General features: G+C 40.0%; 3 protein-coding genes across 4 annotated transcripts; 1 reads left to right on the forward strand and 2 right to left on the reverse strand.

Annotated features, from left to right (window-relative positions):
* Nucleotides 1–14,864: 14,864 nt before the first annotated feature.
* On the reverse strand, nt 14,865–15,680 carry LOC145991801 (uncharacterized). The gene is made up of 2 exons (XM_083127851.1): nt 15,201–15,680; nt 14,865–15,020 (listed from the first exon to the last, which is right to left on the reverse strand). Exons 1-2 carry the CDS (start codon nt 15,678–15,680, stop codon nt 14,865–14,867), a joined length of 636 nt encoding a protein of 211 aa, XP_082983977.1.
* Nucleotides 15,681–17,155: 1,475 nt separating this feature from the next.
* Nucleotides 17,156–24,449, forward strand: LOC145991489 (facilitated trehalose transporter Tret1-like). Its single transcript, XM_083127504.1, has 2 exons — nt 17,156–17,286; nt 21,923–24,449. The coding sequence occupies exons 1-2, from the start codon at nt 17,184–17,186 to the stop codon at nt 23,269–23,271; spliced, it is 1,452 nt and encodes a 483-aa protein (XP_082983630.1). The 5' UTR covers nt 17,156–17,183; the 3' UTR covers nt 23,272–24,449.
* Nucleotides 24,450–24,605: 156 nt separating this feature from the next.
* Nucleotides 24,606–60,510, reverse strand: LOC145991490 (neurophysin 2-like). Of its 2 annotated transcripts, none has more exons than XM_083127506.1 (4): nt 60,491–60,510; nt 31,817–31,959; nt 29,014–29,218; nt 24,606–24,875 (listed from the first exon to the last, which is right to left on the reverse strand). In XM_083127506.1, exons 2-4 carry the CDS (start codon nt 31,955–31,957, stop codon nt 24,763–24,765), a joined length of 459 nt encoding a protein of 152 aa, XP_082983632.1. In that variant the 5' UTR covers nt 31,958–31,959; nt 60,491–60,510; the 3' UTR covers nt 24,606–24,762. The 2 variants fall into 2 exon arrangements, with proteins under 2 accessions (XP_082983632.1, XP_082983631.1); XM_083127505.1 differs by lacking the exon at nt 60,491–60,510 and adding an exon at nt 34,379–34,412.
* Between the last annotated feature and the right edge of the window lie 438 nt (nt 60,511–60,948).

Genomic DNA, 60,948 nt, shown 5'->3' on the forward strand with positions numbered 1-60,948 from the left:
TTACAGGCCGAAACCAAGTGTTAGGTAATAATCAAAATTTAATTATTGATAACAACTCGTTTGAACCAGTTTCCAAATTCAAATCCTTAGGAGTAATATTAACAAATGAAAATTATATTAAAGAGGAAATAAAAAGTAGGCTTAATTCAGGAAATGCATGTTACTTCTCTCTTCATAAACTTTTGTCTTCTCGTTTAATATCTAAGAAACTAAAAGTTAAAATATACAAAACAGTAATTTTGCCTGTAGTATTATATGGATGTGAAACTTGGTCCCTTACATTGAAAGAGGAACATAAATTGAGAGTATTTGAAAATAAGATCCTTAGGAAAATCTTTGGACCTAAAAGGGATGAGGAGACAGGTGAGTGGAGAAGGTTACATAATTTATAAGTACATAATTTGTATTCATGTCCAGATATTATTAGAATAATTAAATCAAGAAGACTTATGTGGGCAGGCCATGTGGCACGAATGGGAGAGGAAAGAGGAGTTCACAGGATTCTTGTTGGGAAACCTGATGGTAAGAGACCTGTAGGAAGGCCAAGACGAAGATGGATGGACAACGTTGAGATGGACCTAAGGGAAATCGGTAGGGATGGAAAAGAGTATATAGAACTTGCTCAAGATAGGGAAAGATGGAAGACCTGTGTTGTTGCAGCCATGAACCTTCGGGTTTAAGAAGGCTAGAGAGTTAGTTAGTGTTGATGATTATTATGAAGAAAACAATACATTTGTGTTTTCAACCTTTTTCATTTTCTTCACGCTCATCTATTTCATGAATCAAATAAAGTCTTATTGTGATTCGTTGCGATTTTCACCCTCCATAAACAAAAAATAATAATAAATGAGCATTATAAAATCTCGCTGATAATGGCGCAAACTAAATGTACAGAAGTGGTTCACTGAAAAACAAACCTGTGAAATTGGAAAAATAATTATTCCCCCACTGCTTAATATCGGAAACATTCAAAAACCATGTAAATGTGTTTGGACAATGGGACTTAATTTTGACCAATTTGTTTTACTGCGCTCAAATATTATGTGGGACAATAGCATTTTTTTTGTTTTCTCACAAACGACATTTGTGGAAATAGGGGGTTTCTGAAATAAACTATTCAATTTCTGTCTAGGAACATAAACAAGATTTATTAGTTCCTCTTGACAGTAGTGTAACGTTATTTGAAGGAAGGGTGTCGGGATGGGATTTTTAGAGAAACGTTTCTAGTGCGAACAAGTAAAGAAAACTTTTATGACTTTCTTAATTAGCAAGTCAACTGCAAAATTACTCAGGGAACTTATTTTTTTAAAAGGGAGATAAAATACAATGAAAAGTGTAACGAAAGTGCATTATCTGTTGTTCTTTTATGTCTGCAATGTGTCTGTTGTCAAAGGGAAATAGGAAAGAAAATAACCTTTTATAATGTGTTTAAGAGCCATTATTTTGAAATTCGAACCAAAAAGTTATATTTGGATAGTTATATTTTTTGTTCTCCGTGATTTTTTTATATGTTGAAGTAGGTCATGAGAAATGAATTTTGTGCAATTTTCAGACGTTGGAAAAATTTTCCCTACCCTGTAGAAAATGTCAAAATTCAAGGTCAAACCGTCCACTATTCATGAAAAGTGAAACATGAGTACGTTTGGAGTGCTGTATCTTTGGAAAGCAACAACACCCCGAACTTTTGTTTTGATATACTGTTAGTATAAGACTGCTTGTATACCTTCAATTGTTTTGATGGGGTATTGTTGCTTTCCATTGTTATGCAGCAACAAAGAGGGTCCAAAATGCAGTTTTTGCCTGTTTTCGGCCCTTAATATCTTGGTTAAGTATACCCTATTTTTACATTCTTTTTACTGGGCCAAAGGGGATAATAATCTCCTCCAGCCCCCATTTTTGGCATATTTCTTTGGAATTCATGCGATGAGAGTATGTTTGTAAAAGATGCTGTATGATTATACCAAAGAGAACAGAACTTTCTTGTAAAAGTCTGTACTTGTAACACCATACTGCGTGAGAGATTCCCAAAATAAACCAATATCAATTCAGGTAGGCATAGGAGCGGACTTCCTTGCGTATTGGTTTTCAGAGCACGCTACGATGCCAGGGGTCCTGGGTTCGGATCCCCGTCTGGTGTTGTTTGTTCTTTGTGAGTGTCATCAATTTCATAAATCATCACTCATACTCACCGTCTTGATTAGCCAAAAGTGCCAGAAAAGCGACGTAAATAACCTAGTATCAAGTAATCTCAAATAAGTCTAGGGAAAGCAGGTTTAGGTTATTTCCATCATCTTAATATTGTTCCTGCAAAAAAATCAATTTATTTTTGTCATAATCATGGCCATTGTTTCAAAGGAATTTCAAAATATCAGACACAAATTTATATTTTCGGATGCTTTACCTTGCAAGCATAATGGCGTACTCCAGATGCGCTTGGTTTTCTTTGGATTGTGGTGCGGTGACCAGTTTTTTTTAAAAGAAAAAATAACGTGAAAGTAGGGAGGAATCCAGAATTTTTCTAGCAACATGTTAATACAACCGTAGCGACAACTGTTACCGTTGCACACGGACATTGGATTTCGATTTAGAAACCATTTGTTTTCGTAAATCCGTTTATCTTCTTTTAGTTTTGATTGAGTTGGCGCCTTAAGTCCACTTTATTCACAGTAAGGCTAATTGGGACTGGACCTACAGTTTATAGTGGGATCCGAACCACTATGTGCCTCCACCGGGTAGCGAACCTGGGACCCCTTCATTACGTTTCTCTTCTTTTGACTGATCCCAAGTACAAGGGACGATTATTGTGTTGGGGCAAGGGGAGAAATGCATTCTTGTCCCAATAGCCAGTCCGTCCTACGGCCGTATAGTATTTTTAACATCTTTGGTACGGCCTTTAATAGTTACGTACACTCATTGAAATGCGTTTGTAATCACATGTGATTGAAAAATTCTGATGTTTTTCACAGCTTCTAGAGTTCTACTTCATACTCGTCAATGTGACATTTTATTATTATTACGTGCCACAATCCAACTTGTCAGGTGCAATCTTCGAAATTCAAATATCCTTGAAGATTGATTGATTGATTTGGTGTTTTAAGTCCACTTTATGCACCGTAAGGTTAATCGGGACTGGACCTACAATTTAAAGTGGGATCCGAACCACTATGAACCTCCATCGGGTATCGAACACGAGACCCCTTGATTACAAGGAGACGACACTACCACTGCGCCATCGCGGAGCCCCTCAATCTTTCAAATAAAAGGTCAAGTAATACCCAAGCTAGATAGAAATTAAGAAGTAGGTTGGTTTTGTATTATTGTATTAATTAATTGCCGGTCAGCTACAAGGTGTAGTGTTAAGTAATATGTTTTCCATGTGTGTTCTTTTATGATATTATTACATGTAAGTGTATGTGCTTAATGAATTGTGATTTTTGCTGGATATTAGATTCCACTGTTTTTTAGCTTCCCGGTTTGGGGGAAGCTACGGGGTTCACGTTCACGGATGTTTACCCCGACTATGGAAAAAGGCCAGTTAGCCTTAAGAAAAAAAAAACAGTTTTTTACTTCCTTCACAACGACGAAGACCCTTCGAAAGTCTTGTCCACTCAGGATGGCTAGACTGAATGATTGAGAAGAAAATGTAATACTTGGCAAATGAACAGCTTCGAGAGTATTAGTCCACTTATGGTGGCTAGACTGTTGACTGAAATTAATGTATCATTTGGCCAAGGAACCTACTTCGAAAGTTTAGTTCACTTATGGTGGCTAAACTAATGATGGAAAATATATGTAGCATTTGGTAAAGCTAACCCCTGTTTGAAATCCCCAAGATTCAAAATTAGCAAAAGATTTGCATTTGTACGATATTGCCGAGTCGCATCATAATGAGGATACTGCGTAAGGAAACGCAAAACTAGTCGGAATATCAAGTAAGTCGAGGGTAGGCTACAGAGATAGTTAGGCTAACTCTGTGTTAATGAAAGTACCAATGGTTAGGCCATAGGTACACCTTTGCTTGAATTAAGGAAATTGGTTGATTATGTAAATGCACATAAGTATGGAAACGCTTTGTAAATATGTAAATAATAGCAACGTATAATAAATCCATATAATCCTACTAGAAATGTTATGATTTGCTGAAGAAACCCCAAGAACTACAGTTACTGTCCATTTTTAACAAAATATTTTTTCACTTTCTGTACATATGTAACAAACCAGGGACTAAAAATATAAATGTTATGTGAAACCCCACCCCCTTCGTAATTCCGGCGCAAATTGGCACGCAAGGTGAGGTGGAAGGAGAGATTGAAAGGAAAATACAAGGGAAGGGAAGTAATCACGAAGACCGGAGTTAAACCAGGGATTGGGGGGCCGAACTTTCACAGAGTAGTGGTGGTGTTTTAGCTGTGTGTTAAATTTAACAATCCCCAAATTTTCTCTCTCTGGCTGGTGTAGTTTCTGAGATACTCACTATATGAGTGTCTTAGGAGCTATGGTTGACACGGAGGTACACGATGGATCTCGATGTTAATGTAGAACCTAACATTGTGACTTTTAAATCAAGGGTTATCGAGTTTGATCCCGATGGAGGAACGTTGCACAGTGGTTCAGACTCATCATTTCGTTCTTTGCCTCATTGACTTTTCAAATTTCACCCATAACGATCGAAAAGCAAGTAAAAAAAAGTACATTAAAATAGTCGCAATCTTGTACTATATGTTCTGCTGCAAGTGACCCAACAAAAAAAGGTAAAGTGCTCCCCTGTGCTTAGCACCACGGCATGAAGGCGTATAGGGGGTGTGAGGGTAACGCCCCACACTTTCTTGATTCGGTCGTGAGTGGGGGTGATGTGATCAGCATCACGCCCCTGACCGCCTTTACCTCCCAGGGTTTCCCCCAGGTACCCATGTTATTCGACGCTGGGTGGGCGCCGGGGCCGCTTCCATCGTTAGAAGAGTTCCCGGATTTGAACCGCCCGGGGATCGAATCCGGGACCTTTAGCATGGTAGTCAGACGCGTTACCGACTGAGCCACCGCGGCCAACAAAGGCCCTTAAAATCTCATGCCAGTGACGTTCTCTGTGCCGTCAAACAAATTCCGGTAATTGCACTTCCGTAATTTATTACTTCATCTTTCTCTCTCATGGTCAAGCGAAACCTGTAAACATTGATGTAAAATAGCCAAAAATATAAATAAATCATGCAATTCAACATTTAGATTTACTATTGTATCGTTAAAGATAATCAGGTTGCACGTAAATACCGTCAATATCAATATAATCTATAATCTTTGTGGCCCTTTGAAGATCGTTGAATATCTTAAAAGAAGCCCCACGAAGTGGTACACCCACAGGGTAAAGTTGGTACCGCCTTTGTTCGTAGAGTGTTTACTCCAAGAAGGGAAAGTGTTAGAACTAACAAGGGAAGTACAATAAATGTGAAGAGAGTGACGGTTTTCACTTTCTGAAGGGGAGATCTCTTGACTTTCTCTTCTTGCGCCCCAGCCCGCTAACTCCACACGTGCCGTTATGTAACCCCTTAACCATCTGAGGGATGTTTCTCTCATCGAGGCTAATTCTTAAAGGCAGGCTCCCTTTTATTGTGTTTTTGCGAGTTTATGTGCAACACCCCTCTTGTTCCCCATCCCTCTGCACGCTTTCTCTGCCGACCCTTCTCTCTTAAATGTTTTAACATTTTCATCCGTATCACAACCTCATCAATTTTACCAGAAGGGTTGGACATTCTGGTTCGAAAGATCGGTAATTTATGACAGCTTTCCCCATCTTTAGTGAGTTTTCGAAAATTACTTGATTGACTCCTAACGCATTTCGTTTGAGTCGCACCCTTTTTTTCCCCCGTAGTTCCACGCTTTTCACTGAAAACAATATAAGGCTGAAAGGTCTGTCTTCAGTGTCCCTACACTGACCAATCGCATGACTCTAAACTGCCTTAGAGTTTCTAAAGTTCTTGCCTGAATTTATTTAAACTAATCAGTATTTGCTCACACATTGGAGTGTTCAGAGGACGGAAGAATCATACGTGCTGAAGGGTGAGTATTCTCTTGAATAACCACCACTGAAAATATTCATGTTTTTATATACTCCAGTGCATATGCTATTTGTTCCAAATTGCTTAGCTTTTATTGCTATTTTTATATAGTCTTTTTTTTTTCAATTCGCACGTTCAGAATATTTCCTTCTGATGTTTTTAAAGTATCTTGAAAGAGTTTTTGCAGACCAATATGAATATGCAAACGGAAATTCTGTCTTCGGTAGTGTTTCTGGTAAAATAGATGCCAAACTCTGACAACACGCAGGCCTGTAGCTTGGAGTGATCTCTTGACGAGGCGTTCACGGGTTACTGGTGAGTGGGGGTGAGCTTGTTTCAAACATGTAAAACATAATACTTTTACTTTCAATAGTTAAACAGAAATGAAACATGAACTGCAACTAGAGATGCTTTTTTCTTTTTTTTGTTCAAAATGAGAATAGAATTCTGTGCTTCTTGAATTCATACATATAACTAAATTCTTCTATCAGAATTGTATTACTTTTGAGAAAAGTTGTTGTGGTGGTTTCAAGAGCACTTTCATTGCGTGGAGAGCAAGTGAGAAGATTTTTACTCTTCTTTCTATTTTTTTTTAAATGGACAATAATATTAATTTTACCGGTGAGAGGGGCTAGTTTTCATAGTAATAAGTATGAAGTTGATATGACTAATATAAAAATCAACGTGGTGCTAGCGTATTGAGCAAGAACAAATTACTATTTTTTCTTTTTTAAAAAATCGATAATTTAAACTGAATTATTAGTTAAAATTTTGAAATTGAAGGGAATGCATTGTTCTGTCTCACTTGCCCCTAGTAAATGTTCCCGTTTGCGATATAAGAGATGCAAATTTATTAGATATCAATAAACTTATAAATTCTTTCTGACATGCATGTGAATAAGAAGCATGGAAGGACATTGTGAAATACGATGAAAGGGGTCTCGGTCCAGGTTAGGCTAAGCCTCCCTCCCCCATGCCTAGCTACGGGTCTGACAACACGACATTAAAAAAAAGTGTAGAAACCCCAGTAAGTGGGTGGCAAAATACATATAATTTCATTTGGAATGGTTCCATATTCCATACTGCTTTTCTACTATTTGCTACCTACCCTATAATACGTCGTTTTATTTTGATAATATCTATAGCAAAAGGTCAACACCGGTAGCAATGATAATTTTAATTTTCCTGCTTGCTGCTATCGTACGATTGTAATAGTCAGTTTATACTCGGCATATGCGTGTGCTAGCAGTGCAACTATTTTACCAAAGTGCTTAATTTCAATTTGGACTTGATCTTTTTTTACGCCGATTTTCTACCAATTTTGTCTAATCGCGACGATGAAGATGAATGATCATTTGATGAACTGCATGAAGAGTCAGTAGTTTACGACTTTTGAGGCGAGTTTTCTCACAAATAGGAGTCCCCAAAGAGCCAGTTTCCACTTTATAAGCACGGGTGAGTTTTCTCACACTAGTCTAGGCTTTGTAATTATTCCTCTAGCAAATGTATGTGGTGAACATGCTTACCCTGGCTAAAGGAGTGTATTTACACCCTTTCATCTGCATACAGTGCAAATGCACCCCCTAAGCTCGGGTGAGTATAACCACTCCTCATTTCGCTGGCGGGTAAATGCGCTTCCCAAGTTCATGAAGGAAAACTCACCTTTGTTTAGAACGAGGAAACTTGCCTTTTGTGGACGTCTATTTGTTACAAACCAAAGTCACCCCTGTAAGGTGAATTTACAGTGTTTGTTTATCAGTATACTCAAAGCGCTCGGCTACCAGGGTGTACTTCATTTCAGTTAAATATGTGATACTACATATAATTGTATGTAATAATAATAATATAAATTAGAAATTCAAATGAACGTGTGTCGTGATTGCAGGGGTTTGGTGAAGGGTGTGGTCAGTAAAAAAAGGTTGGGAACTACTGCATTAATATATCCAAAAGCTTCGGAATCAGAATCATGTGTACATTCCGTGTCTTAATAATACAACTGGGATGGTGTTTTAAATAATACCATGAACTTTGGGGAAAAAGACCCCCTGCCCCCCCTAAATACATCATTTGCAATGAAACCATTACTTTTATATATTATTATTAATGTTATGATTATAAACTTGGTGCATTTCTCTACTCGAAACAGCCGGCCCCCGTGGCGGAGTGGTTAGCACATTGAGCTATGACGCCAGTCGTCCCGGATTCAAATCCCGGCCTGGGCGTGGATGTTTGTGAGTGTCCATTCATCAATTTCATCATATCATCACTCATCCTCATCTTTGCAAATTAGGCAAAAGTGGCACTAAAGGCGAAGTAAAATAAAGCAAATCAATCAATCAATCAATCCACTCGAAACACCTGATGAGCTAATATCTGGCATAATTGTATTTTGTCAGATGTCAATGAAGGACAATTTTATTGATGAAATTTATGTTGTTTTATCTTTAACTATATCGGATTTCGGTAATTTGATAAACCCTTTCAAGTAACAATTTCATCATTCATCATCATCGTCGCGATTAAACAAAAAGGTAGAATGGCGACGTAAAATAAGAAAAATAAATTAGAAATAAATATATTTTCCTTCTGGCATGCACTACAATGTATTTTCTGATGATTGTAAAGTCTCATACACATCAGTACGAAATAAAATATCCATACAGTGCAAATGAATGGAATACAAGTAGAAAGGAAGATTTCTACTTTCGCTAATATTTCTAAGAAAGTTTCCATGTAATATTTTTGGAAAAGTCATACATATGTAGAAAGTACAGATGGCCAAATCCGTTTATTTTTTAAAAAAAAATCCAGAATCCGTATAGTAAAAACGGAGAATCCGGATTTCGGAGGGAATCCGGATTTTAAATGGAATCCAGATTTCGAATTCGATCCATCCTGGCTCACGCTTATTTTAAATGTTTAAATAGTACGTAACTAAGTCTACTGTATATGTTTGCAGCTAATTCCAAACTGAGAAAGAGGAATAGTTGGCTAACTGAAAAGCAATGTGCAGTAGTATTGTACAACAGTTCTTTCTTTCCGCCAAACATGCCCACATTGCTCGATGACTTCTTATCTGTCGTAGCAGTTACATAAGAGCGATATTTTGATAGATTTCAAAAGTAACCGATGTCGTCCGTCACCTGTTGTAAAGCCTTTTGGGTGTCATTCCTATCTCTCCTGTCGGATCACACTTTAAACTGTAGGTCCAGTTCCAATTGGCCTTACTGTGCATAAAGTGGACTTAAAACACTAACTCAATCAATCTATCTTTCCTGTGTGAATCTTGATATGGCCTCCCCACCTCTCTCATGTATGTGTCCCTTCCCTGATACCCTTCAATTGCTCCATTGAGGATGAATTGTGATAGGATGAAGCAGACGTAGGAACAATCACAAACACATATGAGCAGATCACATATCCACAAAAAAGCTCCACGTAGGATTGTACTGGCTGTGAGTCCAGACGCCATAGTCTTGTTAGTCTGCTAAATACAGTCCAGGGTGTACTACGTGGAAGACAGTCTGACATTGGGTTGGTAGATTAGAGTATATTCTTAAATTCATGAGACAATTATTGAAAATATGGGTCGAAATCAGTTTCCCTCCAAAATTTGCTTTCTCTCTGTAATTCGTTATCATTCCAGAACCTGTCTTGCTTCCGGTATTCTTCTCACTCTGAAATCAGGATTCCCTCCGAAATCCGGATATTATATTTTCCGAATCCGGATTTCAAATTCTCCGAATGCGGATTTTTTTTGCTATCCCTAGAGAAAGGGGGCGGGGCTGCTTGCAAGTACGATTAAAAGAGAGATAAAATTTATTACATAAGATGAATTATATTAAATTAGATTATAATTAGAAACAGTATCACGTTATACATTCTGAGAAGGTTCAGTGAAACTACCTGGCCAACTTTTTTTCTTGGATCGGAAATTCCATTGTTTCTAAAATGGAACCCAGACCCTCAGGAGTCTTTTTAAGTTGTAAGTTTGCTAACCGCAACACGGTTTACTTCAAAGAAGGAAACATGTGGTCTTCATTTAGAACACTTCCCTTCGCGATAGCCACATCCCTCCTTATCCGACCCTCTTTCTCCCCCCTGTGGTGCACCAGCTGCGGCAACATACATACACTCAGGTCCTCATTTCGTTTGTTGCAGAATCTACAGTTCGAGGACATCAATGTCCTCGCATCGTTGATAGAATTATGTGCGATGCGAGGACCTGTGCACACATAACACAGGTGTACATTTGGTTATACAGATGACCTACAGTTAGAGGACCGTCCTCGTAATGTCTGTTACATGCCTGTAAGGAGAAAAGTTGTCATATCTTCGTTATTATTTAGCCATTTAGTATGCCGAAGCGCGTGGTGTTTCATCTCAATAAAACGTCTTTCTTGAGCGCTACTAATTGCAGTTGAGCCATGTCCTCGTATTGTATGTGGTCTGCTCATGTCCTCGCATGGTAGGGTAGACAAACAGGTGTGTGTGTGTGTGTGTGTGTGTGTGTGTGTGTGTGTGTGTGTATACACACACATATATGGGTCATTCCACGTCAAATCAGGCAGGAGTTGACCCTCATCTCCGATTTTGATGATATTTGGTACACAGCTTTGCTTTGCTCCAAAACCGATACCTGTGAAAGGATTTTGCCGAAATGTGATTATTAAGCATTATATGATGGTTGTTCAAAATGTCATTTTTGAGCAACATGCTCTTTTTCAATTAAGTATATCTCGGGAACGAACGAAGATACAGAAGCGTTCTTGAGCTCGTTGTAAAGAGGAAAGACGGTTGCATATTATGAGATGATTAAATGTTGAAACTTAGTAAAATTTGGACACTCTGCCCAAATGTTCAAATTTCAAGTTTGAACAGCTATAAACACTCCCAAAATCGACTTTTCTCATTTTTGGATATTTTAAACTACCATCCTTCCTCTTCATACTGAGAAGTTTTATCGAGGTGTTTTTTGATATAAGGGAGAACAATGAAATTGAAATTTGTCCTGCATCAGGAATGAACTGAGCTGCAGCGTCCCTATGATGAGACTTTTCATTTGTGTCGCGCTAGAGGGTATATATACTTACTGTTCAGGGACAGATGATATTCCTCTTGATAATTGGCTTCATTTTGTGCTGTTATTGCTAATTTATACGTTACTGTTTTCATATTTTTAGCCGCGTTCGTGGGGACGAGATGTGGGCGTGTTGTGAAAACTTCTATGTTAGCGTAAAAAATTAAGGGAAAAAAACGACGAATGTTGGGAATGTTTGAAAAAAATCATTACTTATGATATTTTATGAGAATTACTGTGAGTTAAAAGCAATGGCGGCAATTACGGGGACTTGGGGCAATTACTCTATTCTATATCTATATTACAGAAATATATGTAATTGTATTCACTATGTATCCTTCAAGTGGGCTCTGTAATTAGGTATGTACCTGTTGAGTTCAATAAATAAATAAATAAATTGATGAAGGGACATTCGCAAAGAACACCCATGCGCAGGCCGGGATTCGAACCTAGGATTCCTTGCGTCATAGCTCGCTGTGGTAACCACTCCACTACGGAGGTCGGCGTATATAAAGAAAAGAGATAGAAATAGAGAGATATGCAGAAAGAAAGCAAGAGATAAGCAGAGAAAGATTATATATATATATTAATTCGAACTCTAATTATCATACATTCGAATTAACATATACATCACATCATTAAAGATGATTTCAAGTAGAATAAACTTATTTTCTAATTACTAATTCGCAGGGAACGATATCATGCCAACCAGAATAAGGCACTGAACTGCAATGCTGGGCAGTCAAATTGAGGTGCGAAAGTCTCTCCAAATATCCTGAATAGCAGGGTATTGCATCCAAAGGTGCCTGAGAAGCTTTACATCACCAAGTTCAAGATGAAGAAGATGCCTGTAATGTCCCAAACCATAATAATCGCATTTATCATTCGATTTTATTTTTTTTAAATAACAGTATCGAGTATGATTTGTGCGTTTAAATTGACGGGACTTGATATGGTATACGGTCACGGAAAAATACAGATCACAATATCAGCTCCATTAATGTCAAGCCCAGGTTAGTTCTGGTTATTAGAATACGATTTAAATCTGTCTGTTGAATGAAAATAATATGTTAATTTAAGTCGCAAGAGTTCAGTCTTGATGCATGCACTTAAGTAGAGAAATTTATGAAGAAAATTGAGGAAGAAATTGGCCTGGGACCTTTCTATCATTTCAAAATGGTGGGAAGCATAACGCACCTAGTAGCCCTATTGTTGCCTGTCGTGTGTCTCAGAACTATAAACCACAGATTAGTTATATGAGTATGCATTCTTATATTGGTTGAAAATATAATAAACAGATTGATTGAGTTGGTGTTTTAAGTCCACTTTATGCACAATAAGGCTAATTGGTACTGGACCTACAGTTTAAAGTGGGACCCGAACGACTATGTGCCTCCACCGGGTATGGAACCCAGGACTCCTTGATTACAAGACGAATAATAAACAGAGTTTGTGTTGGTAAATGGATAAACTACTGCAAGAACGTCAAATGGAACCAAATGTAATATGAAACGTTCATTGAGAGAAGAAACTTTTACACCACAAGAAGTAAATCGGTAGATTGTGTACCAAGCAAAGTGATAGAAGTTATAGTATAGTGTACAATGATATTTGCCTACAGAATGTTCATGCCACTTTCGTTTTGCAACTAATAGTAATTTCGTTTGTGTACGTTCAATTGTGTAATGTAGGATTACGCAGTTAGTTCCAATTTTCTATTAAAGCTGCTGTAATATTATTTTTTTAAAAAAAATACCAATACGGCTCACGTTTTGCAAAGGTACATCCAAACAAACATTTATTTATGTTTCGAATAAAAAGCAGGCATTTTTGTAAGTTTTCACGGAAGGCGTTGTTGTGCGATCAAATTTGTGTGACAGTTGTAATCAATCGTCGTCCAACCTCTTTGTGAATTCATACACCTTTTGTAGAGCATGCAGTGACCCTTTACGAGATAATTTCATTAATCTTATTGACTACATATGAAATTTAACCTCTGCGATATTCTGTCGTGATAGCACTCAACCCTATTCATTGTTCAAGATGAGGCATTCATTTGAAGATAAATTACATAGGACTTTTCAGATTCTGATCTTGACGTTGTCACCACTCACGTTTTCGATGAAGATATTGATTATCATGCCCTTTGATTGACAAGTACGTTAATTAAGAAAACATTAAGGCAAGCTACTGCAAATAGGTTCGTTCACTAAGTAAGCTTATATTAAGAAAATACAAATGTTGTTACTCTCATTTGTATCTCGAACTTCATTGAACAGTGTATCCATTTGCAGAGGTGATTACAATTCCGTTGTAGGTGTGGGTTTCTGCAGTTAAAGTAACTGGTAAGCTATTATTGTCAGTATCTCATTATTTTTAGGTTTTTATACAGCTAATTCCTACTCATTAGTAATGCGGTAACAACACAAACAGCTTTGATATTTTTTCTAAAATAATATATTTTGGGCTAAGTTGCTATTTAAGCAAAGATATATGGATAAAGGTCGAATCACATCCAGTTAGTTGGCGCTGAACTGGCTACCTGCCCGGATGTGATGGCTGCCTGGCTGGCTGCTTGACTGGTTTGAAGGAATAGGACATGTTCTAATTGCTACTGGCTTTCCTCGACTGGATTCTGTGGAACAGCCAATCATAGCAAAGTTTGGCCATGTGAAGATAAACTGTGGTTTCCGAGTGTTGGCTGTTTTTGTTCATTTCTCGATTTTTTTTAAAAAGTAGAGAGATGACGTGCAGTGCATTCGTGTTCAGTTCAATAATATTTAGGTATTTATACAAAGCGATGAGATGTGTACGTGACAAATATGATTAGCTGAAAATGAAAATCCTTATTGTTACAAGTGTATTAAACGTTTGATTTTTTTTCCTTTGAGATTGAATCCTTCGAATCTGATGTATGAATATGCGTACCCGAGTTCATTAAAAATCTTGTTCGGTACGCATTCATTACCGTATTTTTTTCGAGCGAATTTGTAGTACATACTTTTCTTTTTTAATTTTTAATAAAACCACAAAACCGTAATTCTTCTACAACTTCTTCAAATTGCTCGTTCATCTTTACAGAGATTGTCTGCTCTGCGCAATGTCTTATGGGAACAAAAGACTATCGACAAGTACGGCAACAAGTATCGTGTGAGGCGAAAACTGGCAAATTGGTAGCCAGTCCAGCGCCAACTAAGGCATTCCTACTGGAAATCCAGTTTCATGTGATTCGGGCTTACTCATGTCAAGGCAGTCCAGTCTTCACAAGCTTTGAACTGTAAGTTAAAAAATGCGTTGCAATTTCACACAATTCATACCACAACATTTATTTTTATATTGCGATTTTCGGTAAATTAAGAGTTAAGTCACGTAAAAAAAGAAGAAAATAAACTTTAACCCACATTTTCAAGCATAAAGTTGAAGTAATTTAATACTCCCTCTGTCCCATAATTATTGTCCGGTACACCTTTGTTTGTTGTCCCATAATAATTGTCCGATATTCAAACTGTGACACTGGTGTGTACAGAAGAAGAAAATGAAACACGGGAATGAGTCACACAACTTTATTACTCAAGGATCAGTACAAATTGGCCGATCAAGTATCCAAAAGAACATAAATAAAAATTATCAATTCAGGATCAATACAAAGTTACCAAGAAGTTCGACAAAATAAAACATCAAGACGAAAGAGATTGTTGGTCCAGGAAGGTTGTCATCCCATCAACGAGCTAGATCTAGTGCTGCAGTGCTGCTCTAGCCTGGTCGTAAATGTTCCGAGGACACTCCAAGCAAGATGGCAGGACGTTGCGGCGGTTCAAGTGTGCTTTTTGCATATGGGGAATCCTGTAGTTGTTCCCACCTTGGACGCGCATAATTTCAATGAGACAGGACTGCAAAGTGAGAAAGACGTTGTTGAGCTTGTCGTGTGTCAGATCAGAGAAAGATGTTTCAACGGCGGCGATCAACTCATCAATAGTTTGTGGAGCTGCCTTATGCTGGAGAGACTGAATTGCCCTGAAGTACCCCAGATCTAAAACATTCATGTCCGGACTGTTTGGCGGTTGGCATACGAGATCCAAAGTGATTCCACTGGCCGCTGCAGCATCCATCCAGGCGCGGTCATTGGGAATGATATGCGGACGCGCATTGTCCTGCTGAACGGACACCTGGATTCTCCTTGCGCGCTGTCCACGAGGCCATTGTGCATCTATTGCTGGGATTAACTTGTTGATGAGCATGTCCCGGTAAACATCTTTGGTAAAAGTTAATGGCTTGGTGACCATTGTACCAGCAGGACGATTCCTGCTGTTCCTCTTGGCAGGTTCCTTGCTGACGAACGGCCAAATGCCTAACTTACCATTAAACCACTGATTGCGACCAGGATCCCAACGAGGACGTGCGACGGCAGCCAGAAACATGACCTTGGGAATAAACGATTTGCTTTTACATGTACGGTGCCGGTCTGATTCGTTGGGCAGTAAGTACAATTTCTGACCGTCCTTCATCAGGTAGAACCATTTTTCATCCACATGAACTGTCTCCATCATCATGTTGAACTTCGGATTTCCGCTTTCAGGACAAGCGACTGTGGTAGGATCCAGCATTGACAAGGCAAATTTTAGACGTTACGTCTTGTTGCTATCAGTCAATAATGGCTTCAGCGCATTCGTATGCACTCTGATCTCTCCTGCCTTCACACGCCTGTGTAGGGTACTCTTAGCAACGTTTAGCGCCACTGCCATTGAACGAATATTCTGCCGCTTTCGCAGCGGTAGGTGCTGTAGTCGTTGTAGGGCGAGATCCTTCTTCTTTGGTCCGACTTTGCCTTTCATCCGAGATGCAACCGCAGCACAAATGGTACCATTTTTCAACGATTGCCGCCCCTGTTGCCAAATGGGACGTACTGTTCTCGTACTTACATGAAATTTCTCGGCCGCACTTGTCATGGCACCTTTCTTCACTACGCCAGCCGTACTGTTTTCCAACAGAAACTCGTACACTGCCTGTCGTTTACTGTCCGTGAGGTTCTTGCTACCCCTGTCGCTTCGTATCAAGGGTTGTGTGTTCATGGCTGTTCTCACACGTACTCACTGAAGGAGTGCTCTACTAACGATTTGCAGCGTGCCTTGCTAGACCGGTTTGCATACAGTGCCACACCGGTGTGTTGCAACCAAACGCCCCCTTTTGGTAATCGTCTGGACGGTATTTGTTGCTCGTTGCGATAAGGTCACGTTGTTCCTCTTCACAATCTTCAAGACTGGTCTACTGTGCCTCTCCTCATGCATGTGCTTTCCATCTGCCTCTTCGTCTGTTAATCCTGTACTACCATTTTAGCCTACCGGACTATAATTATGGGACAGAGGGAGTAGTATATTTAGTTTTGCAACTTATTAAAGATATTTAGATTACCTGGAGGATTTTTTTGGAAATTTGATGATAACCAATCCATCATTACATATTGCATTTGCAAAAATAAATTCAAATAAACATAAGTTGGACATTTGAATCTTGAGGTATCTGTTGGATTGTGGAATAATTTCGTGTCAAAGCTGCAGTGTCATCTTCTCAGACTCCTGCATAATTTCATAGGCTCTTCTTCAATGATCTATCCACACACCTGATACCTCTCCAAAATTTTTCCGAAAGCTAATTTACGGTTAGTTTAGCTCTAAATTTACCCTCAAATGGAGTTTTTTTTTAATAAACCCTGTTTTTCTTCGTTTTCGTTACACACAACACATAGGAAGAGTGTGTGGAGATGTTATTAACACCTGAACTATTGCTTCCTGCCTGTTTCTTCATTTTGACTCTATCAGCAGCTTTAACACTCGTGAAAACTACTGTGCAATATGCGTATTTGAAATTTTGAATCGGTACAGTACTGTGTATTTTGTTTGAGGTGCCACGCTGCCCTGGCCACCCCAAAGTGTAATACCTGTTCATGTTGATAATAGTTTTGTTGAAAAGTTTCGTGCTTTTGCTTGCCATACTGTAGCGTCGTTACTAATCAAATGATTTTCTTACAGGAACCAAGCGAGAGAAACAACTGAATCATGGCAGAGGCAAAAGGAAGCAGCAGATCAACGTTGGTTTCGGATTCTTCGATTGAAGAACAAAAGGCCAAAAGACTGCCACAGTACCTAGCAACATTTTCAGGTAAGAATGGTTTTCGTATTTTGTGTAGGCTAAAATATTAATGGAATCATGGGATTTTCAAGATACAGTGCATTTTTTGTTTGTTTATATTAGTGGCGTGCATACAAGGTAAGCTACCGAAGCACTGCTTGGGTATGTAATTATAATTTTGCATAATTCCCAGGATACTTAGACTCCCCGAAAGTGTGGAGAGGCATTTTTGCGGAGCCCGTGAAATACTAAAATGCCGCAAAGCAGTGGCGTGCGGTGTTTTTATCAAGGCAACCCTGCCCCTTGATTTACTATTGTTTATTTAAAATATATAGGGTAAAACGAGGAGAGACGCCGCACCTTTTCATAACTGAATAGAAAAACAATATCTCTGCTTTTGTGGAAATTTATTGACATGAAAACTTAACTACAGTCCTTGCACTTTAAGAAAAAAAATAATTGGCATCCATTAGGAAGAATTTAAATGGATATGTTTTTCAAATTACAAAAGCATTGAATTTTGAGTGTCATGAAAAACACGAGGAGAGATGCCGCACTGACTCACTTCTGCCTCTTTAAGTTTTTCTCACGAACATTCTTTCTTCCACAGTCCACACACATTGTTCCATACACAGTGCAGCTTTCGTGTAACCATTTCGAACACGTAACACACTGGATCCAGTCAGATTTGGAAGCCGTGAGGAATTAATTCTCCAAGCATTCCACACAATTGTTGATGTCTTGCTCAGATCCACTCGCTGTAGCATCTGGCGCAGGTTGCTTTGTGCCGGTTGTTTTTATTTCTTTCTGTCCTGTCTTGATCCTGGAAGTTGATTGCGAGTTTTTTGGTTTCATATTTGCAAGTCTGGAAGCGGGATTGAGCACTTCGGCTGACTGTTTGAACCTTTTACCTTGGCGAGCAACTTCTGGAATGGAACTCGGCTGGCGGAGGCACTTACTGGGGCTTTCCGTGGGAGTGGAACTACAGGTAGATGTTGAAGGGTTTGAATTTATTCCTGGTAATTGATTCTGAGGCACAAAAGGAGGTTGTTGAGTTCCTTTTGGTGTCAGTTGTGTTGCTTGCGAGGTTGTTGGTTTAACTGTGACAGGTGAGAGGCTTCCTGAGGTACTCGATGGAGGTGACTCTAGATCCTGCGAATCAATATGGTCATATATTTTGGTGTGGGTGGATGAAAGTGGACTAGAACCTGACTGACAAGCATCAGAAATGGAAAAAGAAGTAGTCGGGAATAGCATTTGAATTCAAATGGTAAATGCCACAGGCTCGGAAACCTGAAATGGCATTTCCAACAGAAGCAACTTTATTCCACGCCGCACCAATGAGAGAGCCTGCTTGGTATCTTGTGATATTCCTGTCTTTATGGGTTCTCTCTCATCCATGATGTTGCTTCCTTGTTGTAATATGATTGTACTGGACCAAATACAGATCGGTCCAAGGGTTGAAGGGCTTGTGTAGTGTGACTTGGCAAACACAAAACGATAACGCCAACTTCAGCCGCATACTCCAGAAGCTCTAATGCATGGACATGTGATGAATGGCCTTCTAGGAGTAGAAGCGTTTTGCCTGAATGTTTCCTGGAAACGAAGGGTTCTTTGAACCATTTCATGAACAGAACAGCACTGATGTACAGCGATTTAGGGTTCATGTAGACATCGGATCCTGCAGGAAGTCCATAAACGAATTCAGGTTTTTTATTCACACCTTTCATAATAAGAACAGGAGGAAGAAATGTTCTTTCTGCACTGGAACACCCTACCAGCGTTACATTTTCTCCCCTTTCTTTTGGAGTCAATGTGTGCACAGTCTTTGAACCTTTGGAGGTCACAACCTTTCCAGGTCTGTTAATGAGGGGGAATCCTGTTTCATCGACTTTAAAAATGTTACCTGGTTTATTGATTAAATCATGTTCTTCCATAACCTTTTCTAGCAACGTAAAATAGTTTTTCACATCTTCACGAATCATTCCTTGAGCTCTGTTGATAGAGAGGCCTTGAGCTTGTCGCAAAGAAAGTTCAGGATTTCTCCTCAGGAAGGAATTTAACCATACGTTTCCTGCCATCTGCGATTCATGCGAGAACGTGTGTTTAATATTTAATTTTTCAGCAAATTTGTACGCCAACACCCTAACTGCTTGTCTGTCTGGAGCGCCTGTTGCACCTAGACGTTGAATATGGGAAACTAATTTATTTTCATTATGGGCACGGAAAACCCCTTCAGGTCCAAGACTCTTTTTGGAGAAATCGCCTTCTTCAATCCTTCAACATATGGTTCTCGCTGGAATGCCGTAATATCGTTCAGCTTCTCTTGTCCCTATATCCCCGGCTTGCACTCTGGTACATGCCTCTTTCAGGGTCTCATCAGACCACGAAGCTCTAGCAGATCTTCTTCTGTATGTGTTGGGCATCCTGAATTCTGAAAAGAATAAGATACGAGTGCTTAGAAACTTTTAGACAATTTAATATTTAAGTACACTCTATTTTACATAACTTATATACAAGCACAAGTAACATGTGTATAATGTTGTGTTTGTATTGCATTCTTTGTTAAAATACATAGTCTACAGTACATATAACACTGTGTTCAAAATATTCAATGTGTCAAAAGGTGAAATAAATGACACTGTACACCTTATAATATGAGTGTGAGAAAAGTACGGCATCTCTCCTAACAGAAAAATGTGCGGCATCTCTCCTTTGTGTAACTGCGGCAACAATCCTTTTTCTCGAGGAGAGATGCCGCACCAGTTGCTTTTTACTGGTTTTGTAGTTTCGGTGCAAAATCGTGCGAAAGGTAATCGCAATACTCTAACAAGTATTCTATAAAATATTTGTCACGTAGAAACTAGCGTGCGCTCTATTACGATCTATCACACTTACCTTTCATAAAATTTCGACGGTCAATTCACCAGGAAATTTTCATATGAAGGCGCCCCACTCCTTTCCAATTCACTTGACTGGTATCTACTGCACTGGCGTGGTGGAATGAACGACAGTTACACATCCTTGCAGAATATTGCTACCATCTGATGTGTACTAGGCAAGCTACAGCATGTGCGGCATCTCCCCGCCTGCGGCGTCTCTCCTCGTTTTACCCTATATATTCAGTGCTTCGGCTATCTAAATGGTCACCGCACGCTACTGGCGTATGGCATCATAAATTGCGAGTATTTTGAAAAGTATATACCTCGGATTTTCAGCAGTTCCGTCGACCTTGAATAAATAACGAGAGGACTAGACAGTCGTGTCTCTCCATCTCATAGATGGCGCTTGTGATTTTAAGTACTTTTCACTGGGGTTGAATCATAACATGGTTGCGTTCTTTTTTTTTAATGAAAAGGCGAGAGTGTGATAAAACTGTTTATGAGAGAATGTTCGATTTCCTCTCCGCATCAATTAGTAAGATCTGTTATTGTAACTAATGTGCTCTCCTCGATATCTAATTGGAACGAGCGTTAACTTTCGTGGACTATTCAAGAGGACCCACCTCCCCTGCCATATCTGTAATGAACTATTCCGGGTACTTGAGAAAACTTAGGCTAATTTGGCCTCTTGCTACTGGAGAAACCCGTCGCTATTACATTCCATCCAACAACAGAAATTCAGTTTCCTCCTTTTCATAGTTAGGCCGAAACAACTTCTAACCATTGCAAGGCAAAACATTCGGATTCAGAAAATTGTACGTTGGAGTCAATGGACAAAGAAACATATAGGACTATACTGTAGAGACTTAAAATTAAAAACCATGAAAGAAAATGTCAGGTCGTTCCTAGAGCACTACTCCTGCGCCAGCAGCACGTTCTTACGTGTATATTTGGGGATGGTTTGATACCTCTCCTCGACAATTCTAAGTTGGCAACACCTTTGAGTTCAAATTTATGAAGTACAGGGTGTCCTAAAAGGTACTTTACAACTTCAGTGTCATATAACGAGACTTGTAATTCACTTAGAGAAACAAAGTAAGTTTTATGTGATGCACCAACTCAAAACGTTTTGTTCTGTTAGGTAATGAATAACTTCCTTGTCTTTCCAGGTGGCAGGAGAAACATAATTTGAGAAATGGAGGAAAAGGCGCAGTGTGTGGCTTGGTTTATTGAAACCAAGTCAGACACCCAAGTCCAGAGAAATTTCAGAACGCGATACGGGAAATCACCACCCTCTCGGCAATCCATAAGAAAATGGCACAGCAACTTCATGCAGACAGGCAGTGTGGATTTGAAGCACCATGTAGGTAGGCCAAGAACAAGTGAAGAAGAAACTGAAAGAATTCGACAGGCTTTCCAGCGTTCACCGCAGAAGTCTATTCGGAAGGCATCACAGGAGCTGCAAATCCCTCGCACAACAGTACGCAGGGCACTCTAAAAGCACCTTCAGTTGTGTCCATACCGACTGCAATTTTTACAGCAGATCAAACCAGATGACAGGCTACAAAGGCCAAAATTCAATAAACCAAGCCACACACTGCGCCTTTTCCTGTGCAGACTCCATTTCTCAAATTATGTTGCTCCTGCCACCTGGAAAGACAAGGAAGTTATTTATTACCTAACAGAACAAACCTTTAAGTGAATTACAAGTCTCGTTATATGACATTCAAGTTGTAAAGTACCTTTTGGGACACGTACTTCATCTTCATGCTCTTTACTTTCAGCAACGCTCGCTGGTTTTGCGGATGGAAATGTTCTGGGTTGGACATCACCAGCCAATCCCAAATTGAGAGACGATACAGACATTGGCTTGTCGGAGGATGACCTGTCTTGGATCGGAGCGGTGATGGCGCTGGGTGCTCTAGCAGCAACTCTCCCCGCGGGTCAGGTAATGGAACTCATCGGCAGGAAGCGTAGCATGCTCGTTTTAATCATTCCCTTCGTGGTGGGCTGGGCTCTGCTGGCGTTCCACACCAACGCCGCGATGCTGTTTGCTGGAAGGTTCATAACAGGGATCTGCGCTGGTGCCTACAGCATCATCGTGCCCGTGTACATCGGCGAAGTGACCGAGAAAAGTATACGTGGGAGACTCACTGGAAGCTTCGAGGTGATGATCACTGGAGGTATCCTCTTCACGTACGTCGTCGGTTCTTACGTGTCCGTTATGATCCTCTGCATACTCTGCGGTATTGTTCCCATTGTGTTCGGTGTGACGTTCTTCTTCATGCCCGAATCTCCCGTGTACTATCTGAAGAAGGATCGGCACGATTTGGCAGTGGAGTCTTTGAAGTTCTTGAGAGGTCCCGACTACGACTTGCAGCCCGAGATTGAGGAGATGGAGGAGTACCTCAGAGAAAACGAGGGCCACAAGATATCGCTTGACATGTTGCTGACGAAAGCTGCCGTCAGAGCTGGCGTGATCTCTTACGGCATCATGTTCTTCCAGCAGCTAGGAGGGATCAACGCTGCAATATTTTACACCCAGGACATATTCAGCGCAGCTCAAGTGGAGCTTGATGAAGCTATCTCCTCCATTATAGTCGGAATAGCGCTCATGTCTTCCGCATACGTCAGCACCATACTCGTAGATCACGCAGGGAGGAAATCTCTGCTTGCAATCTCCTGTGCCGTGTCCGGGATCAGCGCCGCTTTCCTCGGAGTCTACTTCTACCTGATGGACAACAACGGGAAAGAGTCTGTGAAGGACTTTGGTTGGCTGCCCCTTACCAGCATGGCCATTTACATCATAGCGAACGAGATCGGGTTGGGTCCGATGGGGTGGGTGATCAACGGAGAGGTATTCCCTCCCGAAATCAAAGGATTTGGTGGATCTGTCTCGTGCCTTATAAACTGGACGTTAGTGTTTGTCGTGACCAAGTTCTACGAAGACATGGCGACTGCTTGGGGTCGTGGGGTCACGTTCTGGATCTTCGCGGGCATCTGCTTCCTCGGTCTAGTGTTCATGCTCACCGTTGTGATTGAAACCAAGAACAAGTCCCTGGAAGAAATACAGAGGGAGCTATCGGGGAAACCGAGGAAGGATACCAGAATCAATCAAACAGAAAAGTTTTAGCAACTTTCCCATGGAGAGTTCCATCATTATAGCCCAGCATTTCAGTTACTTTAGCTGAATATTTAAATCTTGCTGGACCATTATCTCAACATGGGACGTGTTCCTTAAGTGATAACGGACCGCACGCATTGAACAAAAATAGGTTGTGAACCTGGCAAAAGCAGTTATTTTTCTGACTTTACGAACGCACTAGGGGAAAGTGTCAGTTGCAGTGTTTTGTTTATGGAAAGTTTGCACGTGACGTCCAGTGGGATACCAGCCCTTCTGGCAGATATAAACTTTACTTACTTTATAACATGTTCTGTTCAAATTATATTTTCCAAGCTAGTGCAGCCTGAAAGCATCCATGCATTTTTTGGAAGTAGTCCACCAGTTTCATGCAATATTTCAGACTCCCAGACCGTGCTTTGAGTGCAAGAACGAACGTCACGCTTGGACTTAAGGAATGGCCATTTGCCGTAACTGGTGTAACGCATGCGACTTTTGGAACCCCTTCATGATAAGATGGTGATAATGACGCTCACTATTTATCACAATAAGATTGTATCTGCACGATAGATATCATCGACGACTCGATCACGTGCAGTGATTTTGGAAAGGAATTATTGTGTTGCTGATTATCAACAGGCGTGATTGGAAAATTATATGGTGCATCACGTAAATTCTCAAAGTACAAGGTTATTAATTCACAGTAGTTGTCGAAGTTGACGTTGGCTATATGTTTTTCAAGCCAGAATCAACAAGGCGAAACTGCGTTTTGAATGCGCTAAACAATTTCCAATATGTCCAAGCTATAACAAGCTTACCTCCGAACATTTGATGTGTAACTGTTTCCGTTACTGCAGTAATTCTGCATCTTTTCCATACTGTACTCTGTAAGGGGCTTGTTTTGTGATAACGCACTTTCAAAGTCAAGCAAGCACATTGCTCTCTGTGGAACAGTGACCATTTTGAAGTATGACGTCATAATTTCCCAGACATCAAAGCGGCGGTTTCAGAGATGCCAAATAAACGCTTTTAAGTACCCTTTGATATTATGTCGGAAGTTATATTTCCGCTTTGAAACTAATGTCACGGAGAGAAACCGACAATAATCCCGAATCGCCTTGTATTTTTTAAATGACTTATGCCTACGAAAATGATAAATAGAACTGTGAACTTTTCTACTGGTTGGATAGTGTGACCACAACTTCAAGTGAGAAATGGAAAATTTATTATCTGACGAAGCATATGAAAATAAAAGTTATTACAATGATTACCTCTGTTTATTTCTTGAAATGAAAATCTACATCCATGATAACTGGAATATTACACTTTTGTTTGTTGTTGTTGTTTTGGCGATAACAAATTTTCTCCATACACGAAATGTCATCATGAAGCATTGGTACCTCAGGCTATTGAAACACAGCAACATTATATGGAAATTATATTTATTGTTAGTTTTCTTGACCTAATTACAAATGTGCTGCTTCCGTGCTCAATGCCTCCACTTCACCTCCTGTCGATGGAGAGGTGGGAGGCCAGCGTGTCGTCCGCCTCATCCAAGAATGAATTCACGGGGTACGACGATAGAGCACGGCACGTTGGGTCAATGGTGCAGGATTCTGAAAATAAAAACGTAGATATATTAAGTTTTGGCTTACGGTCACACTTTGGATTAAAAGTTTGTGCAGAATTTTCAATCCGGGGAGCCTCAAGACATTTATAGCTGAGTGCATAGGGCTTAACTTTAGGGGGGGGGGGGGGGGGAAGAATCGAAAAATTTTCCATCCCATAAAACTATCGTTCAATATGCCTACTAGTTTGCTACATAACTGCTACATTTCAGAAATCATAAAAATTACTTCAGTTCTTTGTTCCTCAGGTTCCAGGAGGTTAAGGCTCGGCTGGACCTTTGGCATGCAAAGGGGCGATTTTTTTCAAATTTTCCTCTCCATTCGAAAAACTTCTTGGATATTTCAAAATATGAAACATTACGTCAGCTTAGAATTCCTTCTAGAGCATTGACGTAAATTTTCGTGTAGATTTCTTTCACTGTTGTCTAGATATTATCAATAGTTTTCTGATTACATAAGTCTATTAAACTACTGATAATATCTAGACAACAATGAAAGAAAACTACATGAAAATTCACGTCAATGCTCTAGAAGGAATTCTAAGCTGATGTAATGTTTCATATTTTGAAATATCCAAGAAGTTTCTCGAATGGAGAGGAAAATTTGAAAAAATTCGTCCCTTTGCATGCCAAAGGTCCAGCCGAGCCTTAACAAAAATACCCTGAATTTGTAAATCTTAATCAACCTGAAAATTTTGGGGGCAAGCGCCCCCCTTTCCCAGCCAAGTTGAGGTTATTTTTGGGATAAAAAAAAAGATTCATTTTCTTTTGAGATATCAAGTCATAAAATTAAGAGCTGAGATACCAGCTTTTTCTCTTGTTACGAAAACTAACAGAAACTACCCTACTTCGACAAGTAAAGGTGCTAGATGATAAAAAATATTGCTTAAATTTATATATAATATTAAAAATAACACTATTTCTTACATACCTGTAAATAACATGTATTGGTCAATAAGGAGTTTCGGAAATAAGTGATCAGTTATAGAAAGAATTGCAAATATTCTGTTCGTTATCTTGGAGACATTCAGCCTAGATATTAGACACATATTTCCTTACAAAAGAATCTTGTTTGTTTTAAGGAGTACACAAAAAAGTCGTGTTCCCTCAGTCTATATACCTTCCCAAATAAGAGTTATTCAGATTTTTCTTTTCTGTCCATGTTTATTATTATCCTAATGTAACGAATGAATTGACTTTCGGGACACCCAGTATGGAGGACTATAACACAAGGATAGTTATTCTTACTCAAAATTTTGCACCGCCTTAGTAGCCCAGTCAATAAAGGTTTCATGTAGGGAATAATTCCGTAAAAGCTGAATTTTGGTCAGTTGTTAGAACACTACTAGTAGTGCAAAATCCCAAAAGTTCCTCCCAGCGCCCTTCCCAAACATCAATTTTGCAGACTCTCAGTTATTGACCTATATCTCCGTAACCAATAGTCGTAGGCCGGTAATATTTTCTTCATCGTAATCCTCATTAGATGGGCTACAAAAAAGATTCTGTTTATTTTTTCGATAATGTTGGTGATTTTGCCGTAATTTAAAAAATAATCTTCAAAAAGTGAATTTTTTCTAGTACTTTCTGAAGTTTTTGCCTTGTAACTTTTGAACAAATTAAATGACAAAAAATTGTTTCGAATAAAAGTTGTAGCCTAATGTATAAGCTTTAAAACGATATCAGTTCTAATATATTTTAATGAAAGACGCGTCATAAAATGTGTCTCCAAATGGAGGACAGCACCAAAAAAGTGCGTCTTTATCACAGACCGACGGTTAAGTCCGGAATCATTGACTTAGCAATTCATTTTAGTGACTGTTAGCAACTGGAGGTGCCCCGTAGCAGATCCCTCGTCGGTACGGTGCCGGGGCGGACAGGTTCAATGGATGAGAGTGTGTGTGTTTGTTGTATTGGAGATGGATATAAAGGGAATTAAAGTAAGAATACGCATTGAGCTGTTGACTCCAGGTTCGAGTCTTTTTAGCCGTAGAAAAGCACTGAGAAATGCAAATTTGGAGTTCTACACCGCTCTGTCATTGTTTTGAAATCTTAATTTTGTTTTCCATTTATAGAACGGTGTCTTCAGTGCCATGCTAATGACATTGCATTTAACAATCTTAGGTCAGGGTTATCTAAATCATTTTCCGTATCGTGATTGAAAAGTTATTTTCTTTAGATAAGCAGATTTTCCTCTGATTACATGTAAGACTATTGTTTCTGCTCTCAACAAAAGGAATCGATATCCGAAGCTTGGTGCACTTGAAATGTGTCAGTCCATGTAGTAGGTGCGTGTCAGACTTGCGACGCCACGAGATCATGACGTGCAAAGTACATCAAAGTGCACAACTTTAGTTTTGATTGATGAAGCCTCATTTCTATGGTACGGGACCCAGAAAAAAACTTATTTTTTGATCCTATATGCGTTCAACCACGGAATCAAGAGCTGCCATTGTAATTTATTTCTTCTATCCAGAAAGTATACTAAACAGACTATACAATCCAGGCCCGTACCAAAGGAGGGGAGTCTAGGGGGCTATGGCTCCCTCGAATTATGGAATATTTTAATGTGAACCTACAAAAAACATACCAAAATATTTTTCAGAATTTCGAATTGGTCCTTGCACAAATAAAGGATTTGTTCTAGAGAGAGACAGGCTTCAGAAGTGTGCAGTCTGCATTGGCAATTTCAGTTTAATAACCATTGATGCGAAGCTACTAGACTACTAGTCCCGGTTTAGTCTAAAAGACAATTGTGTAATCATTAATAGAGAGAGAGAGAGAGAGAGAGAGAGAGTTAGTTTGAACATGAAGATATTTGATTTCGCAACCTGGTCACAACAGCATTTGTCTTTTCTCTTTTTTCCACATTTTCTGATCTGCTCCCCCCCCCCCCAAAGATATCCGAGGTACGGACCTGATACAATCAATCATAATAAGGGCTGGACAAAACTTAGCTCTCTTTGATGGAAAACACTAGAAACAAGTCGACTTGCGTGACAAAACAGTCAGCGCCACAGGCAGAGAGGCCTCAGGTTCGAGGCATGGATTTATCATTGTACTTGTATCGCCGTTCATTTCATCCACGTCGTCACGTTTAAACCAAGAGGTAGATAAGCAATGTACAATAACCGAAATAGAAAGGATAAGCAACATTGATGCATGCATGATTAAGGGGGGTGGGTGTCTTACGACTCAACCTATCACAATTAGTGCCTGGCTCTCCACAATGACTTGTGTGGAAATTGATGTTCCCGGGTTCAGTACCCTGTGAAGGCACATTGCACAACGATTCAGATCCCACTTTAAACTGTAGGTCCAGTCCCGATTTCTCTATCTGAGCATAATTGTGGCGGAGTGGTTAGCAAAGCGTGCTACAACACCAGGGGTTCTGGTTTGGGCTGGGCGTGAGTATCCTTCAGTAGCATATTCTGGTATACCGCAACATTTCTTACTTATTGTATGTATTTATTATATATTAATTAGATATAACAGAAATAACACACAAAGTAAAACAAAAAACAGATATCGGACAACTTCAATTTTTCCGGTAATTTCTTTATGTATGAAAATGTTGGTTTACCGGCGGTAAACTAGGTAACATGGGAGAATACACTACTGGTGTCCTTTCATTAATTCCATCACTCATCATCATCGTCGCGATTAGCCAAAAGTTGAAGAGAAGCGATTCTAAGTAAGAAAAATAAAATAAAATATCTCTCAGCATAAAGTGGATTAAAAAATTACTAGTGCATTTTGGACTCTGGGAATCGTGTTGTATCGCCTAAATATGTTTGTGATTATCCCTTCATCCATTAAAAATGTTTGTCATTGTCCCTTCATCCATGTCATCTAATTGCCGTTCATCCACATCGTCGGTATTAGCAAAAATGGCAGAAAAGCGTCGTAAAATAAAGTCCGTCATAAAACTACTAGTCAGTTGCCGAACAGGTAAAACATGTCACTGGCATCTGAGGCGTCGTTATAGACGCAAGGGTAGAATACCGTTTTCAGGGATTCGTAGCGTTTTGATGTGCTCTACGCTTTGTTGACATTTAGAAGTTATGGACGGTGATGATTGTGGAAATGATTACACACACAAGATGCCCATTCCGATAAGACAGTCTTACCCTCTGTGCAGCAAACGCCGTTAGCAGCGCATCTTCCTGAATCGCCTGCACACAGATTCCCATTGTTGGTGCAGGGGACGGGGTAGAAGTTCTCCGTGTGGCACACGGCGGCCTCCCGGGTCCCCACCAAGCAGCCTATCTGAGGGCCACAGCAGATGGAGGGCCCGAAACACCGACCCAACTTCGCTGGGCCGCAGCTGGTGCACTGTAAGGAAAAAATAAAAACACGTCAATTATGTAGATGGTGAATTGTATCTTTCTAGCTTCAAAGGTAAATAGGAGCCTCTCCGATAGCGCAGTGGTAGCGTCGTGGCTTTGTAATCAAGGGGGTCCCGTCCCGGGTTCGATACCCGGTGGAGGCACATAGTGGTTCGGATCCCACTTTAAACTGTAGGTCCAGTCCCGATTAGCTTTTCCGTGCATAAAGTGGACTTGAAACAACAATTCAATTAATCAAAGGAAAACATTATGACAATAATACCATTACGTTGGGAGCCTGTGTAAAATATATGGCGTGCACAGCCTGAGTTTCTTGGTTGAAATTTTAAAAATCTCATCTGTATATTCAATCATATCATATCATTGCCTAAAGCGTCTAACTCTATACCACGCACATGGGGTGTCTTCAGCGGGAGAGCACTTGTCCTCCCTGAAAAACGAGGGGTGAAAATATTCATTTCATTCTTTACGTTGGAGAGTAAAATAAATATTATTCTCTATTCAAAATGAAGCACTACCACAATTTAGAAGCATATATTCCTTGCCCTATCTGGGATTTTTTTGTTTTGCCCCCTTCCCAGAAAAAAAGCCATGACTACGCACACAATGACGTCGATAATAGTTAACATCAACCTCCACTCGAAAGAAAACTTTTAAAAATATCTACTGTAGGTAGCTAATTTATTGGAAACTTTATGGCGTCCAATGGGGAAAACTTGGTTTGAAAAAGGTCTAAAAGGTAAGATATTTTCTTGCCATCTGCCTAAAAGTTCAAACGAAGGCCCATATTTATTCTTGTACAAAAATGGTAATTGAGGGTTATTTTAAGGGGAATTTGCATTTATCACTTTGGTTTTACCCGACTTCTTTAATTTTTTTATTTTCTCAAATTTTTAAGGTGGTTGTAGCCCTATTAGCTTCTTTCTGCTTACACTAGCGTATTTGATCATAAAGCAAACTTATAACAAATAAAACTTCGGTGATAAAGCAAGTTGGCGGAGTAAAGTAGCTGGTAGCTGCATTCGCGTTGCCCCCTCCATGCAATCTATTTCCCTCTTAATGTTCATTGCCGGGTCACTTCTTGCGCGTAGGACTTGTTTTCGTTCGCTCACTCCACAGACCTCTGTAGCAGAGTACGTATAACTTTGATTTTTTTCACTGATAACGACAGGGGCATGGGCGTCAGGAGGTTGAAGGGTCCATGGAGAACCCCTAGAAATTGTCATTGGCAATTTAAAGTTACAAAGAAGCAAAAAGTGTTTTATTTTTATTGTTAATAACAGATATAAAGTTCATTTAGTTAGTATTCTAATAGAATAATCGAAGCAAAAATGCATTACATCGAGAAAATTGATTGAAAAATACAAGCGTAGCATATCCCGTCGGTACGGCTAGAATCTTGTCTAAACTTGTCAGATCTTGCTCCTAGATTTTGTTGAGGAAAGCGGTTTTTAAAACAGGAAACAGGAAGTTGCGTGGCTCTCCTTGAGCCAGGTAAGCCAAGGTCGGGGCGAGAGATACAAAACATAGGAATCTAGGAGCACGGTGGTCTCTTGATCGAGAAGGTAACACTCCTATAGAGAGCTACTCGTACCGAACGGGGTAAGTCATCTCTATCTGCAATGCTGCCATTCTCAGTTAGAGGTGTTCGGTTTTAAACATCAATCATGTCATTTAATTGCATATTAGTTTAGTACCACACATCTGGCCCTTTAGAACCATCGCAGACAAGCGAACATTTGTAGTTCAAGGGTAGTTCAACCCTATTGGTTCGATCCAAAGTTCCACAGGGTGGAACGCTACGCAAGAACCAGGTTACACTTTCATATTCTACTGTTTCATCCAAAGAATAAATGGTTCCACAGTGTTCAGAATTTCAAAAATTATAATTTTTTAGGTGACAAGTCAAGCAACATAAACATTATGAGTAAAACTTCCCCGTAATTTTCAAACTATTTTCTTGAACGAGACGTGTAAAAGTTAATAACAAAATACAATAGCTGTTAATTTCATTACAGTAGCTGTATGAAATGTAATAAAAATAATGGAAATAGTTGTACTCGTGGATCTAGTAGCAAAGTATACAATTTATATAATAAATATTATTAATAGTAATAACATATTTCGAATGAAATTTTATTTTTATTAGCTTATATTGTTTATTTTATAATAACATTTATAACCGTCGTAATAATAAATATTGTTTTTATTATTTCTACTATTCCCTCTCTTGCATACATTTCTGACGACGTTCATGGACATATTAAATGCGACTTCTCAGTAATATTTCAGCTTGCCGAGAGGCAACCTGAAAATGCGGGAATGACTCATAGCACGTAAGTCAAACACCTTCTTGGTCAAGTGCCGTATTTCATCTTTTGGTACAAGCGCTGAATGCTTTCGTGGTTAGGTTTAAATCTCTTAACATAAATACACTACATTTTGCCTAACAACGAAAGCATTTAACTTGACGTTAGAATACGAAATACGACACTTAACCAAGAAGGTGTTTGACTTACGTGCGATAAGTGAGAACCCAGAAATATATCTAAAACCAAGAACAAGGCCTTCTCTTTGCACTTACTTGTCTGGTGGCGTGAGCTCCGATTTGCCCCATAGATCGCTTTCCTCCGGGTGGACAGTTTGTTATAAAGCAAGCCGTTGCGCTGTTTACAGTCACCATCAGCACCAGGAATGCTACAAAGCTCTTGATCGGAATCCACATATCTGAAAGGAAAGAGTCGGTGAGTGAGAGACCTCATGTTGACCTTCACACATATGCAGACTGTTCCAGCATTGCAATTTGAGTCGTGAAAACGGGTGGGGTTTCCACGTGCTTTCATTTATTTCATACAGAGTTGCAGGGCTGCCATTAGGAAGTCAATACAGCTCCTAGCCGTTTGCAGCAGCGCGCACTTCTTTGCCCCATCAACTCGATTTCTCCAAGGGCCTCCCCGATGGCGCAGTACTAGCGTCGTCGCCTTGTAATCAAGGGGTCTCGGGTTCGAGACCCGGTGGAGGCACATAGTGGTTCGGATCCCACTTTAAAACTGTAGGTCCAGTCTCGATTAGCTTTACGCTGCATAAAGTGGACTTAAGACACCAATTCAATCAATCAATCGATTTCTCTCCTTTTCTTCCGTTATGTTGGGCCTTGTTCCACACATTCCAGAGACAGAGTATAAGGAGGTACATTTTTCAGAATTTAGAATACCAATTTATGTTCATTTTTGGATCTAAATATACAGTTGCATCCCCCACCCAGATAGAAAATTATGGATAAAGCCCTGACTTGGTTGGCGAAACCTTAGCAAATGGACGTATCAGGTGGCTTCAGCTGACATCCCACATGCTGTCTATATCCTTCCGTACTCCAATGTCCAAATCGAACATCGCCCCATCTATGTCCAATTTCAAACTTCTTGAAGAACGCACGGCAAAGTTGCTTCTAACAAAATTGCATCTGTTGCAGATAAAAATAGTAATTTTGTATCTGATTGTGCCTTTTGAACCATGTAAAGGAAAACGTTCTACTACTCGTTTCCTCAGTAGTGGTGCCATAAAGAAATAGGAGGAGGGGGAGTCACATTTCATATACTCCCCCTCCAGAAATACAAGCATACTTGTTTGCTGGTTGATCGTGGTGGTGGCGGCACCGCATTATCTGTGTTGATGCCCAATCTCTCACTCCAAAACCGATAAAACGATATTGAGTAACAACCATTTTCCAACATGTGGCGGAGTGGTTAGCACAGCGCGCTACGACGCCAGAGGTCCCAGGTTCGAATATCGGCCTGCGCATGGGTGTTCTTTGTGAGTGCCCCTTCATCAATTTCATCATATCATCCTGCAACCTCATCTTCTCGATTAGCTAAAAGCGGCAGAAAACCGAAGTAAAATAAACCAAATCAATCATTTTCCAACATCTCCAATACATATAAAATTATAAACATGCTTCTTTTTCCCTCCAAAATATATTATTTTGAGCATAGTTGCTATTTACTAGGAACAGAGTGAAGGTAACAGGATAACTTATTTTGCTTGTAAATAAATTCACTTATTTATTCGACTTAAAACTATGTAGCCACCAATGTACAGGGGGTCATCCACATCTTCTAAGCTTTGACATATCCTACACGTTGCAACTTCACACAATTGCTGGCACATATTTTTGTATACAAATCAAAAATAATTCAGGTGTTGTAAAGTAGCTGCAGGATGGAGGTTCAAATTCTGTCGTTTCCCCAGTGTTGGGTTTGATTGAGTTGGTGTTTTAAGTACACTTTATGCACAGTAAGGCTAATCGGAACTGGACCTACAGTTTAAAGTGGGATCCGAACGACTATGTGCCTCCACCGGGTAATCCAGTCTTGGGATGATACCTTTGATGAAGGTTACCGGTTTATTGAGTCACGGTTAATCTAACAGTGCCAAAGAATTCCGGCTGTGGTGGTTTGTAATTCCACTTCCTGCCCAGGTCCGGAAGTTCGTTTCTAGTAAATAGTAATAATAATAATAAAAATAATAATAATAATAATAATAATAATAATGTGCTCCCCTGTGATTTGCACAACGATAGTGAAGGAGTATAGGGGGTGTGGAGGTAGGGCCCCACGTTTTCTTGATCACGGCCGAAGGTGGGGTGATGTGATCAGCGTCACACCCCTGGCCGTCTAACCCCCCAGAGTTTCCTCCAGGTACCCACTTTATACGACGCTGGTTGGGCGCCGGAGCCGCTTGAACAGGTGTTTGTAGTAAGGTGGTTAAATGCTCATAAGATCTACTCCAACAAGAGGGACAGCATGTTTGTGAACTTAGCAACAAGTAGTAAAACAACAGTGTTGCAATGGCAGCTGTTGAATGTACGAGAAACAGCTGTTATATCGAAACACACAACTGATAAACTCTAAACGAGTTCATAACATTTGACGAAGCGAGTGTGGTCAGAAGAATTGACGTATCTGTACTCGATGTTACGTTCAGAGCTGCAACATTGCCAGATCTGTTTTTCTGAATAAGTTCATCTTACTTCCAGATTTTGTCACCAAACCAAATGTGCGAAATGCCCAACAAGGAATTGATAGGAACACAGTATATATTTGTACGTCGAAAAGCGTCCTATTAGAAGTCTGTCGGTGTATCTTACCTGCGACTGTTGCGGAAGCTGTTGGTGCGGTGGAATCCTTAGTGGCAGAATTAGGAAGGTGGCGGGGCTTATATGTGGCGCCCCACTGCGTCAAATTGTGCTAATCCGAAAGTTCAGCGCGCGCAATCAAGTCTGTTCGGTCACAATGGCCAGACAATAATCCTGGGGAAAAAACGTGGGCAGGATTTTCTTCCTTCGTCTTCCAAAGAAGTTCGACTGCTGAGAATTTCAAAAGCGTCTTGATACCCGGAAAAGGAAGGGGGATCATGTGGATGAAGAAAGGAAAGGTTTCTCCAAAAATAATTCAGATTTTAATAACACACGTGTCGTATTTTCTGCGAACACGAAATCCAGTTTCGTGTCGCAGAGTAAGAATGCAACATACCGTTGCTGATGTAGTGGTTAACGTTGTCTCATTGCAGTGGTCAGGTTCTTATACCCAGGGTGGCGACAGACCTGGAAAACCGGGAAAAGTCAGGGAATTTGAGGTGTCAAAAAAGTCAGGGAAATGTCAGGAAATTTCGTCTTCATTGACTTTTTATTTATTTATTTATTTATTTATTTAAAGATATCGTTATAGAACTCTGCACGGGAACAGGAAATCTCATTCGTAAGTTTCGGCCTCAACTTTTAGGCCCCTTTTATGCGCAACACAACCACGGCGCCAGAAACCAGTGATGGCAGGAGGAGAGAGAGAGAGAAATTTCTCTCGCTTTGGGCTTCTCGGCGGGAATATTAAATTCGAACACTCTTTGGAGGAAAATTGTTATAACTCGGGCACTATGGGAGCAATCTACTTCGGATAAGTTTTGTTTTGCAGCTAAAACATCAGCGCATGCAACCGTGTACAATTCAGAACTCCGGACCAAGGAAGGGGTGGGGGGTGGGGTTGGGGGGGATCGTCCACCGAATTTCAATAGAAAAAATAAAAATCTGGAGTTTTCCCCTTCTTCCCCCGCTATTTTGGGGAGGCCGCGAACTTAAGTATTCTTTTCAAAGAATGGACATTTCTCAAGAGAACGTAACATGTTTCATGTTTTTGGGTGCACAAGTTGAATAATAAGTTGAATAATAAGCCAAAATGTGATGATTATTTTTTACGAAAAATAGGTAATTTGCATTTTTGGAGGTACATTGTTATAACTCTGGCACTATGGGAGAAATCTACTTCGGATAAGTTTTGTTTTGCAGCTAGAACATCAGAGCATGCAACCGTGTACAATTCAGAATGCCGTACCGAGGGGGAGGGGCTTGGGGGCGCGAAACCCGACCTTCAATGAAAAGAAAAAACCATAAAAATCTGGAGTTTGCCCTCTCTTCTCCCGCTATTTTGGGGAGAAGGCCCAAATCGTAGTATTCTCTTCAAAGAATGGACGTTTCCAAAGAGAATGAAGCATGTTTCATGTTTTTGGATGCCATACAAGTTGAATAATAAGCCAAAATGTGAAACTCAGTTCTTTACGAAAAATAGGTAATTTGCATATTGCTCAGAAAATTGTTATAACTCGGGCACTATGGGAGCAATCTACTTCGGATAAATTTTAATTTTCAGCCAAAACATCAGAGCATGCAACCGTGTACAATTTAGAACGCTGAACCGAGGAAAGGGGGTTTGGGGGCGCGGCCCCCGAATTTCAATAAAGAAACCATAAGAATCTGGAGTTTGCCCCCTCTTCTCCCGCTATTTGGGAAGAAGGCGTGAACTTTAGTGTTCTTTTCAAAGAATGGACATTTCTAAAGAGATCGTAACATGTTCCATGTTCTTGGGTGCCATACAAGTTGAATAATAAGCCAAAATGTGATTTTTTTTTTTACAAAAAATAGGAAATTCGCATTTTTGGAGGAAAATTGTTATAACTCGGGCACTATGGGAGAAATCTACTTCGGATAAGTTTTAATTTGCAGCCAAAACATCAGAGCATGCAACCGTGTATAATTCAGAATGCCGAACCGAGGAAGGGGGGGGGGGGGTAGGGGGCGCGACCACCGAATTTCGATGAAAAAAATTGGAGTTTGCCCCCTCTTCTCCCGCTATTTTGGAGGAGAAGGCGCAAACCTTAGTATTCTCTTCAAAGAATGGACGTTTCCAAAGAGATTGAAACATGTTTCATGTTCCTGGGTGGCATACAAGTTGAATAATGAGCCAAAATGTGAAACTCTGTTCGGAAATGTGGCATGGATATGTTGCGGAGAGGGGGGAGGTTGGTCATCAATATGAATTTCCCAGGCTTGCTCCAGACCTGTGTCAGAGTATCCACCCAAACATAAGTGTATGAAGGTCCAACAAGCACATTCATTTCGTAATCAGCACCATTATACCATATGGTATCATCGGGCGAGTACGACCTTACACTGATGATACCATATGGTATCATCGGGGGAGTAAAGGTTAAGCCTCTAAATATTACGTGGAAAATGCATTGAATTATCATTTTTTTCTTGTCCGTATGGGAGTAGTAAGGGGACTTGTCAACAGATGGAGGGGATAAGAGCGGGTGGCGCCGTCCGATAGTTGTCGGACGTCGTAGTAAGGCATTTTGTTGGGCAAACTGAAGGAACATGGAAGCAAATAGGTTCCATTGCTACATACAATTTTTGTCGAATATCGCCACCCGACAAGGTATCTCACTACAACATGCGACAGAAATTGCATGGACTGCAACATCCAACAAAAATTACATGCATAAACAAGAAGAGACTGCAAATATGCTGCTGGAATTTTATTACTCTTCTGGCTCACTTCACCTTATTTAATGTAGCAGTGCTTACGAAGGTTTTCTTTCATCATCCTGACGTATTGCTGGTTTCGCACAAGTTAACATACGTTTACAATGACATTGCACTATTCTTAGATATCATGAAGAATCCAACCAAACGGGATATATATTGAATACTATCACGAAAAAGTGACACATCAATCTACATTGGTGAACGTTTTAAAAATTGGCAAGTGCATGCTCCCAACATCAAATTTACTGCAACACTAGTTTTGCAATGAAATTAACGCCACTCTCTGTCCTGTTTGTTTAAACTCATGAGAGATGGTCATTAATCTCTCACTGAGTAAGGTTAATGTCCAATATTATGAAATAAAATACTAATAAGAAATACGTAAATATTTTAATATCATATATATTCGAATCATTCAATCATAAAAGCAAATCACTTTCTTCAAGAATTGACTTTTCTCTGCCAGCCCTGCTAAATTTTCACTTTCCATCTACTGATTTATACGAGGGGTGGCCAGAAAGTAATTTCCAATTAGTAGGGACATTGATTTTTCGCAAACGCGAAAACCGTGAAAAATGGTAATTGCTGCGAAGTTATGTTTAGGAATGTGCAGTGATGTCTGGACACATTTTTCACCCGTTCGAAGTAATGCGAATTTGGCATAAAATGCGAATTATTGGCGTTTTTAGCGATTTTTTTTAAAGAAATGTCCTAAAACAACGGAAAATTCCATGAAATCCAACATTCTTGTCTTTTCTAGGCCATGTTTGTGTACATAGAACATGCAAGGTTTCCAACATTTTACTCAAGAGTAAACTATAGAGTTATACGTACATGGAATAATTCCGACAGCCACATTAAATCATGTATTTCCCACGATTTTTTCAACTTAACAAGTCAAAAAAAGATAATGCCAATTTTTGGTGCCATAATATATCGGTATCTGTCACGTGAGATTGATTGATTTTATTTTTTTGGTTACGTCGCCACTTATGGTCATTATGCACCCTTCAGTATATACGTGGAAAATTCCATTGTCTAAAATCCTTACCTTAAAATTAAAAAAAAGGTTTTGGAAAATAACTTTCCCGAAATAACTTTCAAGATATCAAACTCTCACGAAGAGGCGTAAGCCATGTGACTTACAATTTGAAACAGTAATTTAAAAACACCATGAAGATATAATTTCAGATATTTGCCAGAAAATGCGCTAAAATGAAAATGTGAATTTTGGGGAAAATAACACCGTATAGTAAAAAATAAAAAATAAGAAAATACACCAATTTTTTAAAAAATAACAAAATATCAAGGTTCCTACCGATTAGGTATAAATAAAACAAGAATATCAGTTGTAATTTATTACATTAGTAACAGTGAGTCCTAACCTAATTTTCGGCATAATCACCACTGTTGTTCTGGCATTTGTCGTAGCATGGCACTAAATTTTGTATGCCCATGGTATATGTGTCTGACAGCAAAGACTGGAACTATCTCTACCGCAGTGTAGCTGTCAAATCCTTGCCGTGCCAGAAACCTCTTCAGTTAAACAAAGAGATGAAAGTCGGTACATCAAGGCCAGGGCTGTACAGGGAGTTGTCCAAGATCTCTCACCCGAAGTGATGCAAAGTACCCGTGTGTACTCAGCTGTATGTGGTTGTGCACATTCGATTGGCCTTCCCTGAATTGTCTGCACCATCGTCTGACCTTACTATCACTCACGACGTCCGGTCTGCACACCTGACACGATTGCTGGTGGCTCTGTGCCAAATTCTGAGCGTGCAATGTAGGCTACATGGCAGTCGGTGGGAGACTTTATGAGAGCTGCAATCTTTAACCTAGAACTGTCCTAAAATGGCTGCATTGCAACTGTACCAGATTACAGCAACATGCCACTTCTTCCTGCCTGAATTAAACGAGAAAAGGGGGAAATTATATTGCTGTTTTGTTGACTTGGAAAAGGCGTTTGACTCTATCAATAGGCAAATGCTATGGGGGAAGTTATGGGACATGGGGGTTTCGGCTAGAATGATTAATACGCTAATGAATATGTACAGAGGGGTCAAATTTTGTGTCAAATGTGGGCAGGGGGTGGTGTCTGGGCAGCACGAGAGCACGGTAGGCGTCAAGCAGGGATGCATACTTTCACCTTTACTTTTCATTCTTTTTATTAATGACGTTGCTAGCTTCGTGGGAGAAGAAGGAGCTGAAACACCGGAGATAGTTGGGACACCGATACCAATGCTTCTCTATGCGGATGATCTCGTTTTAATATCAAACGAAGTACAGGGGTTACAGCGGGGATTGAACAGACTTAAACAATATTGCACAACATGGAAGTTGAAGGTAAATACACGAAAAACTAAAATAATGGGGTTCAAGAAAGGTTATGTTTTCGCAGCAAAGGAGCGGTGGACCTATGGGGATTCCGAGCTTGAAAGGGTCAAACGTTTCACCTATCTAGGCATCACGCTGAGTATGGCAGGGGAGTGGACAAGGCACATCGAAAGCAGAAAGGGATGTTATGGGCTGGGCAAGGTAGAGCGACTGCAACGGAAAGTCCCTACAGTCAGTGTGAGATTGCTGGACCAAATTTATGAAGCAACGGTGAAAGCAAACCTATTTTACGGCGCGGAACTATGGGGGAGGGTAAGGGGGCGAGTAGCAAATCAGATACAAGCGCGGTTTTTAAAACAAATACTGGGAACCAGCACGAGTGCAAGCACGTGTGGCGTCCTGAGGGATATGGGAAAACATAGGGAGGATGTCGAAGCGAGGATGAGATGCTTCAAGTATTGGATGAAGCTGGAACAAGGGGCCGGAGACTCACTGAAACAACAGTGTCTGCGAGTTCAGATTGAGGAAGGGTTCGCACGCCACTGGGCAAGTGGGATTAAGGACGACTTGTACAGAATGGGTCTGGGGGAACTGTGGGAAGAGGTGAGGGGCGGGAGGTGCGAAACTGGGATGTTGCAAATCATAAGGGAAAGGTTGGTGGACAGTAGCAGGCAAGACATCATGGCAGAATGTAGGGAGAAGGTAACGCTCGTCGCCGCACAACCGCCAGGGGTGTGGGTGGAATGGGGGAGAAAACGATACATTGATACGTGTACGTACCAGCAAAGACGTGGATTCGCCTGGTTCCTGCTAGGGGGTGGAAGCAACACAAACTCAAGGGGCCGGACGGTCGTGCCATCTGCACGTTATGCGGCGAAGAGGAGACGAGGGCTCACATCCTACATGAGTGTGTTTGGTCGGCACCCCTCAGACAACGCAAATGGGGGGACAGTGCAAGGGACAGCATTGAGCAGACCATCCAGGCTATATGTAGGGAGGAGAGGAGTGGTATAACGAATGTAAATATCAAAGCCCTGGGCTCCTATTTACATGCAGTTTGGAGGGAGTGCAGTAAAGAGATGCAAGGGGTCAGTGAAAGTGAAGGGTACGGAACAGCAGCGGCTCAGGCATAGGTGGAGCGTGTAGTGCAGTGTTGTGAAAATGAACAATCTCAAATGTAAGAAGAGGACCACATTGCTATTTATATATGTACATAGTATGTAATTATTTTCCAAATGTTTCTGTTTATAAATGTTTCTGAATGTATGATAAATGGGGTGCATGTTTAAGGTCGGGGTGTTTATGTAACAATATTGTAAGATACGCACAGCCGAAGGGCTCGTACCAATATCAATAAATATCTATCTATCTTCCTGCCTGCATGTGTGTGTGTCGCTCTCCGACCACTAGTGCTGCGTATATTCACCATTGGAGGAGCTTTTTTCAGGATGCGCTTCGTATATGAACTTTCAGAAATTTCTATTATTAGAGTGTTCCTGTTTTAATATGTGGTTAGCTAAATCAGGTACCTATACAATGCAATTCTATAAATTGCTTGCGTTCAATTTCTAATACCTACATACCCTTTTCGTCAGTATTAATGGTATAACTGCATATTGTCAGTTTCACAGTACTTCACTTGGATATACTGTACTGAAGCAGAAATCCCGTAGATAATGTAAGGACATATGACACTTTATTTTGTTCGATTCAATTGTTTCACTTATATGCAAGAGTTAAGTTGTTTGCTTTACAGAGAAGAGAGAAGTAGCTTTATGCATTGAAAAATGAGTCCGCACTCATGGTTCTTGCAAGCAGAGGGTTCCAAACCTCAGTGGAAATATCAACATATAATACCGAGAATGTATAAGGAGACTGATAAATTACAAATTGTATTTCTTAATCAATCACTCTTCACTCTCATCTCATTTAGTCGCAACTTTAAAAATAATCAAGTATTTTATTTTAAACTTACTGCTTATGACAAAATTCCGTAATCCTTCCCTAGCTTGTGAATTGTAATAATTTTCCAAATTCACTATTTTTGCAGTTTGAATTCAAGTCATAAAGAATAGAGAAATTAAGTCAATTTCATAGAAGATAATATTGGTACTTAACAAAACCATACATGGATCTGTGTGAGTTTATTATTTCCATTTGCAAAAAGATCGATTTAGTTTAGTTTGTAATTGTCAGGGAAAAATGTAAATTTTGTCCTGCAAAACCTGGAAAACTCAGGGAATTTCATTTCTGCTTGTTTGTAGCCACCCTGTATACTTTTAAACTGTCGGTACAGTTCCGATTATCATCCATGTGCATAAAATAGACTATTCTGCCGCCTCGGTGGTGATGTTTAGACGCTGAAAAAATTGAAATGCAATTAGAATTGGAGAATGTAGCGACTTTTTTGTTTTGGCCTATTTTCTTGAGACAAATGTTGGAAAGGATTCTGATTCTCGCGCTCCTGGATACAGTGTGCGAATTAACGGGGGGATGCCGAGGACCCCCCTCCCCCCAAAAAAGTTATCCCCTGCAGAAGATTCTGAACCCCTACCAGGGATGTTTTTACTCCCCTCCCCAAAGAAAATGAAGTTGAAGCATGCAGTATACCGTTCCTTAACTAACTATGGAACAACATTCGGGAAAACTGTTGTTTAACCTTTACTTCTCTTCAAAGGTTTTTACAAAAAGCTCCCAGACTAGTGCTGTTGCTGTCTATTGTTCTGCCGGCATTTAAAGTAGAGTTGGTTTCGTCACCTTTATTCGTTGGAGGTATATCACACATTTCTCGCCGCTTGCGTCATTGAGTTCAAAGGGCAGTGGAAATTTGGTCAAGTTTTCTCAGTGTTACTATACAACTTTTCCGGAATGTTTGGAGTAGCGACGCGCAGAAGCGAAAGCTTGTGTGCGGGGCCAGACTAGGTGCAGAAGGGTGCGATTGGCTAGTCGAGTCGCCCCTCCCGCGCGACACCTCCCCTCCGCGCGTTCATTGGACGATGCACACACCCGCAACGTGCGCCCATGACGAGTTCGCGTTCTCTTACTCCAGACATTCCGGAAAAAGAATATAGTTCAATAGCTCTTTCCTGTGTATGCGTTTTCTTAGAATGTAAATATACTAAGTGGTTCTAAATTACGTGTAAATGTCATCATAAGATTTAATATCCTTGGTTAAAAACACTTTTCTAAGTGCATAGAACTGCAAGGCAATAGGTTAATTTACTAACTGGCAACATGTACAAATTTGCAAACCTCAAAAGCCGCAACCGCCTACCCGTGGCGGAGTGGTTTGTACATCGCGCTACGATTCCAGAGCTCCTGGGTTCGAATCCTGACCTGTTTGTCAGTTTGTGAGTGTCCATTCATCAATTTCATCATGTCATCACTCATCCACATATTTGCAAATTAGCCAAAAGTGGCACAAAAAGCGAAGTGAAATAAAGCAAATCAATCAATCAATACATATCCAAAAAAAACTTATCCCCGAAATGGAATCACAAATACGCCACTGAGTGGGCATCCCCCAAAAGCAAAAAGCTTATTCGCACACTGCCTGGTGGCACCTAAAGTCGACCCCCAAGTTGAACGTGTGGCTGGTTTAACACGATTGGAAAAGAAACAAATGTATGTGCGATTTTACACGCATTTTTTTTTAAAAAAATACGTATCTTCTTGCAGCACTAACGTACGCAGGAATTTTTTTTCGGAGACGGCCGGAATACACATACGTTCTAAGGGGCGGCGAGATACACAATATTTCGTAATTTCCATTTGTAACCTTCGCTTTAAAAGTAGTTTCCGGAGAGGAATGATAATCGGGAGCCATTTAAGGAGGGTGACCCATTTACCACTTTGGTTTTTCCCAGTGACCAATGCAGTATCTTCCTCCTACAGGGTCTGGCAACGATGTCGCCATAAGTCGCACTTGGAATGAGCTACTCGTGATTAAATTAGGCAGTGTCTGCTGCCACGTTCTTTTTCTGCTGGAACCTCAAAAAAGATGTGCGTGGCAGTAGACTCGGTCTTTGTTTTATCGTGATTTCATCATGCTATGTATGAAATTACGTCTGTAACACATACTGTGAAGTTGTAGCGATTACTTTCACAAAAATGTTTTAAGATTAGGTCCCTCAGCATTCTTCTAATAATAAACCTAAATGCTCTCGTAGTTAGGTTAAGTTCTGTTAGCATTAAAATAATATCGCTAAATGCTTTCTAAAGAAAAGGGTTCTAAATTACCTGTACATTCATTCCCACTAATCATAAACTTGAATTTCTCTCGTCTTAATCTGTTCTTAACATTTGTTACATCCTCTTAGCAGACGAATTACGTGGCAGCAGCAAATTTGACGCTTATTCTTACTGCTGACATGTGCGTGGCAGCAGACTCGGCCTTTAAATTACCACAGTGGCGCTATTGTTGCTACAACTATGATCACTGGAACTGGGGCCGTGTCCGAAAGATTCATCAAGACCGTACTACAGCGCCTTGAATAACGTAGTGTGGAAAACGACCCAAGAAACTGGTTCCCCGAGACGATGACAAGTAGATGGCAGTGCGATCGACCCAGGTGCTAATTTTGTTATGAAAGTAATGCGGCTTAGTTAGTTTTTGGAATATATTGTGTAGATTTGTTTCTCTAGAAAGGCGGTAAGGGAATTGATGGAAACAGTTATATTTGTGGAGTGATTTGCAGTCACGAAATGGCATTAATTTGGAAATAAAAGTAAAATAAAATTAATAAATAAATAGCATGCGTAACACAAGAAGAAACATCGCAATGTGATTCCGGACGCCAGGTCTTGGACTGTGTATTAGAGTTTACTTTTCTATGTTATTAGAATATAAATAGTATCCTGAGAGATATTTCATACCGAGGCGACAAACCACAAATGTCGCTTGAAAGCGAGCAGTCGGAAATCAATGCAGCCTTTCGAACCGTAGGGACAAAAGCTCTGACTGCACCGTGTCCTCAAGGAGATTTTACACCAAAGCGACACGCGACAAACGATACGAGGATTTCACACCAAAGCGACACGGGTCATTCGGTCCAAGGCAACTTTCATACCGAAGTGACACATGTTGCTTGGAAAGGAGCCAATCAAGAGCAACAGTTCACATCGTAGCGGCATGACGGGAAGCACAGGCCAGCGTTCGGTTGGTGAAATCCTCAAGCGATAAGTGTCGCGTGCCGCTTGTCGCTTTGGTGCGCAATCTCACTAAAGCAAGACACTCATTGCATCGCGTATGCGCGAACAACAAACCACGGCAACATGTTGCAAGCTATTGAGGAAATGGCCCAGTTTGAGCGACGCACAAGCGACAAAGCGACACGTGTGGCTTATCGTGTCGCCTAGATCTGTTGTTGTAATGTGCGGTTTATCGTGTCGCCTATCTGTTGTTCGCAAGCAACGATTGCTAATAGACTGAAGGCACCATGTCGCTTGTCACTTAGTTGGGAACTCCCCCTGTAGCGCGTCGCTTCGGTCTCAGCCATAGGCGTAGCTAGAACTTTATATTTGGGTGTGCACAAAGTAAAAAATATAGGTCTTGTACCTTTTTAATAGCATATTTTGCTCTTTAACTACACTGATGTTTGTAAAGGAATATAAATTCACTAAATGACAGTGTTGAAAATTTCTGAAAATATGTAGTAGAAAATCAAATTGCATAGAAATTACACACACAAAATGTTCATAAATGTTACAAACAAATACATCAAAATACACGTCATCTATAACAAGAGACGTCTGTCAAAAGGTACAATGTTCTTAAACTCATCAATAACTTCATTTACAACAATAGACTAAGCTTGTTCCTGTTCCACAAATAGCAAGAGCAGGGCTTCCAATCTATCCTGCTTCTGAGTTGCTCTTAATTTAGTTTTAGCTTGGAGAAAGCTCTCTCACACGTACAGCTTGTGACAGGTATAGAAGAAAGGCGCTGTAGTACAGAGTAGAATGCAGTAAATATCTTCTTTCTCCAATGATAACAAAAAATCGAAAATCTATACACACTCGTTTCATCAGCGATAATGCACACGTTTGTGCCAAGTAATGACATTTTCAACTTCTTACAAACTGCCGCTTATTTTCTCTCTTATTGAAATATCTGTCTTTAATTCTCTTTGATAAAGCAGCCCATTAGGTTTGAGTTTGGTTTGAGTTGGTGTTTTAAGTCCACTTTATGCACAGTAAGGCTAATCGGGACTGGACCTACGGTTTAAAGTGGGATCCGAACCACTGTGCCATGTGCCTCCACCGGGTATCGAACCCGGGACGCCTTGATTACAAGGCGATGACGTTACCACTGCGCCATCGAGGAGGCAGCACCCCGTAGCTACGCCTATGGTCTCAGCACCCTTCCTTTAAGGAGCTTTCCGACCGAAGTAACAAGTAGCATGCGAATACGCCATATGAACGTGTCGTTTGCTGTTTGGACCCACATGTGCAATGAATGCTATTTTACATTCTGGAAGTGTGTGTCACTAGTGTGACAGTGTGAACATCCCGTGTCGCTTGTCCCATTGGTTTGAAAGTTGCCTTACACTCGTCGATGCCACTAAGAAAGTTTTGTGGGGTTCCCCTTGTCGTTTCGTGCAATCATCATTATTATCTTCGCCGCGATTAGTTTAAAGCGGAAGAAAAGAGACAGTAAATATCCAAAATACAAATGCTTCAGTGTGTATATCTTTAAAAGAAATGATGATGATGATGATAATAATAATGAACCTAATTCATACACAAAAATTTAGTTGCCAAGAACATTCCACGCGTATTTTTTCTCCCGTATTATTAACGAAAGTATGACGATAACAGGACGTGGTCGACTGTCTAGAATGTTCGTTAATATCTTCGCGACCACTGTACCAAATATCATAGCAATTATCACATTCATAGAAATGCTTCATGTAAAAGAATCAGACGTTGCAGCGAAAACTCCATTTACTTCCATTATAAGCAGTCGAACACCAAGCACCGGGGTCAACACCAGCGCCTCTAGCGGATCATTTTCGAGTGGAACCAACCAGAGAGCGCAGAAGAATGCCGTTTTCCACACTACGTTATTCTAGGCGCTGTAACCGTACTTCGAGAATGGTCGTGGACTGGAAGTGAAAATCTTTCGAACTGCATTTCGATTGCATCGCCAAATACGATCAGTAGATTTAAGCGAAGATACGTTGGCTTTCCACGTTTTAAATACTTGTTTTTCACCACAGAAATTACATAGCATTTGCAAATGTTCTTAATACATACATTTCCACACATTAGAAGAACTGCAACAAACAACTTGCTGGCTTTCTACCTCCGCGATTTCAAACAAATGAACAACAAGTCCACTTGTTACGTGACCAAGCCGTGAACTTGGCGCTTTCGAACTGTACTAGGTGACGTCACTTCCGTCAAGACCATACTTCAATTCTGTACTTTGTACCTTTCAGACAGAGCCTATGGTAGAGAGTTTCGTTACGTTCGTCTGTAGCCTACACCCAACGGCAAAAGTAATAGTAGGCGAATTGTCCATTACCAATTTCTTTCAGCCGGTTTTCCACAATGTGATGATCATGAAATAGAAACTTCAACAAGCAGAGAGTAACATCTGCCTCGCATCAACAGAATGAGGAGTAAGGTAAGGTGCGACCCTTTCCGACGACATCTAAATGTCAACCTCCCTTACATGTAGTAAACCCTGGACTGCATTTTGCAGACTAGTGAGGCTCTGACGTCTAGACCCACGGCCAGAATAATCCTCCTGGCTCGTGTTGTGTGCTGTTCTTGTGTGTTTATGATTGTCCTTTCATCTTATCACCATTCATTCTCATCTTCGCGATTAGCCAAAAGTGGCAAAAAAGCGAAGTAAAATAAATCAATGAGTCAATCAACGGAATTCCATTTCTTAAAACAACACAGGATGTAGAATAAAAAAGTATGACAAATAGTGATGGGACTATTTGCCTACTCTTATTTTTACCGTTGGCTGCACAGCACAGTGTGATGATGCGTGGTAAAGAGCTTCGCTCAGATTTTCGGAATGTTTTCCTGTCTTGCGAATACAACTTTAGCAGTTCAGTCGGAATAAGTGCATATGCACTCGCATTGTAAAATAATGTTGTTGTTCGTACATACATACTGTTGTTATAACTGCAGGTATGGCATAGGGCTACTCATTTACAAATTTATGTGAACATAGAAATCTCTAGCAGTTGAAACCCGTCGCCGATCAAGTAGGCAAGTGCTGCTCCTGGTGACGGATACCCCGTATTGTAAGCATGTAAACAATATTGATTTTCGGCTTTGCAAGGGCAAATTTTGTGAAGTTTTATGTGTTGTAGTGCTTGCAATCAAAACAGATCACTTCAGTGGATTGAAATCGGGAAATGTTTATTGCAAAGTATAACGCCACATGTTATACTTTAAGATGCTTTTTTGTCTTACATATTTTCTTCAAATATCCTGTAAGGACAACATATGAACGATATCAAAATGTGAGTTGACTTTTGGTTGTTGTTGTTGTCCTATTGCGTTCCCAGGAAAAGAAGTTACAATATCTCACGCCTGATGTCATATTTGGTAGGTGGAATCGCAAATAAGGGTGAGTTGTTGTTTTAAGTCCACTTTATGCATAGATAGGCTAATCGGAACTGAACCCACAGCTCAAGGTAACTTAATATATAAGGTAGCGCCATCCGAAGTTTGCCGATCATGCACGAGCGCGTGACGTCATAGTGGAGGCTCGGGGCTGGGCCGAAGCGAATGGCCGCTATCATTTCAATGCGAGGTTCAGAGAAGGAAAGTGTTTTTTTAAGCCCACAACTTAAAGTGGGGCCCAAACCATTGTTTGCTTCCACCGGGTATCGAACCCAGGACCCCTTGATTAAAAGGGGTCGACGTTACCACCACGCCACCGGGGAGGCGAATCGCGAATAGGAAACTGGAAGTTTGAGTAAAAGATAGATTTACTTTACTCAAAAAATTTGATAACACACCTTATGGTGCAGCTGGAAGTCTTTTTCGTTTGCAATATGCATGACATATGCAAGCTTCCGGGCCAGATTGTGAGAATAAACATAAAAAATCCTGACCAGAATAGGCTACCCAACGTTCTTTCTTCCATTTCTTTAAGCAGTCTTAGCAACCTTCTACGCCTTCCATGTCCACAAAGGGATCTCATTTTGTATTCAGCAACCGTGCTTTTTGATGGGAAGTCAGTCTGCTACTTCAAAGATTTACCTATCAACATTCTCCTTCCGTAGACATCTTAAGTGTCCGCCTTTCTGCGCGGATTACAATCGGGTATTCTAGCGAGAGCAGATTCTAGTTTATCATGTGAATTTAGCTGAAAGACGTGGGGAAAGGCAGGCACTCAATTATTTTTTGACTGTTTGAAATTCTGTCGTCTTGTTCTGAAAATTTTACCTACATCCAGCTTCCGTCGCGGAGTGGTTAGCATAGCTTTCTGAGTTCGATTCCTGGATACTGAATGGATGGTTTGTGTTTCTTCTTTCTTTATCGCCGCGATTAAGCTGGATAGGCAGGAAAGCGCAGGAAAATAACACAAAATGCATACCGGGTACATGATTCAGGAATGATCATAGACATCACTGCCAAAGTGGTTTTGTGGATCATTCCGTCTCTCATCATTGAATTCCTGGAGAGTGTGGTGTGTTGCTGATCAAATCATCTCCACAACGCCTATTAGATCAATAAGGGGGTCCAATAACGAAAAAAATCAGGGAAAGCTGGAATAAATTTTATTATTTTTCTAGAAGGGTTCTTAACAACATATTAAGTTTGTACCCTTGTAACACCCCGGATTTTGCCGCCATCTTTGAAAAATGGCACCCAAAATCAGTTTTTTGCAAATATCTCGCTTGGAAAGCACTTTACAGCAAAAGAGGTTATGATAAAAAACAATCTACATAAAATTCTCTACAAAAAAAGGTTCGTACATTTTTCTTCTAGGATGCTCCGTTTTGGTGCTAGATGAGCGAGAAAATTTACGTTATTTTCCAGCCCCGTTTTCCAAGCGCGGAACTCAAAGAAGCACCCGTTACATGTGGTTTTGCAGTATATCTCTTCTATAAAACTGGACTTATTACATTTGTTCTTTCTTTAAGAATGTCATTTATGGTTCAATTGATTTTATCATTGCATGCAGTACTTTATAAGAAATGGTTTAGTGTCATCTGTGTGCAGGAGATAATATATTTGGTTGGAAAGTCAAGGTATCTCCAAATGAACATGTTGAATTTGTTCAAGAGGGCTATTTAGCAATAAAACGCCAATCTAATCGAGGAGTCCCAGTTTCGATACCCGGTGGTTTGGAGTCCATTTTGACCTGTAGGTCCAGTCTCGATTAGCCTATTCGTGCATAAAGAAGACTTAAAACAACAATTCAAAGCACAATAACACGATCACAAAAGCTTTGGTCTCTGTTCTGGTCAGATATGACGACTGATATGAAGAGTTGTGGGGGACGGCAGAGAAGTGACTGACTCAATGCTAAGCAAGTAGATTTTTGGCATGCCTACTAGTTCACAGATAAAATAGATGGGCTGCATGTCGATACACGAAAGTCTCTTATATCAAGGGATAAGCAAAGACTTCCAGTTATTTTGCCAGAGATTCTCTCTCACCCACCATTCCCTGGTTTGGATGGTATAAAGTCAATAATTACAGGATTTCCAGGTCTGCTCATGATGTTGTAGTATTTGGGAAATGTCAAGTTTGAACGAAATAAGGGAGATAATCACTGGATCAGTCACTTATGAAGTGAAAATCAGAGATGTATTGTATCCAGTTGATCCAGAGTTTTTATTTAAAATAATATTTTACTAAAAAATCACAATACCTATTCAGAGTACAAACTGTCCCATACCCGTTGTAGCTGATGAGGTAGGGATGTGGAAAACCAAAAAGGCTTCTCTTTATGATCCTCTTTCAACCACTCTCTGAAAGTTTCACAGATGGTATCAACAGACAAGGAAGCTGCACCGCCAGAGTTTCTTCGCATTATATTCTTTGAACGCCTTCAAGGTTCCACAAGGGGCCTTGTAGCTGTAGAAAATTGGGCTAAAGTGTTCAGTGATCTGTGAACATTGCAAAGATTAACTTGTTCAAATCTTGACACTGTTCTATACTCTATGCTCTATATACTGAAAGGCCGCGCATTTCAGTAGAGAAGGGGAGAAAGCGAGTGGGTGGAGCGAAGCAGTACAAGCTCCTGTAAACGGCTAGTAGCTACAGTAGTCCCCCCCACCACGCAATTGTTCCGTCTCACGCAGAGGTGTGGAGTTGGGGGTGTGGAGTTAGGACCCCACACATTCTTGAGCACGGCCGAAGGTGGGGCTGATGTGATCAGCACCATGCCCCTGGCCACCTTTACCTCCATTTTCCTCCAGGTACCCACTTTATACGACGCTGTGTGGGTGCTGGAGCCGCTTGAACAAGTGGAATAAATCTCCGTTCTCGCCCACCGGGGATCCAACCCAGGTCTCTCGCGTGGTGGTCAGATGCCCTAACGATGCGGCAGTATTCCCCGTTATTCACCATTTTCTCAACTTTCACACATATCACTTTTATTAATATTCTAGGTTTTTCTCATTACGGACATACACAAACATACATGTCCAGTGTTGCCCACGGGACAGGCTTTTAAAAATCCGAGACGAGACGAGACTGACTATCTGCCCCGTATCTGCCCCGTCTCGTTTTCTCATGAAAAGTCTCGTCTCGTCTCGGAAGTCTCGAAAAAATACAAACAAAATAATTAATCTGTTGCAAATAATTATTTACTCGGAATAAAGTATTTTTGTTTGAAACCCAAATCAGCGTGTATTACATCCAAAAAAAGCTATCCTACTTATTTTTAACAATTTTCCGAAATACAACATTACTTCCATTTTTCAATGTATTCAAGCTTAATATATTTTTTTAAAATAGTACTCCAGATTCAAAAAATACGGATTCAGATATCTATTTGTAAAAATTTTGTGATAAGAAATTCTCGATAATTTCTTTGAGTGAGAAATTTATGAAAATATTGTAAACCTTACGAAGAAAATTGCGGGGTTTGTTTGTTTTTCCATATTAATGAAATTATTTGTTTATCCTTAAAACAGCTGGAATGTTTTTAACGCTTTCAAAGTAAAAAAAATAAAAAACTACTGCTATAACGCGTAAGCTATAGTAAGGCAGGCTTAGAGTAATTGCTATCGTTACAACACGATATATTCGCACATAAGGAATTACAGAAATTCCACATAAAATCGTGTCATCTAAGGAACTAACCATAAGCAAGGTCTGTAATCTGCCTTCCTGTTTGTAATCCCTCCCCCACACCTCGAGGTCAGGAACTAAAGATGGAGCAAAAGAATGCTTCAATCCAGTAAAGAGATATACTCAATTAAAAGTAAGGGACTGATTTGAATTTGCATTTGAATTTTAAAAAAATTGGGTGCGTCAGCACTGAGTCTATGTTGCACCCGTAACACTATACGGGGTCCAGCCCCTTATCATAACAAAAATAAAAGGGTGTCTGAAAACTAAAATGTCCTTACCTTCATTAAAAGCTGAGGCTAAAAATTGGCGCTCAGCACAAACAAGGACAAAACACAGGATGACACAGAATTATACTGGCCACGGGGCCAGTCGCCAGATCTTCGTTAGTCTGCAGTCCAGGGTGTACTACATGGAAGGAGCACCCCTTACACCCCGTAAGGGACTGATTTGTGGCATAACTTCACTGGGTGATCGATATCCTCTCTTGCTTGTCGTGCAGCATCGGTTCGAAAGATTGCATTCATTACTGTAGGTTCGTTTCCAAGCGACACTTCTCGCTTTTCGCCTGTCGCATAGATCAGACCGAAGTAAGAAGTGACCAGACCAAAGCAGCAACCTATGTCACTTAGCAACGAACCTCCGTTAATAAATGCCACATTCCGAACGGAACAAACACGACAAGCTACACGTGTCGCTTGTCGCTTGCGTGTTGCTGGAAACAGTTCTTTTCTATGACTGTCCATATCAATATCTCACTTTCATGTAATTTCTTTCATCACCTAAGCATTCTCTCATTTCTCTATATTTCTCGATGTTCCAAACATATCTTCGAGTTTTTAGCAAGCTCTTGGTAGTTATATTCTGCAAGATTCCCCCTCGCAAATCCGAATTCGTCACACGTTGTCCGTAACGAATCTGCACCGACCTTAATAACCTCGTGTCCCAACTATCTTTACTTCCTGCTGAAATTTCTTCCGAATACCTTAAATCTGTCAACCATCTGATACCCCCAGGCTCTTCCTTCCATTCATCCTTGCGCAAAACGATGTGCAGGTAGTCCTACCATTGTTTACTGTAGGACTTCGTCCAGTCATAAAATTCTTGCTCATACAAAGTTCTTTCATTGTGACCCCCTTCCTCAAAATCAACACACACTCGCCCCCCTAAAGTATACTGATTGCAAACTCCAAAGATTTCGCACTAACAAGCTAGAAATTGACTCTTTGATTGTTTGATTGATTTGGTGTTTTAAGTCCACTCTATGCACAGTAAGGATAATCGGGACTGGACCTACAGTTTAAAGTGTGATCCGAACCACTAGGTGCCTCCATCGGGTATTGAACCCGTGACACCTTGATTAAAAAGCAACGACGGTACCACCATGCCATCGGGGAGGAACTAGTAATAGACAAATAGTTAAGGCCGAATCACACGGAACTGGATTTCCAGTTAGTTGGCGCTGAACTGGCTACCTGCCCGGCTGTGATGGCTGCCTGCTTGACTGATTTGGAGGAATAGGACATGTTCTAATTGCTACTGGCTTTATTCGACTGGATTCTGTGGAACATCCAATCAAACCAAAGTTTGGTCATGTGAGATAATCTGTGAGTTTGCAAAGGGGAGTTTTTTGTCTGTGGTTTTCGATTGCTGGTTGTTTTTGTTAGTTTCTTCGTTTTTCGATAAAAAAAAAAGTAGAGAGATGATGTTCAGTGCATTCGTGTTCAGTTCATTAATACTTAGGTATTTATGCAAAGCGATGAGATGTATACGTGACTTCTTTTTTTTTAAAAAAAAAGAATGAATCCTGCGAATCTCATGTTCGTCAAAAAGCTTGTTCAGTACGCATTGATTACCATATTTTTCGAGCCAATTTCTAGTCCATACTTTTATCTTTTAATTTTTAATAAAAGCACAAAGCAGTAGTCTTCAAATTGCTCGTCCATCTTTACAGATTGTCTGCTCGGCGCAATGAATCATGGGAACAAAAGTCTATCAACAAGTACGGTAACAAAACAACGAACAAGTATCGTGTGAGGCGAAAACAAGCAAATGGGTAGCCAGTCCATCGCCAACTAGGGCATTCCTACTGGAATTCCAGTTCCGTGTGATTCGTGCCTTAGATACTGTGTGTTGACGTGAATAACATGCCTGAAGTCAAAGGAGTAAAAAGAATCATGAGACAGGCAACAAGTCGCATCTGCGGCTTGGAAATGGACACTCAGTAATAAATGCAACCTTCCGTAGCGAAGCGACACGACGAGCGGCACGTGTCGCTTGTCGCTTGCATGTCGCTCAGACTTGGCCGTTTTCTAATAGCTATAGTGTATCGTGTCGCCTCTGTCTATTGGTAATGCATGCGCGGGAAATGCCCGCTTATAGACTAAATGAGATTGTGTCGCTTCTCGCTTCGTTTCGATACTCCCGTGTCGCTTGGGGATTCCACCAATCGAACGTAGGCTTGTGCAGCATCTCATGCCGCTGCTGTGTGCAATGTTGCTGTTGATGGGCTCGTTCCAAAGCGGCATATGTCGCGTGTCGCTTCTCTGTGTCAAATCTCTCTTACATGAAATCTTTCGAACCGAAGCGATTCAACAAACTGCTAGTGTCGATTGTCGCTTGCGTGTTGTACGGATTAGGCCGTTTTATGAATACCGTGTGTCGTGTTCCTTCGGACTTTTGTTTGTGCAAACAAACCGAAGCAATACGACAAGCTGCAGGTGTAGCTGAAACTCTGTCGTTTTCTTAACATCGTGCGGTGTGTCGCCTCGGTCTCTTGCTGGTGCATATGCGGTGCTTGCCTAGACGGAAGGGGTTCGTTCGTGTCGCTTGTAACTTTGTAAGATTACAACCGCACCCTGCGAATTGTCTCATGTCGCGTGTTACTTCGGTGGGAAAGCTTCCTTAGTATATGATGCATAAAGAGTGGATGGACGTCAGAAAAACAGGGCAGATTCCATAAACTATCTAGCTATTGGTAATCAACAAACTTTATTTTAGACTAAATATTAACGTCCTTGTAGTTAACAAACCTTATTTTTTCTGACTGTAAAGTGAACAAAATGTTATAAAGGTTTAACCCACTGTAGGGAATAATGTTTTTCCCACTCTTAACTTTTGTTGGCATGATAATATCCTACATTAATTTTACGAGACGAGACAAAACGAGACGAGACGGAACAAAGCTCTTCGAGACGAGACACGGAACGAGAGAAACTAATATTTTCTAGACGAGACACGGGACGAGACAGCATTTCTACGGGACGAGACAGCATTTCTACGAGACGAGACAAGACAGGCCAAAGTCTCGTCTCGTGGGCAACACTACATGTCCTAGCCGGGATTCGAACCCGAGACCCCTGGCATTCCAGTCTGCTGTGAAAACTACTCCGCCACGGAGGTCAACAGGACTAAGCTACCGCGGATCATACATTTAGAATAGGTATTTTAATAAGAAATAAGTCCTCAAGTTACCTTGTAAGAAAGTTTCCTTGTCTTTCGCGCTTGCAAAATAGAGTGGAAAAAAATAAGTGATATTAACATTCAGGGAAAGCTTGTTGTTGTTTAGCCAGGTGTTTAGTTGTGTTGTTGTTCAAAAGAATTCCATTTCAACAACAACACAACTAAACACCTGGCTAAACAACAACAAGCTTTCCCTGAATGTTAATAAAACATTTCTAATAAATTTTAATCCAGCAAAACAAATAAAAAACTTAAATGTGATTATTAACAATGAAGTTGTCAAAGAATGCAATGCAATAAAATTCTTAGGAGTATGGATAGACACAAACCTGTCTTGGGACATGCATATTACTAATTTAACTCAAAAGTTAAGCAGGCTCTGCTACATGATGAGAATTTTGAGAAATGTTTTAACTTTGAATGATTTAAGGACAGTATATTTTGGACAGATTCAACCTGTACTCACATATGGTATCTCTTTCTGGGGCAGTTCACCCAAAATGCAGAAAATGTTTATTTGGCAAAAACGCATATTAAAAATTATGAAGAATGTATCCCTCTCAAACCCAACAAAACAAATTTTCAATGAATTTCAAATATTACCTCTTCCATGTTTGTACATATTAGAAACGTTGTACTTTATTCATACAAATTCTAAAATCTTCACAAAAAATCTGGACATACACAAGTACAGCACTCGTATGCATAACTCCCTCCACCTTTCTACTGTCCACACATCCGAAACACATAGTGGTCTAGGATTTCAAGGTGTAATACTTTATAACAAGCTGCCAGAGGAATTCAAGAATCATAATCCAACCAAATTTAAAATAACAGTAAAACGCTTGCTTATGAAGTATTTGTTCTATAGCACAGAGGAGTACTTAACTTAGATCATATTTTTCATTAATAGACATAACCTTTGACTTTTTTTTATGTTCACTAATAGTCATAACCTTTGATTTTTCTTCTATTTTCTATGTTATTCCATACTCTCTTATACTTTTTAATATGCATAAGAATGTGTTAATTCCTTTGTACTCAAAATCATACATGTAATTTTATTTTATACTCTTTATACTTTTTAATATGCTTAAGTATGTGTTAATTCCTTTGTACTCAAAATTATACATGTAATTGACCTATCTCATATCATAGTGCTATTTGTACTCATATGATCAAGTGGATGGAAATAAATCTTATCTTATCTTATCCTCTAGCACCCTAACCTAACGGTGCTTCTTAGAACAAAAATGCACAGAGCCTTTTTTTGTAGAGAATTTTATGTAGATTATTTTTCATCATAACATCTTTTGTTGTAAAATACTTTCGAAGCGAGATATTTGCAAAAAACTGATGTTAGGCACGATTTTTCAAAGATGGCGGACAAATCCGGGGTTGTACAGTCATGGAAAGTAGTTCTTGGGCCACGAGACCAACGATATCGTAACATCTTAAAGCCTGTTGTCTATGCAACCCAAATAACAAAATTGTCGCTTGGGTTTGCCTGGCGGACCTTGATTCTCGGGAATGATTGAGTATTGACAGCAGTGTGAGTCATACCCCCAAGCCCAGCCATAACAAACAAAAGCTGGGTGCCGTGAGACCACCAGAAAAAGTTTCAGGAATTGGTTTCTTAACAACAGCTATTCGTAAGAAAATGTTCTCTTTACTGATATTAGAGTCATTGTCAAGAAAGTTCACTGAAATGGTGGTTTTCGTCGAATCATCATCGCGCAACACACATGCTTTCAACCCAGAAGACCTTGAAAAAGATTGGAGTTAAAAACAACTACTTGACTAATGATAAGACGAATCGCTATTCATTAGTCCCAAATTTGAATTTTGTGTAAGACATGGATCATCATGTCCTATCATCCATTTCATAACTTCATTAATCATCCTCATCGCCTTTGTTGACGCCAAGTGCTAGAAAAGCAATATAAAATAAGCAAAATTAAGAAATTAATAAATGACATTTTCAGCGATTTCACGCAGCGACTCAGTTGCATGTAGACAAAGTTTCATTAATCGGGAACCAAGGGCCCCCTCGCTCTGCTTCATTGTCATTTTCCCTCCACTTTGCCTGCCGCGATTAACCTGATGTTGATGAATGCACAATCCACAAAGTGCACCAAAGCGGCGCATATTATGAATAGGTAAACTATGTGATATTATGCTAATTTAGAATTTAGTAATAAAATGTGAATTTTGGGGGCTTCAGTTAAGTGGCTGCACATCCATTACGTAATCGCGATATCATCAAATTGTACGAAGCGTATCAATTATACGTAAAGTGTCAGTCCCCGTCATAGGCGTGCGCAGACCCTCTGATTAGGGGGGATAGCCTTGATTAAAACGTAATTTCATCTCACTTGTTTAAATTTTATTGCATTGATGGGTGTGTTTATATATACTCCCCTCCCCCCGCCCCACACACACATATAAATACATACATACATATATATATATATGTATACAACACACACACACACACACACACACATATATATATATATATATATATATATATATATATATATATATATATACATATATACCAACAGTAAAAATCATATAAATTGTCTCTCAAATCTGCGCGTTCCTTTTCCTCCCAACAATTGTTCATGCACTTAAGAGAAAACCTTTTAGCAGCAGTACTTCTCTCCTCGGTAATATAAAATGCATTACAGAAAACAAATTGCGAGAAAAGCGACCAATAAATTTTCAGAACCAAATATTTGCAAAATGAAAACAATGTCGATTTAATATGGGGAAAAAAATTCATGGAGCGCCATATTATTCTCTTTTACAATTTTTTTCATTTAGATCGTTTGGCGTCCAGGGTTAACTCCCGCCGACCCCTAGCTACGGCTCTGAACTTGACTAGAATATTTGACATTTTACAAAAGGTATTTATATTTGTATAAAATTTGAAATCAAGGGGGCAATTGCAACTCTGTCCCCCCCCCCCCACAGGTGCTCTTGGCAGTCTGGAAGAAATAATGCAAGAAAGACGTGAAAACAAAATCCATCTTGAGTATCCTTTTGTCCTGCTACTCTTAGATTCTGCTACTCTTGCTTTCCTTTACTTCCATGTTTGCCCCTAAAATTGATTTCCGTTCAAGGTTGTGGGGGGCTGTGGTTTCGCCACTGCACCCCCTTCCCCCGTAGTTGCCTTGAACTTTCATCGGCTTGAAAATACTTAATTTTCTTTAAGAGTATAATATAGTTTAATAACGGCGATAGGATTCATCTATCCTAAATTTCTAGGTGAAAATATAATAATATAGGGGCATAGATGTCTGAAAGGGAGGCAAGGATTGCCACATCTTCCCCTTAGAAAACGAATGTCAACCAAAAAGTACGTTTTCACATGTATAATTTGATTTCAGTCATAATGATTTACATTAATTATTATAATGAGGATGCAGGAATGCGATAATGAAACACTATTATCGGGGTAATATGCCCCATGGAAAAATACCTTGCTTGTCTCTTCGTGGAAAAAATCTGCAGACGTCCATGATTAGGGGTGCATTTGCCCTCCCCCTGGCCCCATGGGCGCACGCCTATGATCCCCGTGATGGAATATGTAGCGCAAAGCCAGGGCTTTAAGATCAAATTTGTTTTGTTATTGTTTTTATTAGTAATTACCTCAGATTTCTTCCTCTGAAGTTAAATTATTCATGACGACGATTCATGATTACATTAAAGACATGAATGAACATACACAATGAATCCATTTTGGTCAAAACTCGAACTCGGAACCTTGTTCGGCAAGAAATAAAAATATCCATAAGGCATGAGTGTTTCATTTTAGATGTTCCTCTACTTCCGTCATTTTATCACTAATATATTTCTTTAATATACAATAATAAGTCACAACTACCTAAAAATAAATATTATTTTGCATTTTCACATGCATATGTTTTTTTACGGTTAGAGTGTGAACTGGCACCTGTTTATTTAGATTGTTCTTTATGTTTCGTGTGTAGTTAAAGATAGGAAATATGCTTGAGGAACGATTAGAGCTATAAGAATTCCGTCCGTGACAGAGTGGTTAGCACAGTGCGCTACGATGTCTGATGTCCTGGGTTCGAATCCCGTCGTGCGTATGGGTGTTCTTTGTGAGTGCCCCTTCATCAATTTCATCATATCACTCATCCTCGTCGTCGCGATTAGCAAGAGGTGAAAGAAAAACGACGCTAAATAAGAAAATAAAAAGACTTATAAAAATCATTCTTATTTCCGGACGTGTCCTACATTTTATAGTTGTGTCTGGCTTCCGGAAGGAATTTGAAAGAAATCTCAAATGTCTTATACGTATTTTGAGCATCACGTAACTTCAAATTAGATGGAGAAACAGAAAAACTGAGGAAAGCCTAAGATAACGTGGTTCCTTGGAGAAGTATGCTTAAATCAAAGAGTTGGTTAAAGTTAAAGTTAAATGGTTGCTACTGGATGTTCGGAAAAACAATTACAATCCCAGCTCAGAAATTACTTCACGATTTTCTGGATCCGAAAAAGTCCGGATATATGTATAAAATGCTTACTTTGTGAAGTTTTATCGATATAAGTGTCGGTAATTTGTTCGAAGTAACAAGTAATTTTTCTCCTTATTGGAGAAATAAGGCACACAATTCTGTTTTTTCCCAGTGTATAGTAGTTTTTTTTACATATTAATAAACAAGAACTTCCAGACTTTGTTTACGAAATTGTGAATTTTTTCCTTCCCGAATTCATGGATTGTTTTCTCTTCCTGGCCCCACATCGACGAAAAACGTTCTGTCTTACATACACAAGTTGAAATCACATACAGCCGTGCTATTAATTAGCAGTTGAGGAATTTTGAACTCAACCGTTCACTTCAACATTAATTTTTGAGCTGAAGATGTGTCATATTCTCGTTATATGCTAAGATGTCCTAGTAACCTATTATAGTTACTGCAAATACGATCGTGTTCAACATTTTGAGACATTTTGTCCTACTTTCCGCTGAAGAGTGATCTGATAGCCCTATGTGTGATGAGAACTGTTTTTACTCAATTTCTGATATAATTTATTCCAGCATTTTCTTCAACCTCCATTACCTTGTTCTTACCTCCAATGCTTACACAACTTTTGCTTCGTGCTCGACCTTTGGGTTCAGAAATGTTTACAACACCCCCATCTCCCGCGTGTAAATAGCAGGCAACAACACTCTAGAAAACCACAATGTATACAACTTGTTTACTACATATTTTACGAAAATATTAGAATGTTAGCTTGATATAACTGTGGATTGGAACGAACGAAATAAAATACCTGTTTCATACGCACACTGGAACGGGTGCAGGCCTGCTGTGAGTCACTCTGGCAGTGAAGGTCACTGATCGAATCACTTGGTGCTTGCTTACTACAAGCAGGCGCCTTATCTTTCCTCAAGGAAACACGGAAATCTTAGTTACTTTCTTTCACCAGACTAATGGTGAACATTTACAGGAACGTAAGGAGTAGTATCGTATTCTATTGGAATTAGATTTCGTGGTGTTTAAAAGATATCATAACAATATGTAAATCTCTTTTGTGACCTACACTGAACTTATTTTAAAGTTTCATTGACATGTGAAAGAGGAAATTTATAGATCCTTCATCCTTACGATTTCTAAACAACCGTAGAGTGTGGTGAACGTGAAACTACTTATTGTTCGCATCAACGATATGCATTATACAAATGGCCTCTAATCAAAAAACCCTATTACATCACAGGAAATGATATTTAA

The sequence above is a fragment of the Lepisma saccharinum genome, chromosome 8 (genome assembly GCF_977018435.1).
Source record: "Lepisma saccharinum chromosome 8, izLepSacc3.1, whole genome shotgun sequence".
Classification (NCBI taxonomy): Eukaryota; Metazoa; Arthropoda; class Insecta; order Zygentoma; family Lepismatidae; genus Lepisma; species Lepisma saccharinum.

What these genes read in the sequence shown, in the direction of transcription:
- LOC145991490 (XM_083127506.1), bottom strand. Translation starts at nt 31,957, where the DNA reads ATGTGGATTCCGATCAAGAGCTTTGTAGCATTCCTGGTGCTGATGGTG. An exon ending in GAGCTCACGCCACCAGACAA is followed by an intron (nt 29,219 to 31,816) that starts GTAAGTGCAAAG and finishes TTTTCCTTACAG; the next exon opens with TGCACCAGCTGCGGCCCAGC. An exon ending in CGGCGTTTGCTGCACAGAGG is followed by an intron (nt 24,876 to 29,013) that starts GTAAGACTGTCT and finishes TTTTATTTTCAG; the next exon opens with AATCCTGCACCATTGACCCA.
- LOC145991801 (XM_083127851.1), bottom strand. Translation starts at nt 15,680, where the DNA reads ATGATGATGGAGACAGTTCATGTGGATGAAAAATGGTTCTACCTGATG. An exon ending in GTGGAATCACTTTGGATCTC is followed by an intron (nt 15,021 to 15,200) that starts GTATGCCAACCG and finishes CTCACTTTGCAG; the next exon opens with TCCTGTCTCATTGAAATTAT.
- LOC145991489 (XM_083127504.1), top strand. Translation starts at nt 17,184, where the DNA reads ATGGCAGAGGCAAAAGGAAGCAGCAGATCAACGTTGGTTTCGGATTCT. An exon ending in GTACCTAGCAACATTTTCAG is followed by an intron (nt 17,287 to 21,922) that starts GTAAGAATGGTT and finishes CTTTACTTTCAG; the next exon opens with CAACGCTCGCTGGTTTTGCG.